We start from the raw sequence: 71,815 nt of genomic DNA, 5'->3' as shown, positions 1-71,815 counted from the left end.
CAAAGACAGAAAACCAGTGCTACAAAGAGCATCAATGATGTTTCTGAGTGTAATGGGTATTGCTGATACAGCAGCAGGGAGATGTAATTCCCAGCGAGGGCAGATATATACACGTGAGCTCCACTTCAGCTAGTATGCTAGAAATACTAGTGTGGCCACAGTGGCACCGATTGACCACCCATATACATACCCAGGAGGTTGGGGGCAATTGCCTCAGCCTGTCCTGCCACGGCCACACTGCTATATTCAGTGGACTAGCTTGAGCAGAACTAGCTCATATGTCTGCCCGCACTGGGAATTACACCTCCCAGCCAGTGTGTAGACCAGGAGTGGGCAATAATTTTCACAGGGGGGCCACTTCACAAATTTTGATATGTGGTCCTGGGACAGCTCTGGGCCTCCCAGAAGGGGTGGGGCTTCAGGCAGAACGGGTGGGGCTGGGGGCTACAGAGAGAGACAAAGAGAACATGTGAGTGTGAAAGAGATGCTGTGTGTGTGAGAGAGACTTTGTGACACAGACTGAGTGTGTGAGGCAGTGTGTATGCGACAGTGACTGTGTGTGTGGCACAGAGACAGTGTGGCACAGACTGGGGGTATGTCACAGTGACACAGTCTGTGTGTGTGCTGGCTGCTGCTGCGTAAGTTTCTAAGAGAAGGCACATGCTGTCTCTTTAAGGAAATCTGCCCTGCTCTGTTGTCTCCCCTTCTCCTCCGCCCTGCCCTCCTCTGAGTCATTTTTACCATCTACAATTCAGATTGGAGCAACTCCAAAACTGCGTGTCTTCCTCTTCCTGACCCCTGCTCTGCAGAGATGGGATACAGGGGTAGGGGAATACCCTGGACTTTGCAGCACACTTTTTCACAATTTATTTCATGCAACATTGGAAATATGTTGCATTGAGCTGGTTGAACCTTTCTGAATTCAAAACATTTTCATGCAAATTATTTGAAGATTTCCATCATTTTTTTTCATTGACTTCTTTGGCTACATCTTTTAAAAGGAAAAGTTTGAAATGTTGATGAAACATTTTCAGTAAAGGTATCTACAATTTTTGCCAGACATTTTCATCAACCTTCAGTCAGTTCTAATATGAAGTATGTAATATGAGAACTTTAGACAAATCTGTCTGCCAGCTTGGATCCATGTCTAATTGTATATCAGAGTAGTTAAGGGTTATATGGCTCAGATTTGCCCTAGATTTTTTAATCTAAATGTGGCTAATATTGGCAATGTTCCTTTTGAAACAGAATATCTGTCACCTTCATTTGTGTGTGGAGCAACACTATGAAATAACATGACAATTAATTTTAAAAGTTAACATAAGTCATCTCATGTCATTTTGACAGGCATGTATGGGCTGATGAAGAAGCCTTCAGTCCTGATGTGGGAAGAACAGGAGCCAGAAACAAACAAATTATCTGAGGAAAAAACGACTTGTATATGGAAGAATGTTCGCATCACTCCAGGTAGGATAAACATTAGACAGTTGAGCACATTTGAATATGTTGCTCCTTCTTAATCCCTTTCTAGACACAGGGGCTACGTCTACACTGGCCCCTTTTCCGGAAGGGGCATGTAAATTTCACCAGTCGTCGTAGGGAAATCCGCGGGGGATTCAAAGTAGGAATAAGACCCTCCGGAAAAGGGCGCTTTTTCCGGAGGATCGGGGCCAGTGTAGACGCTCTTTTCCAGCTTTTCTAAAAGCCGGAAAAAAGCGGCGGACATTTTTATTTAAATGCCGCGGGGGATATTTAAATCCCCCGTGGATTTCCCTACGACGACTGTTGAAATTTACATGCCCCTTCCGGAAAAGGGGCCAGTGTAGACGAGCCCAGGGGGAAAAGTATTGGAAAAAATGTGTAAGCCTATGGCTACTTCTAGACTGGCATGATTTTCCAGAAATGCTTTTAATGGAAAAGTTTTCCGTTAAAAGCATTTTCGGAACAGAACGTCTAGATTGGCACGGACGCTTTTCCGCAAAAGCACTTTTTGCAGAAAAGCGTCCGTGCCAATCTAGACGAGATTTCCGCAAAAAAGCCCTGATCGCCATTTTCACAATTGGGGCTTTTTTGCGGAAAACAAATCTGATCTGTCTACACTGGCCCTTTTGCGCAAAAGTTTTGCGCAAAAGGACTTTTGCCCGAATGGGTGCAGCATAGTATTTCCGCAAAAAGCACTGATTTCAGACAGTAGGAAGTCAGTGCTTTTGCGGAAATTCAAGCGGCCAGTGTAGACAGCTGGCAAGTTTTTCTGGAAAAGTGGCTGATTTTCCTGAAAAACTGGCCAGTCTAGACACAGCCTATTTGTTTTAAGAAAGATGGTTTTTAAACATCACTCCACACCTCCAATGACAGGGCTCAATACCTTTAAAAATATGGTAGCTGTTCCTACTCAACTTTACACTCCACCTGTCACCATGGTTGACAAAAATTACCTTTAAAAACATATTTAAAATCACACATATATTATTTTCTAAGCAGGGCCTTACTGTCACTAGAAAACAGCAAACAATCAATTTTCCCGTTCAGTGACCAAACTAGGCTGTGGGGAGAGAAATCGGTTCAGCTTGAATGAAATGTTTCATTTAATTCTTGGGTGCCACCCTTTTAAAAAGTTAATTCCTGTTAAATTTCCAAACAAAATGGTAGCATTTTGATTTGAAAATATCTATTTTTTTAACAAATCACTTTTTTTGATACTTTTTTTTTACCCCCATAGGGCTTTTTTAAAGTCAAAACTCTTCTCTGAATTTGACCCAAATTTATGAACAAGTTTGGTCAACCTGACACTTCATTTTTCAGTCAATAAACTATTCACGATAAAATGTCACCCAGCCCCAGTTGTGATGTGAGGGGCAAAATTCTCTGAGGTGCTGAGCGCCTTTGGTTCCCATGGCTGTCATGGTGGTTGACATTTAAGCCAATGGGGGTGAAGAACAAGGCATAACAATTTTTGAGAGTCTTCATATCTTAAAGGATCGGGTCTTTATCTGGGCAAGGGTTTTCCTCTGGTTTTTTTTTTTCATACATTTGACTAAATAGAAAATGATGAGAGTATTGGCCTAGGCTAATACTTAATTTGTAGCAAGCTAGGGTGCAGTTCTCTCCTGCACTAGTCTGCTATGCAGTAAGGGAATGTCTACATCTGAAATGTTATTCCAGATGTTATTCCGAGCTCACATGGATGCACCTATGCTGGGTCTGCTTGAGCTAGTGTTTAAAAGCAGCAGCGTGTCCACGGTTGCATTCTTATCTTTGCAGCTTTCCTTATGGCACTTCTCTTCCTCCCTGTGAACTATGCAGTGACTTTTGCAAAGAAGAAAAGCCTGCAGTTACTTACTAGCCCGAAGAAATCCAAAAACTGACAGGTCAGACAACCTCTGCATCCCAGATACATCCAACCTGACAGAGCTAGCTAGTCTCCATTCACATCACACTTCCAAGCAGCCACTGCCCCAAACTTCAAAAACCAGGGTCATCCCAAAATCTGGGGACTTCAGACCTGAGGCTACTTTCAACCCTTTGGAAATAGGGGCTGTTGGCAAAATTCAGAACTGGATTTGTGCTTTGATTTCCGGTGCCCACAAAAGCACCTCGGAGGTATTCAGGCAATCCCACAGATTTCTAGGGGAGTTAGGCACCTAACCACCTTTTCAGACCTGGGCCCTAGAGCCTGATTGAAGTCCCACTGAAGTTAACTTGGCATAGGTGCATTTTGAAAGGATTATTAGAAATGGAAATAAATCAGAATCATAGAATCATAGAATAATAGGACTGGAAGGGACCTCGAGAGGTCATCGAGTCCAGCCCCCCGCCCTCAAGACAGGACCAAGCTCCAGCTACACCATCCCTGACAGATGTCTATCTAACCTGTTCTTAAATATCTCCAGAGAGGGAGATTCCACCACCTCCCTTGGCAATTTATTCCAATATTTGACCACCCTGACAGTTAGGAATTTTTTCCTAATGTCCAATCTAAACCTCCCCTGCTGCACTTTAAGCCCATTACTCCTTGTCCTGTCCTCAGTAACCAAGAGGAACAAATTTTCTCCTTCCTCCTTGTAACACCCTTTTAGATATTTGAAAACCGCTATCATGTCCCCCCTTAATCTTCTTTTTTCCAAACTAAACAAGCCCAGTTCATGAAGCCTGGCTTCACAGGTCATGTTCTCTATACCTTTAATCATTCTTGTCGCTCTTCTCTGTACCCTTTCCAATTTCTCCACATCTTTCTTGAAATGTGGCACCCAGAACTGGACACAGTACTCCAGCTGAGGCCTAACAAGTGCAGAGTAGAGCGGCAGAATGACTTCACGAGTTTTGCTTACAACACACCTGTTGATACAACCTAGAATCATATTTGCTTTTTTTGCAACAGCATCACACTGTTGACTCATATTCAACTTGTGGTCCACTATGACCCCTAGATCCCTTTCCGCCATGCTCCTTCCTAGACAGTCGCTTCCCATCTTGTATGTATGGAACTGATTGTTCCTTCCTAAGTGGAGCACTTTGCATTTCTCTTTATTAAACCTCATCCTGTTTACCTCTGACCATTTCCCTAACTTGCTAAGGTCATTTTGAATTATGTCCCTATCCTCCAAAGAAGTTGCAACCCCACCCAGTTTGGTATCATCTGCAAACTTAATAAGCGTACTCTCTATCCCAATATCTACATAATTGATGAAGATATTGAACAGTACGGGTCACAAAACAGACCCTTGAGGAACTCCACTTGTTATCCCTTTCCAGCAGGATTTAGCACCGTTAACAACAACTCTCTGACTACGGTTATCTAGCCAATTATGCACCCACCTTATCGTGGCCCTATCTAAGTTATATTTGCCTAGTTTATCAATAAGAATATCATGCGAGACCGTATCAAATGCCTTACTAAAGTCTAGGTATATGACATCCACCGCTTCTCCCTTATCCACAAGACTCGTTATCCTATCAAAGAAAGCTATCAGATTAGTTTGGCATGACTTGTTCTTCACAAACCCATGCTGGCTATTCCCTATCACTTTATTACCTTCCAAGTGTTTGCATATGATTTCCTTAATTACCTGCTCCATTATCTTCCCTGGGACAGACGTTAAACTGACCGGTCTGTAGTTTCCTGGGTTGTTCTTATTCCCCTTTTTATAGATGGGCACAATATTTGCCCTTTTCCAGTCTTCTGGAATCTCCCCTGTCTTTCATGATTTTTCAAAGATCATAGCTAAAGGCTCAGATACCTCCTCTATCAGCTCCTTGAGTATCCTGGGATGAATTTCATCAGGACCTGGTGACTTGCTGACATCTAACTTTCCTAAGTGATTTTTAACTTGTTCTTTGTGTATCCTATCTTCTAAACTTACCCTCTCTCTGCTTGTATTCACTACGTTAGGCACACCTCCAGACTTCTCGGTGAAGACCGAAACAAAGAAGTCATTGAGCATCTCTGCCATTTCCAAGTTTCCTGTTACTGCTTCTCCCTCCTCACTAAGCAGTGGGCCTACCCTGTCCTTGGTCTTCCTCTTGCTTTTAATGTATTTATAAAAGGTCTTCTTGTTTCCCTTTATGCCTGTAGCTAGTTTGATCTCATTTTGTGCCTTTGCCTTTCTAATCTTGCCCCTGCATTCCCGTGTTGCTTGCCTATATTCATCCTTTGTTATTTGTCCTAGTTTCCATTTTTTATATGACTCCTTTTTTATTTTGAGATCATGCAAGATCTCCTTGTTAAGCCAAGCTGGTCTTTTGCCATATTTTCTATCTTTCCTACACAGCAGAATTGTTTGCTTTTGGGCCCTTAACAACGTCCCTTTGAAATACTTCCAACTCTCCTCAGTTGTTTTTCCCTTCAGTCTTGCTTCCCATGGGACCTTACCTACAAGTTCTCTGAGCATATCAAAATCTGCCTTCCTGAAATCCATTACCTCAATTGTGCTGGTCTCCCTTCTACCTTTCCTTAAGATCATGAACTCTATTATTTCATGATCACTGTCCCCTATACTGTCTTCCACTTTCAAGTTCTCAACTAGTTTCTCCCTATTTGTTAAAACCAAATCCAGAACAGCTTCTCCTCTGGTAGCTTTTTCAACATTCTGAAACAGAAATAAATGTCTCTCTACTTTTGTCTGTGCATACTCACCGGTGGCTGTGTACAAACAGTGAGGATGTGATATGGAAGGGAAACCATTTGAGTCTGAAAGGGACAATTAGAATGAAATCAGAATGAATGAAATTGTTCAATGCTGAATAAAGAGATAAGCTCCCCAAATACATTTATTTCAGCAGGGAAGGAAACTTGTGGAATGACTCAACATGTTAAAAATGCCACAATGAAAAAGAGCCACAGCATGGAGCAACTGGGAAAAGAACTGATTGATTCCTGACCTGCTAGAATTAAGTGCTGAATGATAGCTCCAAACTCATTCATAAGACAATGAGACATCATTGTGAATTAGATCTGGATGGAAGACTATTCTCCTAATTGTATTGCAGGTCTGTAATGTACTTTCAAATCATATTTGTAACCGAGAGCACGGGTGAGATGTTGAAATTGTACCGGGATAAATGATCTAAGCTGAAAGGGACTAATGGAAAACTTTTTGGAAAGGCTTCTGAATGTTAAGCTTTCAATGTACACTGTGTCATGAGCTGGCTGAATCGATGGACAAAATGTTGGTCTTTCATCTCTCAAATTGCAATTCAGAGTAACCATTGCACATGTGAAATGTAGTCCAGTCCCAGCCTACAGAAAAGAACCGCAGTTAGATGTCAAACGAAGCCGAAACGTAACGTTTTAATTCAACAATGTCAAAAAAGGTTTTGTTTTGATTAAAGGTATTGAAATGAAATGTTTTAATATTTCTGAATTGAAAGTTTTGGTTTCTAGCCAAAGATGTTTGATCTTCAGGCAATCTGTTTTTCACCAAAAAGTAAAAATTTTCTGTGGAAAGCAGACATTTTAAATAATTCAGTTGAACACCCAATTTGCAGTTGAGAAACAGTTTCAATGGAACTTTTTTAACCAGCCTCTGGTGAGCAATAACATTTTGTTCAGAAATTCTTTGTATGGTTCAGATGGATAAGTGTATTCTTTATTTTCCCTGCTGAACTGTTGTATATCATTGATGCGCACTTTTAAATGGCTGCTATTTCAAAGATGGGTGAACGATACCTATTTATATTCACAGTGGTATGTACAGTCTGATTTAAATTCCTTATTTGGACAAACTACCTGTTGGCCTCAATGAAATTTTGTTTGCTTAAGCACATTATGATGGCTTAGAATTTGTTTATAATGGTTTATTATCCTTTCAGATAAAAGGGACTACACATTTATAAAATTAGTGCTATAAGGCAATTCCATTTTGAAACTCAGTCATGATATACATTCCCCAAAAATGTTTTAATACAAATTAGCTACATCAAAGTAATGCAGAAGATGTATGTGGAGTTTTTCAACGCTATCTAAGAGATTTGAATGCCCAACTAACTTCTATTTCAGTGGTAGTCAGCCACTTAAATCATTAAAGCTATTTTGAAACAACATTGACATAGTTCACTGTTAAAGCCAGCAGGCTTTAGTATACCACTTAAAAGGCAAAGAACAACCTATTTTTACCAGACCAAAATATATACACAAAACACAGAGCAGAGCAAACTTGATCAATTAAAACGCTCTTTTTTCTTAAGCAAATGTTTTTTCACAAAAAATTCTTTCCTCCATTCCTCAAAAAACATCTTTCAGTGTGTGTGTGTGTGATGAGTGAGTGTGAGTGTGTGTGTATGTGTGAGAGAGAGAGAGACAGAGAGAATGTGCCATGAAAACATTTGCTTCAGAAAAAATAACCAGTTGGAGGGAGGGCATCATGCTGTAGGTCACTTTCAGGTTTTTAGACCCTTCCCCAAAAAATAGAAATATGAAAAAAGGGAGATAAAAGAAAAGGATAAAGTGTAACAATTAAAAAACAAAAACACAATTTCATTTTAGGTGTGAAAATGAATACCTTTCCTTTTATTCAATGTTTGGGGTTTTTTTGTTTTGTTTTTTGATTTTTTTTTCTGGGTGGATTTTTCTTTTCTTTTGTTCTGGTCAGAACACTGACAAAAATTCAAAAAGTTTTGAGAACTTTTCCTGGAAAACAATCCCCTCTCCCAGTTCCCCCAAAGATACCATTTTCCAGCCTGCTCTAATGAAAATGCAGCCGGGCAACAAATGCTCAGTCCCAAGGCAAATAAACCGTCAAATTCAAGAACTGACCATGGAATTGACAATCGACCTGAGCAGTAAAGCCCGGAACTTTCTCCCATTGAACTCACTAGCAATATGCCCATTCATTTCACATGCACAAGCTGTAAATACACCCACTTTTCCTGAGTAACCCTGGAAAAATATTTCCCAGACAAAAGGGTGGGTTTTCTTTTTCATAGCAAGAGCACTTAGGGTATGTCTACACTACCCCGCTAGTTCGAACTAGCGAGGTAATGTAGGCATACCGCACTTGCAAATGAAGCCCGGGATTTGAATTTCCCGGGCTTCATTTGCATAAGCGGGGAGCCGCCATTTTTAAAACCCCGCTGGTTCGAACCCCGTGCAGCGCGGCTACACGGGGCACGAACTAGGTAGTTCGAACTAGGCTTCCTAGTTCGAACTACCATTACTCCTCATGGAATGGTTCTTTTCCCCTCTCCCCCAAGTTTTGTACCTGAGGTTTACTCACACTGCACACGCTAACCCCAGGTGGAGTATGGAATGTGATACCTTCTGGGCTGCTTCTAGCTTCTGTCCTTGGAGTAGGGAGTTCATCTATAAACAGAGGCAGCATGACGAAGATAACAAAAGGTTTAAGGATTGTTAGATGATCCTGAAAGCATTGCCAGGCACTCCAGTTACCAGATAGGAAACAAAGGGCAGGAACAAATGGTCTGTTTTCAGAATGGAGAGAGGTAAATAATGGGATTCCCTGGAATCTGTACTCGGACCAGTGCTCTTTAACATAAGAGGAGACTTATGGGGGAATATGATAGAGGTCTATAAAATCATGGCTCGTGTGGGAAAAGTGAATAAGGAAAAGTTATTTACTTATTCCTACAGTATAAGAACTAGGGGGTCAGCAAATGAAATAAATAGGCAGCAGTTTTAAAACAAACAAAAGAAAGTTTTTCTTCACTCAGCAAAATAGTCAACCTGTGGAACTCCTTGCCGGAGGATGCGGTCAAGGCTAGAACTTTAACAGGGTTCAAAAAAGAGCTAGATAGATTCATGGAGGTTAGATCTATCAATGGCTATTAGCCAGGATGGGTTGGAATAGTGTCCCTAGCCTCTGTTTCTCTGGAACTGGGAGACAGGGGAGGGATTGTGTGAGGATTACCTGTTGTGATCCCTCCATCTGGGGCATCTGGTATTGGCTACTGTCAGCTGGCAGGATACTGGGCTAGATGGACCTTTGGTCTGACCCAGTATGGCTGTTCTTATGTTCTTTTGTTCTCCTAAGTGATCCAGAAACGAGCAAACAGTGAGGTGGCAAAATTTGTAGATGAGACAAAATTACTCAGGACAATTAAGTCCAAAGGTGACTTGGGAAGAGTTACAAAGGGAGCCCACAAAATTGTGTGATTTGGCAACAAAATGGCAGATGAAATTCAATGTTAAATGCAAAGCAATGCACCTGGCAAAATATAATCCCAACTATGCATACAAAGCGATGGGGTGTCAATGAGCTGTTGCCCATCAAGAAAGAGATCCTGGGCATTTGAGATCATGCTTCCATAGTACTGCAAATTTATAAAATCCTTCATGCCTGTAGCATCTTCAACTGTGGAACACTCATCCCCTAGCTTCAGAAAACTTAAAAATTTTCTCCAGTCATCAATGGGACAGACACAACTGAATGTGCTTTGAGACCATACCACGGAACTTGATGTGCATAAAATTGCTGACAGTTTCATCCAGAAAGCTACAGTGAGATGCAATGGCTTCACACCGGGACGTTAGTGAAGACAGCTTGTAGGTGAGTGCAATGATTTCAATATACCATAATTCATACTAACCTCATTAGGTAGTTCATACCAATGTAATCATTATTAAAATGGTGATGATACCAGTGATAGGCATATATTCAATAACTAGAATATAAAAAAATGCATAAATATTCTGAAAATAGCTTCCCCCAAAACTGGCACAGACCCCCTCAACGGTACACAACTCTTCAAAAATACCCATCAGCAACAACAAAAGCCAGCCCCTATGGCAAAGAGAATAGACTCTGACAAGGTATACTGAAAGGTATACTGAGGCATGCCAAGAAAGACTTTGAAGAGCAACTAGTCAAAGTTTCAAAAATAACAAAAAATTATTAAGTATATCAGAAACAGGCAGCCACCCAAGGTGTCGGTGGAGCCACTGGACAATCATTGTGCTAAAGGAGCTCTCAAAGAAGATATGGCCATTGCAAAGAAGCTGAATTAATTCTTTGTATCAGGATTTCACTTGCAAAGGATGTGAGGGAGATTCCCGCACTTGAACCTTTATTTTAAGGAGACAAATCTGAGAAGTTGTCCCAGATTGAGGTGTCAACATAGAAAGTTTTGGAACAAACTGACAAATTAAACAGTATTAAGTCACTAGGACCAGATGACATATACCCAAGAGTTCTGAAGGGACTCAAACATGAAATTGCTAAGTATGGTGGTCACTTAAATCAACTTCTGTACAGGTAACTAGAGGATAGCTAATTTCATGCTGATTTTTAAAAAGACTCCTCATAGGTAATCCTGATCATTACTGGCCAGTATGTCTAACTTTGGTACCAGGTAAATTGGTTTAAATGATAGTAAATAACAGAAGGATCAGACACATAGATGACCATGATTTGTTGGGGAAGAGTCCACATGGCTTTTATACAGGAAAATCATGCCTCACCAATCGGTAAGATTTTTTAGGGGGTCAACAAACACATAGACAAGGGTGATCTAGATGATATAGTGTACTTAGACTTTCAGAAAGCCTTTGATGAGGTCCTTCGCCAAGGGCTCTCCAGCAAAGTGAGCAGTCATGGGAGAAAAAGGAAGTTCCCAGCATGGATTAGTAACTGGTTAAAAGGCAGAAAACAAAAGGTAGAAGTAAATGGTCAGTTTCCAGAATAGAGAGAGGTAAATAATGGTGTCCCCCAGGAATCTGTACTGAAATCCTTGTTGTTTAATCTCTCTTCATCTATACATTTTAGGGTGTGTCTAGACTACATGGCTCTGTCGACGGAGCCATGTAGATGAGTGTACTCGGCAAAAGGAAATGAAGTGGAGATTTAAATAATCGCCGCTTCATTTACATAAAAATGGCCTCCGCGCTGTGCCGATCAGCTGATTGTCAGCACAGCCCGGTAGTCTAGATGGAGATCAGCTGACTCCAGATCCTTTTGTTGTCAGATTCTTTATGCCTCGTTTCATGTTTCATGAGGCATAAAGAATCTGACGACAAAGGGATCTGAGGTCGGCTGATCCCCATCTAGACTATCGTGCTGTGCCAACAATCAGCTAATCGGCACAGCGCGGTGGCCATTTTGATGTAAATGAAGTGGTGATTATTTAAATCTCCACTTCATTTCCTTTTGACGAGTAAACTCATCTACATGGCTCTGTCGATGGAGCCATGTAGTCTAGACACACCCCTAGTGTGTCTGTCTGTCTGTGAGTCCATTTGTTCAAGAACTCCTCCTAAACAGTAAGAGCTAGGGCCACCAAATTTGATAGGCAGATTCCTCTTCTCCTAACTTATAGCAAGGTCAGGATTTGATTATGTCAGGGCAACTTGACAACCTCAGGAAAAGGACAGTTTTCCACAACATACAAAGGGGTGGGCTGCTGCTCAAAGGGACAAGATATGAGAGTAGCCATGGTGGGGAGTGAGCCCGCAAGGGACAGCTATCCTGCAGTATCCACTGGAGCCAGCGCACCACCAAGGGAATGGCCAGCAGGGCGGGGACTCCACCATCTTGCCTGTCAGCACACCAAGTGAGCAGGCAGGCAGGGGATGTTGTGAAGGTCATAACTCTCAGGATTCAAAAAAGATTTTGATAAGTTCCTGGAAGATAGGACTATCAATGGCTCTTATCCAAGATGGTCAGGGATGCAACATTGTCATCTGGGTGTCCTTACCCTCAGTCTGCCAGAACCCAGAAGTAAACAATGGGATGGATCACTTGATGATTGTCTGGTCAGTTCATTCCCTCAAAAGCACCTGTCTTTGGCCACTGCTAGAATATAGGAGACCAGGCGAGATGGACCATTGGGTTGATCCAATATGGCCATTCGTATGTTCTTATGTTGAAACCTTGGCCGTATCATGTATGTGCTATGAACTACTTGCATTTGCAATTTATTTAACACAAAATTATTTATCATTTACTGACAAATATCCTTGTGGGGCATTTGATATTACATAGCCACAGGCCTTGCTTACGTTATTTATTGTTGATAATACGGTTGGACAAGGAGGAAAAAAGTTACCTTTAACTGATTCTTTGAAATCCCCTAAAGGACTAATAAAGACTAGCAGGTAGTTTCATGACACGTAAAAGCTAATTCATCCGTAGTAAGAATTTAGGATAATGCTAATTACATTATAAAGGGATAAAATTGCCTCTGAGCTGAGAGAAGAGACTTTCTCGGTGGTTGACTTCAAGAAATTAACTTTCAGAAATTTAGCACCGGATCTTCAACAGTTGCAAAATGGCCTATCTCTCTAAAGCCAATGGGGCTGAATAGAGCTAGCTGATTTATGCCAGATGAGACTTTGCCCCCATAGGCTCAAAGACTAGCTTAGGTTATGCTGCTTATAAATTTCAGTCTCCAAGCAATTCCACATAATTGCAACTGTAAATGCTACCGGCAATGTCTGTTCAGTGAACCTTATATGTGATGTTCCAAAACAGAGGGACACTGAAATGTATGGCCATAAGACTAGTTTGATTTAGCATCTCTGATTTATGCTGGCACTTCAAGAAAAAAAAGTAACCTGCAGAAATCAACTCCAGGCGGTGTTATTGTCTCAGCTCTTAGACAGTCTGGACCATTGATTTTATTCTTGGTTTTGGATGAGGTTATTTTTTTTTCCGGGCTGTTCAACAACTGATGCCCCATCTACAGGCACACAAAGTTAAATGGGTTTTGAAAATTGTAACATTACCTGATTTAAACTACACAACCATGCTCATAGCAGCTTCTCCAGGGAGCCCATCCAGATGGACTTTAAACTGCGTGGAATCTTGGGACAAAAGAGGGTAACAGTTTGAGGGGGCTTTAATTTATGCCCAGTGTTAGAGACCCCATCAGTGTGTGAAAACAGAGGCAAACACTGATAACTCACCCACAACTAGTGTCATGTGCATAATCACAGCTCCTTGACTTGTAATACCAAATCAAGAGCTGGGCTTCAGTAGCAAAACAGATTAGATCTGTATTTGGAACCATTAACATTATAATTAATGATCTGCATTGCAATAGCACCTAGAAGCACCAACTGGGATTGTGATCTTATTGTGCTAGATAATACAGCCTCCATCCTACCACACCTTATGCATATGTTCAGTTTTATTTTCCACCCTGTCAGTAGCTCCGCAGACGTCAGTGGAGTTATTCACAGTACATAAAGTGCTTGCATATGTCTTTATAATATTGGAGCAGAAAAGACAGTGATTGATCTGAAAAATCGTACAGAATTTTGTCAGTCTAAATTGACATGATAGTTAAAAGGCAGGAAAAGGATAGCAGCACAGAGAGGCAAAATGACTTGCCCAGGGTTGGAAGGAATGTCAGTGGCAGAACTGGGATAGATCTCCAGAATCCCATTCCTGTGTCTTTCACTAGATAACACTGATTCTCAGACTGAGATCTGGGTAACAGGTTTTAGCCTTTATTACAAAACATCTTAATTCAAAAATCTGAATCCAGATCTAGTTGCAGACAGTCACCCAAATGAGCATACTTGCATGAGTAACACAGGACAGGACTGGACCTGTAAAAAGAGTCCAAATCTTGATCAATCAGGTGATCATCTGACACCTTCTTTCTGTGTAACATACTGGCCGCTACTCTTTTGCAGTGTAAGTTCTGTAATGGAAAGATACAGAGCGTGTTCCTACATTTTGAAGACAGAGATTTATGCTGTGGCAAAGTTACTGAAATCTACCGGGGAATTAGACTAGGTTAGAGTTAGACTTGCACTGTCCTAAATAATGAATCTGAAATATTGTCTTTGCAAAAAATCATTCCTGTTTCCTCCAGGTAAGAGAACTTCCTATTTTCTTGTTTGTTCTCATTTGAAGAGAACCAGCCAAATTGCCAAATCAAGTCTTGAGAGGTACTTCAAAGACCCCCCCCCCCCCCCCCCCGTCTCTCCATGCATCATGTAATGTCTGCACGTAACCACTATTGCTGTAAGAACTTGGAGAAACCTTGCCTGGCAAACAAGCTGTTTCTCGACAGTAAAAATTAACAGAGGACGCTTGAGAGCCCAGAAATTAACAGGGGGAATGTGAGAGAGCAAAGGGAGTGAGCCAGTCTGAGTGAGCTGCTCACAGGAGATTTGAAGTCTGGAGCAGACTTGCTTACTAATTGAGTTTATCAGAGACACCGGCTTCAGGCATGGAGCCACAAGCAGCCGGTTCCTTATGAAAATGCTGAAGCAGTTCTGGCCTTCGTTATCTCCTCATAAATTTACTAGGTACATTCAGTGTAAATCGTTGTTGCCTCATAACAAGCCCTTCTTTCCTTATTACGATCATCTCATTGCAGAGCACGTCCAGTTTGTCAGTAACATTCTGGGGTTCACGAGCACCCACCGTCCGTTCAGGTTCGACTCCAGCAAAGCACTTGTGTGTGCGTGTCACTGCCCGGAGGTGGGTCAGTCCTATGGAAGTCAAGAGGGTGATTCACGTGCTTGAAGTGAACTATGTGCTAAATGCTTCATTTGCGCCTCAATGCACATACACCAATGGAAACCCATCCCACCTCTGATGGTGTCATGCTGCTGAACTGAAACACAGGATTCCTCTTGGGGTGATACAATACTGCACACACACATACTACGCAGGGCTTGGATTTAAATGCCATCATCCTGCTTGAAGGGGGTGATAACGTGGGTGACCACTGCTGCTCACAGTCTCATTGGATAAATTAGCACTCCTCTCAGGAGCAAGTGCTTTCCAGCCTGAGGAAGACTGGCACAATCAGACCCTAAGGGTACGTCTAAACTACATGGCTCCGTCAACGGAGCCATGTAGATTTGTTTTTTTGGCAAAGGGAAATGAAGCCGTGATTTAAATAATCGCGGCTTCATTTAAATTTACATGGCTGCCGCACAGAGCCCACAAACAGTGGATCACCTGTTTGTCGGTTCACTGTGCTAGTCTGGACACTCCCCTGTCGAAATGAAAGCCCTTTATCGACATCCCCGGTAAACCTCATCGTACGAGGCATAACGGGGAGGTCGATAAAGGGCTTTCAGGTCGGCGCGGGAGCGTCCAGACTAGCCGCTGAACCGACAAACAGCTGATCCACTGTTTGTCAGCTCAGTGCGGCAGCCATGTAAATTTAAATGAAGCCGCGATTATTTAAATCACGGCTTCATTTCCCTTTTCCTACAACCCTCATCTACATGGCTCCATCGATGGAGCCATGTAGTTTAGACACAGCCCAAGTGTGAAAGTTGGTTGGCTGTCACTCTCCACATTGCTAGCCACTCCCCTCTACACCACTTGGCTGTAATTCAAAGGCCCAATTTCCCATCCGGGACCAATTCCCACATAGACTAATCTCTTTGGGATGAATTTACCCTGTTTCTGTCTCCGCCTGTTACTTGTTTCTTGTCTTAGGCTGGTCTCCTGCTCTAGTCATTACATGGGATTCTCTGGATTTGCTAACTGACTGGAGATTCTCCCCTAGACCTAGAAAATTCCCCCAAATAGAGAGAATTTTCTGGCCTGTGTTAAGTGGGTAGAATTGGGTCTGCAGCCTATTCTTTCTGCACTGCCTATTCTTTCTGGGGCAGAGGTGTGTCAAGAGAGGCAAGCCAAGGGCAGTGGGTGTGGTTGAAAGATCCTTGCCTCAATCCTCCTGGCAGACGCTTTGCTCCTGCAGTGTAATTTAAAGTGGCTTCCCTTCAGTTTTAAATTACACTGGAGCTGAGCAAAACAGAATCAAGGAAGCGTGATCAGGTTCCTGTGAGTTCCCACGGCCTGCACCTGCCCACGTTTTGTTCAGGCTCAGTGGAGAAAGGAGCGCAAACGGATCACTCATGTACACAGGGTTCAATCTTTGCAGGATTGGGGCCTAGATTCACAGCTGGATTGCATTTCAACTATTGAATCTGATTAACAGATTCGTATAACCCTTCCCCCATCCATTTATTGTTAAACAATTCTGGAAGGGAACTGAAATGCTTTAAACCCCTGAACCTGATCTAAAGAGCAAGTTAACTCAATTGCTGTCTCCCTTTATGTGAATGGGCTTTAGCTAATGCCTTTTATGTTAACAAAGAAGGCACAGTCATGTAGAGGGGTAACTGCTAAACACATGTTGTTGGCCTTACCTGGGAAAAGTTAATTCTGATCAAATCTATTTTACGGGGGAAAGGGAAAAAAATGATTAACAAAGAGAAAAGCACTGAGAATGAATCTGCATCTGCACTCTCTACCAGCTGCGGTTATGTAAAAAAGCTGGTGCTAGCAAGACAGCTCTTTTGTAATGTCAGCACTTAACTACCTATTTATTATGCCATGTATTATTTAACAACCCTTGCTTTCTATATCGCTTTTAAAAGGCAGACATATTCTTGCAACCATGGCAAGCAGGTTTTAAACCAGAAATTGCAAACTGAACACAGCCCAGAAGTTTGGATTCTGAATATATAGAGATAGATCTGTCTTCTAGAGCTAGAAGGGACCTTGAGAGGTCATTGAGTCCAGTCCCCTGCCCTCACAACAGGACTTTATACCATCCCTGACAGATTTGCCCCAGATGGCCTCCTCAAAGACTGAATTCACAACCCTGGGTTTAGCACACTAATGTGCAAACCACTGAGCTATCCCTCCCTCCCCCCAAAAGACCCCTTAACCCTGTACATGGGTCCTAAGTATAATGGATGCTCTCCTGAAGGCTCCTTTCCAGTGCCAGCGTGGTGTAGAAAGAGCCTTACTGTCAATGAGGTAGAAACCGTGGTACAGAGTTTAATGGAGGTGTACACCATTTGGATTCAGAGCCAGACCCTGGAGGTGGGACGTGCTTGTAGTAAGAGGAGAGCCAATGTACCACAGGCCTGGTGTGAGGCCTAAGGCCTAGGCAACAATGGCCAAGACTTTGCTGTGAGCAAGAAACAGGGCCTGCTCACAGAACTTGGCACGAACAGGGCTGACAGCGAAGAGAGACTAATTCAGAGGTGGGGAGCCTCTGGCCCACAGTCGAGATCTGGCCAGCTGGTTCATTTCATTGGGCTCACGACACGACTGCAGCACGAACCAAAAGCCCCGAACCTCCATGCCCGATATGGCTGGAGCCGCAAACAATAGGTCACTGGCATGTCCCTGAGGGTATGTCTACACTACAAAGTTAGTTCGAACTAACGGACGTTAGTTCGAACTAACTTTAATAGGTGCTACACTAGCGCTCCGCTAGTTCGAATTTGAATCGAACTAGCAGAGCGCTTAGTTCGAACTAGGAAAACCTCATTTTACGAGGACTAACGCCTAGTTCGAACTAGCTAGTTCGAACTAAGGGCTGTGTAGCCCTTTAGTTCGAACTAGTGGGAGGCTAGCCCTCCCCAGGTTTCCCTGGTGGCCACTCTGGCCAACACCAGGGAAACTCTATGCCCCCCTCCCGGCCCCGGACCCCTTAAAGGGGCACGGGCTGGCTACGGTGCCCGTGCCAGGTGCAAGCCTGCCAGCACCCAGCTAGCAGACCCTGCACCTGGCACGGCACAGAGCCACCCACCCGATGCCCCCCAGCCCACCCCCTCTTGCCGGGACCAGGCTGGCGGCTCCCGGGAGTTTGCCCTGGACCGCAAGAGGCGGGCACCTTCCTGGGCTAGTGCGGACATCGTGGACCTCGTCCACGATCTCCGCACTAGGCACAGGAAAGTGGCCGTCTAGGGCAGGAGAGCTGCCAGCCTGGCCACCCAGGACCAGGTGTGCATGAAAATCAGGGGGGTCCACTGAGACCCCCGACACTGAGCCCTGAGCTTACAATGGCCGTCCTGGGTCAGACCAAAGGTCCATCTAGCCCAGTAGCCTGTCTGCCGACAGCGGCCAACCCTAGGAACCCTGGAGGGGATGGACCGAAGACAATGACCAAGCCATTTGTCTCGTGCCATCCCTCTCCAGCCTTCCACAAACTTTGGGCAGGGACACCACTCCTACCCTCTGGCTAATAGCACTCCATGGACCCAACCTCCATCACTTTATCTCACTTCCCTTTAAACTCTGTTCTAGTTGTAGCCTTCACAGCCTCCTGCAGCAAGGAGTTCCACAGGTTAACTATTTGCTTTGTCAACAACAACAACAACTTTCTCTTACTAGTTTCAAGCCTGCTACCCATTCCTTTCCTTTGGTGTCCTCTAGTCCTTCTTTATGGGAACTCAGGAAGAACTTTTCTGAATGCACCCTCTCCACCCAACCCCTGCTTTTAGAGACCTCTATCCTGTCCCCCTCCGTCTCCTCTTTTCTAAGTTGAACAGTCCCAGTCTCTGTAGCCTCTCTTCATCTGGGACCTGTTCCCAACCCCTGATCATGTTAGTTGCCCTCCCCTCTCCCAGCCTTTCTCTTCCCCTCTCCCACCTCCTTTTCCCAGTCTCCCCCAGTTTTTTTTCAATAAAGACAGAGTCAATGTTGGAAGAAACGTTATCTTTATTTTGTACATCAATAAGAAGGGGGGCTAGGGAAGGGTAAGTGGAAGGAGGTGAGGGAGGAATGGGGTACGAGCCCCCGATGGGGAGGACTGGGCTGGCTCTGCGGGCTTCTGGGGCTGGAAGCTCTCCTGCAGCCCCCCAATTACTCCCTCTCCCCAGATGGCAGCCTGCGGCAAGTGCAGCTGGGCTGATGGCCGAGTGGTGTGATGTGCCCAGTGTGGGCACTCAGGGCACTCCAAGCCAGAACTTCTTTGCAAGCGGGGCACCCCTTAGAACTGTGTGTCCGGGGTGGGGGTCGGGACCCTTTAAGCGCAGCCCTCGGCTAGCCTGAGACAGCATCTCCATGCTCTAAGTCCTCCTTTTATGCCCTGCTAGCACTGCTTCCGGCCATCCTTAAGCCCTGTTCAGAGTCCACTCAATGTGGACTTGCTAGTTCGAACTAGCAAAACGCTAGTTCGAACTAGTTTTTAGTTCTAGACGCGTTAGTTCGAACTAGCTTAGTTCGAATTAACTAATTCGAACTAAGTTAGTTCGAACTAGCGCTGTAGTGTAGACATACCCTGAGACCCCTAGTTGGAGTCCCCTCCCAAATCCTGAACTCCTCATTTCTGGACCCACCCCAGAGCTTAGGGGAAGCTCTGAGCCTCTGCGCCCCACTCCTGTGGGGCTGGAGCTGTGAGTGCCAGCTAGCCCACTGCAGCAGGAAGCCTCAAGCCTCTGTGGGGCTGTGTGGGGTCCACGACGGATTTTTTCTGTGGGTCAATGGCCCCTGATACAAATTGGGACAGGACATAGGCTGTATGTACATTCCAGAGGAATGGTAACACCGCCGCGTTAAGGAACATATTGGTAACAACACACTCCCCACAGATTACAGGGACAAACCGACGAGGTTCAGGACAGGTCTAAAATGACAGCATGATGGATAGCAATGTCTGGATCGAACCACCAGGTGTAAGGTGTTGGGTGGTTTCTAGGTAATGTCCGAGATGCGTCAGGAGTGACTTGTAACTTGTTTGTCCCCGTGAGAAATGACGCTTCTTGGAGAGGCTATCTTTGTCCAGCGTAGGAGGCAGTGGGACATCCTACTGACTGAGCTGGGTGCTTTGTCAGGGGGTACATAAGCGTAGTGGTTCAGGAGAGTCTGCTGACAACTCTCCCTGTACTTGGCCTATATCCCTTATCGGATTCTGTGGTCTTTGGGGGTTCTCGTGGAATCTACTGAGCTGGCTGCCTGCACAGAGCCCAGCACAATATACAAGGGGTGCGCCCGCCCGCAGCCGAACAGTTATCATCACTGGAAAGAGCATGATACATGTCAGGACACCCCACGGGTGACCCACATCAAAATCCAGATGTGAACATCGAGCCTGAGTTTTCACGCAGTGCCTTCAGCCACACCTTCCACCCCGGGGTGCTCCGAGGATCACTCTTAGATCCACATTTAGGCTCCTACCCCAAAGGGGCCCGATCTTATTAGAAGTTCTGAACCCCTGCAGAAGTTCTTCAGTGGGAGTTGGGTGCACTCAACCCCTATCAAAAAACCAGCCCTCTTTCCTTTGCGCTCCTCTGTGCCAATGTCACAGGCATCCAGGCAGGGAAATGTTGGCCAGAGCATTGGGGAGACCCTTCGGGCTGTGCCTACTGTTCTGAACACCTCGGGAGGCACAGAAGAGAACTGAACCCTTTAATATTAATAATAGTCCCTAGCTCTTCTCTAGCATGTTTCATCAGGGGACTTTACAAAGAAAGTCAGCACCAGTGGCAAATATAGGGCAGGGCGAGCTGGGCGGCTGCCCCGGGTCCTACGCTTCAATAGGCTCCGTGCATGCACTACTACCTGTCGGCTATGGCCATAGCGCATGTGCAAAATTGTGCTGCCCCGGGCCCCGGGCTTCAATAGGTCCCACGCTCTGGGCCCTGCAAAACTCTAATCTGCCCCTGGTCAGCACCATTATCCTAGTTTTACAGATGGAGAAACTGAGGCATGGGAAGGTGAAGAGACTTGCCCAAGGTCACTAAGCAGGCCAGTGTCAGAGCCACAACTATAGACTCTCAGGCTGCCAGAGTCCCACTCCAGTGCACAATCAAGTGGGCCACACTGCTTTCCTACAGCTTCAAAACAGTTTTGTAGACACTTGGTTACCTTAGCCAAGATCAGAAACCTGGCCTGGCACATTATTCACATGCAGAGGGGCCACACAATTAGCCTGTGCAGCTGCTTAGATGCATGCACATGCATGGATGCATGAGAGTGTGTTTGCATGCATTCGATAGCTCTGCAGGCAACAGGAAATGGAGCTGGGCCATCGAAACCAGGCATTACTTATTGATGGCACTGGCTTTCTAGGAAACATCAAATATGTTGATCCAATTCATTCTGAAGAGCAACAGCCGTGTTTATCAATGCAGGGCAGGTGGCTGATTGGCGGCTGGATAATGCCTGTAGCATCCTTCATGGGGATCTGACTGAGTTCAGTGGATCAGGCAATTAGCAGTGTCTTCTCTCAAGTATTTTATTTCCAGGCCCCTACACGGTCTGTAGCAAAGCACCTCTTAATCACCCACCTCTGCGGTGCTTCCTTAGCTGTCTTGTAAAAAGAAAATAAAGCCCTATTGGTTGTTCTCTTCCTTCTGCTGTAGTCCATGAGATTATCTTCAGATGCAAGCACCCCCTGGCAGCACCTACAACATAAAAATACCTACCCTAATACCAAGTCATGGATGTTAGACGAAGGAGGGGGGAATTTCTTGGACAGCTTCATTTCCACTTGGAAGATAGGAATTAGCTTTGCCCTTCCCTTGTATTTTGGTCCCTCCTGGGTTCTGCAGGATTGTCCAGAATGACCTACCTCACTTGGTAAAATGGGGCTTGATTTTCAAAAGAGATCAGCACCCAGCAGCTCCCATGTCAACTCCTAAACAAGGCCAGGGTTCAGCAAGGGATGTAAGTAGGCTCACTGAGATCAGATGCTACTTATCTGATTGAAGATGAGCACAAGTGCAGGACCCTCGCTGAATCGGGACTGCATGCTGGTGCAGGAGAGTGAGGAACTGCGTAGTTATTTTAATAGAATACTTTGCCTCCTTTGGGTCCGTCCCTTCCATCTCAAAGTGACTGGCAAATGAGGAACCAGACTCTGGTTCTGGTCAATCAACCATCCCGATTGCTACCCACCACTGTTGTCCCTGTTGAGGACCGCGCCTATGTTGCCTTGGCGCTTCCTTGTGGTGTAAGCTAAAAGGGATGGAGTTAAAAATGTCCACATCCCACTTCTGTACCACCAGAGTCAAGGCAGCACAGGAGTCGCCCAGATGCTGGATTCCAGAATGTCCCTTTTCAGACGCTCACACTGCTACTGCTCTGGCGTAAGCAGACTCTGGAGGTTTTGGTTGGCACCCTCACGCTAGATTTAAAACCACCACCTGACCCTAGATATCTCTTCACCCCCGGGTGATATGAGGTAGCCACCCCTGAGGAATAACAGTGACTCTCCAGCAATGCACAGTGGACCCATTCAAGTTTAGCACAGCATGGCAAGAATACTTTATTGAACCGAAAGTACCAATTTTAGGTAGGGTAAATATAAGTACACTGTGAGCAAGGGCACCAGAGCCACAGGGTGTCTAGTAACCACCGGAGGTGGGACTTTGTGTGCAAGACAAAGTAATGTATTTTACCAGCACATATATTACATAGAGTTGGGATGGGTAGTTGCAGAGCCTTGCAAGTGAAGATAAATGTTTGTCTTTGAAGCCATAGAGAAGGCGGTGGCCGTGGGGGGTGAAAATAAAGGGGGTGATAATGGTCAAACAATAAGCCAAAAGCAGGAACCTCTCTGCAGAGACATGCATGTGAGTGAGGCAAAACTGCATTTGTCAAGGGTAAAGAGAAGGAAGGGGCAGTAAGTAATACAAGATGCGAGACAGCGAGGGCCTGGATGAGAATGTTAGCTGTGTCAGGGACTCTAGCCCAGACGGCTCAGTTCGTTGTCTGACCACAAAGAGACAGGCAACACCAGCAAAGTCCAATCACAAGCTCTTTATTGAAGAGTGCACACAACAATAGAGAGCGGCCCGTCTCCAAAGAGAACCAGCCGCAATTTTAGTAACAGGTAGGCTTATAAAGACAGTTCCGTCACGTCATAAACTCTTCACCCAAGCAACCCATCCCCCTTTCTAAAACTTTAAGTATCGATGCATATCTTGGCCAACCATTCATTGTGGCCAGAAGCGCTTCATAACGCATCAGCAACTTTCTTATCAATCACAAAAGGCAGGTACCAGGAACAAGGAGACAAGGGAGTTGGGCACAAACAAAGGGCAAAAATAGGGAGGTAAGATCAGCAAAGGGGAACAGAAACAGGGAGTTACTGACCAGTTCCTAAAGCAAGCTGTTCTACTTACAGTAGGTACAAATATGTAATTTATCACTTACCTTACTTTTATAACCTAAGCCAGCATGGAGGGTGCGCCTCTGTTTGAACCAGATTCCTATTTCTGGTCAAGAATACTCAGAGGCCTATGAAATTAGCCTTTGTTAACTTTCCTTAGCATAATGTTGACCAGGCCTTGTTTTTCTGGGCCCAACAACTGCAGGGATGGAAAGGCTGTATCTGTGTGTCTAGACTACAGGGTTTTTTCGGGGAAAAAAAGTGGCCTTTTTTGAAAAAACTTCCCCTGAGTCTAGACTGCTGCTGCGTTCTTTTCAAAGTAAATCGAAAGAACGTGGCAGTTTTTTTGACCACGAAAAACCTCGTTTTATGAGGAAGGACGCCTTTTTTCGAAAGCGCTCTTTCGAAAAAAGGTGCTATGTGATGCAAACTGTGCTTTTTCGAAAGAGAGCATCCAGACTGCCTGGGTGCTCTCTTTCGAAAAAGTGGCTTGCTTTTTTGAAAGTACCGATTGTAGTCTAGATGCTCTTTTTTGAAAGAGGCTTGCAGTCTAGACGTAGTCTTAGAGCTGCTATCCAGCAAGAATTGGCAAGATTTAGATGCAGCCCAGATGTGACCTGTGGCCCCTGGATTGCACATGGCTTGTCAAGGTAAGCTGCTGGCAAGATGCTTACTTTGAATCCGCAGGTATGGCTGCTCACATCTCATTGGCTGCTGTTTGCTGTTCCTGTACCTACAGACCACTTTACTTCCATATAGTACTGCACACATGTCACCACTTCTAGGTCCCTGTAGAATCTTTCTCTCTCATGTCTCTTTCATATTATTCCCTACCCCCTAGATTTATTATCTTGGATTCCGTCACGTTATTTCCCCACCATATTCACGAGCTTCTGAAAAACCCTTTGAATGCTTTTTTTCTGTGCTCAGTGGTATTTGCAACACTTCCCACATTGTCACATGTGTTTAACACCTGCCAGATTTCTCAGAACATAATTAGCAGCGGCATATCTGTATGGCATTAATTGGCATTTTACATTTTTGTCCACATTTTTTATGTGCACTTGGCAGCCATCAGCTATCCTTGTACACGACTGTAGGCAGCACGTCCATTTCAGTCTGCTCCCTGCAAAACTATAGCTGACAAATTAATAAGGTCCTGATTAATTTTCTTCATCTGCAATTATACCTAGTCAGGTCAGTCATCCTTTTTTCACTGCACACAGTGCCATCTAGTGGGCAACGTTTGGAACAAGCTGTTTAGAGACTAGGTCTGTGTATTCGAGAAATGTTTCTCAACCAGTGGTACGCGTACCCCTAGGGGTGCTCGAGAGAAGTCTGGGGGGTACGTCAACACAACTGAAATTTGAAGAAAACTGAATTTTTGTTTTAAGTTTTACGCTTTATTATTTTTGTACTTTTTACACTGCCCGGCTACGATTAAGTTGTTTAAACAAATGTGTTGCAATGGAAGAAAAAAAATGTGTGTGTCTGAAAACTGTAGCCTCTGGGGGTACTTATAATTTTTTTAAGGGGGTACTTAAACAGTTGGCACAAGATATGGACAGGCTGAAGGAAAAACAACGCGAGCTTGAGAAAAAGCGAGACGTGGAGAGCCCAGGCACTGACAGCAAGTGCCCAGGCCTCCTCTCTCTCAGTGGCAGCCGTTTCAGTGGTGGCCACAGAGGAAGAGCGAAAGGGGGTGCAGGTAGAGAACGTTGCCCTTATTCAGGTGACGTGTTTAAGGGACATCGTTTTACAGGGAGCTACATGGGAGATATGGGGTGAGAGCTGCCCGGCCTCCGTCATGAGTGTGCGTAAGAGAAGGGTGCCCCAGGACCTGAGGATTGAAGTCAAATGGGATGAGGGCCTTCACCAACCTGACCATTCAGACTCTGGGGGCCCATGACACACACCCCACCACTCAGTAGTGGCCTTACAACAGGTGGCTCAAATTTTGGGCGCATTGGGGAGAAAGGCCCCAACTCGGACTCACTGTCTCTGAGGCAGAAATAACTCCTGCCCAAGCAGTCGAACTAGCTAAAACATTGGACGGGCCCAGCCGCTCAGCCTTCAGCAGGTGGGCAAGGGATCTGGTTACCCTGTGTCTTGACCAGGAATTAAATGTTGCTGAAGTACGCCGGGTGCTTAGAGCAGAGTCCGGATTGGATGGAGACTTAGCGGGAGCTAAGCCGTGGTTGTCGCACATGCCGGTATTTTTTATGTGCTACTCGGGATGGCCCCAGCAGTAGGGCCACGTGCCCTACTGGCTCAACTTGTATTGGCGACAGCCGCCCCTGGAGAAGAACCTGTGTGTTTCATAGAAAGAATGGTTATATTGGCCTGTCTGTGTGGCCAGGGGAAGCTCTCATGATGGGCGGACAACCTTCCCCTCCTCCCGAACACTGACAGAGATTAATTTGCCCACAGAGGAATTGCGGCTGATTGCCCAGGGATTTCCTGCGCTGATCCGACAGGCGATAGGGTGGTGGAGACAGGGAGAACCCACAAATATAGACACCCTGCTGGACGCGGTCTGACAGACGGCCCTTATTAGCCCCCAAGAATCACGCTCTGCTGGGGGTAAGCCGAAGGTAGCAGCTGTAGATGAGAAATCAGGGGATGTCTACACTACAGTGTTATTTCAAAATACCTTATTTCAAATAACGCGTCTACACATAAAATGCATTTCGAAATAGCGTTTCGCTATTTCAAAATAGCGCGTCCACACTGAGTGGACACTGAATCACATTTAAGGCCGGCCAGAACCAGTTCTGGCAGGGCATCAGCTCAGGAGTTATCTTGTGTGGCTGCTGCCTGAGGTTATCTGAGACCTGTGCTTAAAGGGCACCCCCCCTCCCCCCCCAGACAGCCAGTTCTAAGGTTTCCCTGCTTGCTTTCCTACCTCGCTGATGGACAGCAAAGCATTTTTTTTCTCTGGGTGCTCTGGTTGCCCTCACTCAGGACACCACAGCACTCTGCAGCATGGAGCAGAAGCCGCCCCTGGGCACTCTGGTGCTTCTCCTGGACATGTTGCTGCGAGCCTGGCAGCACGTTCTGCAGGCAGTAACAGTCTCCCTGGTGTGCCCCACTGGGGGCTTGCACCTCATTCCTCCCTTACGTCCTTCCACTTACCCCTCCCTAACCCCCCTTCTTACTGTACAATAAAAGACACATGTTCATTACAACAAAGCCTCTTTATTGAACAAAACTGGAGTGCGGGGGAATGAAACTGAGGTGAGACTGGGGAAAGAAGGTGGGAGAGGAGAGGAGGGAGAGTGGGAGAGGGGAGGGGGAAACCTGGGAGGAGGGAGCTGGCAGGGGGGAGGCAAGGGGGAGAAGAAGCTCAGAGCTTTTGAAAGTGAAAGTAGTTTAAACGTGGCTTTTTCGGCGAAACCTCCCCCCCTTTGTCGAAAAGCTGCTTTTCCTAAAAAAGAGGTTTACGCAGCTTTTCAACAAAGGGAAGGGCTTGCCGAAAAAGCCATGTCTAAACTTCTTTCTCTTTTGAAAGTGAGATTGGAAGAAGATATGAAATTCCCGCAGAATTTGCATATCCTCTTTCGAATCTTCCCCGTAGTCTAGACAAGCCCTCATTGGAAAGTGCATTCAGAGACTGAATGGCAACGGATCCTATGGTATCTTCGTCCTGGCCACATCATGGTGCGTTCACCTCAAACATATTATGATCTACCCATGTACTGATACCCTTTTTCAGAGTAACAGGCCATTGATGCAATTTTCTGTTTGGGTGATATACTACCAGAGGAGGTATGTTGCTGGAGTTATTGTCGATGATATTTTCGAGGTGATCAAACACAGGTAAAGAGACTGTGAAGAGGACACACAAAGTTTTGCCAAAATAATTTTAGTTAAATTAGGATCTAATTAGGGTGCAATGTCACTGTCCCCCGTCCCCCCCCACAAATTATTTTAGTAATACTTTCCCCCTAAGAATTAAACAAGTGGCATTGTCCATTTCTTGTTGTAAAACAGTAATGACCAGTACAATATTGGCAAGATTACTGTTGCTAATTTCTGGTTAACTGTATGAGCTTTTTAATACTAAATATATATAGAGCTAATGAATGCCATTCCAGGTTACTAAAGATGACATGGTTACATTTACTTACAACAAAGGGTTAGACCTCTACCTGGTATGTTAATATGTTCTTAGCAATAGGTTTCTTTAAAAAACATTTTTGTACATATACAGATATGACACCAACAGTTTAAGCAATAAACTTAATACTGTCCCTATTCAGTCTTCTTCAAGTTTTGCGTATTGTTTACTTGGAAAGAGATTATATTGCTTTAGAAATAATACTAGTGCACAAAAATATTTCTACATCAAAGAGTGTTTCTTCATCGGAGGATGTTCTTCTACCGTTGGTTTCTGACCACAATTATTACATAGTAGAATTCACCATATGCAGGTTTATGTCTGTTTTGCTAACTGCCTTTACATGGTTTAAATACTGGGAATCTGCATTTAATTGTCCAGGTGTTTTTCCAGGTGTTTTTCCAAATATGACACTGCAGCTGCTGCAGAGCCATGCTGTTAGCTACCTGATGTAGCAAAGAACTCTTCTGCAAAAAGGAGTTATGCCTCGTAAAAGGAGGTTTACCTACACCGGAAAAAGCCCTCTGTTCTGCCATTTTTTCTGTCAATTTACTTGTGCAAAAGCGCACTTGAGGTGTGGTCACCCCACGAGTTTTTGTGCTAAAATGGCAGTTTTGGCGCAAAAATCTTGCTGTGTAGACGTAGCCTAAATGGAAGTGTTTTAGTATCACCTCCCAGTGAGACCATTCAAAATGGGTGATTTCTGTGGGGGTGAATAAACAAGGTGTTCTGAACCTGATCCCACAACAAAGCTTAGTGCTTTCGGGCCTGACAAGCTGGGTATCGGGGCTCCACCGCCACCCTCAACCAACCTGATCACTGCAAAGATTGTTCTGCTGCAGTGCCAAAGGATAAAAGCAAATTCAAAACTATCAGTGCACCTAGGAAGGGACAAACGGCTGAACCTGGAACTTGATGCACGGCCCCTATCTAAAGTAACACACTTCTTTAAAACCTCACTCCATTTTTTAAAATGATGCTGTGCTTTTCAATAAAATATATGAGAGATATGGAAGGTCTCGTACTGTGTGACAGATGGAAGACTGAGGAGCAATGGTCTCACATTGCAGTGGGAGGCAGAGAGGGTTTGGGTTGGATAGTAGGAAACTTTTTCACTGGGGCTACGTCTACACTGGCCCCTTTTCTGGAAGGGGCATGTTAATTTCAGCGATCGTAATAGGGAAATGTGCGGGGGATTTAAATAGGATTCAAAGTAGGAATAAGATCCTCCGGAAAAGGGCGCTTTTTCCGGAGGATCGGGGCCAGTGTAGACGCTCTTTTCCGGCTTTTCTAAAAGCGGCGGACATTTTTATTTAAATGCCGCGGGGGATATTTAAATCCCCCGCGCATTTCCCTATTACGATCGCTGAAATTAACATGCCCCTTCCGGAAAAGGGGCCAGTGTAGACGTAGCCCAAGGGTATGTCTAGACTACATCCCTCTGCCGGCAGAGGGATGCAGATTAGGCAGGCCGACATTGCAAATGAGGCAGGGATTTAAATATCCCGTGCCTAATTTGCATAAAAATGGCCTCTGCGTTTTGCCAACTCAAGTGGGGGGATCTGTTGAGAAAGAAAGCCTTTTTCAATAGATCCCTTATGCCTCCTGCAAGGAGGTTTACAGGATCTGTCGAAAAAGGCTTTCTTTCTCGACAGATCCCTCTCTACACTGACACTTTTTGCCGACAAAGTACTGAGTCAGCAAAAGGTGGAGGCCATTTTTATGCAAATTAGGCATGATATATTTAAATCCCTGCCTCATTTGCAATGTCGACCTGTCTAATCTGTATCCCTCTGCCGACAGAGGGATGTAGTCTAGATATACCCTAGGAGGGTGGTGAAGTACTAGAATGGGTTATCTAGGAAGGTGGTGGAATCTCCATTCTTAGAGATGTTTAAGTCCTGTCTTGATAAAACCCTAGCTGGGATGATTTAGTTGGGATTGAACCTGCTTTTAATAGGGGGGAGGGACACAATGACCTTCAGAGATCTTTTCCAGTCCTGGGATTCTATATGAAATGGGAGGTGCCTTACAGCTATTTTTAAGAAAAATCCAGGGATATTCTTGTAAAGTTTTTGGGAACCCCCCCTGCCATTTGGTACAATCTGATTCATTTAATGGTTCTTTCTTTCAACGTATTTTCATGAGCCCTCATCTCCAACAGGAATGAATTAGATGCACCTGGAGAAGGAGGGACATCAGCCTAGCTGCATTTATATTGGCATAGCTATCCCAATTAGTAGTGTGGATTTTTCACGCCCATGAGTGCCGTAGATTTATGTGTAGACTAAGACTAATCAAGTGATCTGACTGTCAAAAGTGCTAAGAACCCACCAACTCCTTCTGAAGTCAATGGAACTTTCTGAGGGCATCTCTACACTACCCTTCTATTTCGAAATAGGAGGGTAATGTAGGCATACCGCAATTGCAAATGAAGCCTGGGATTTGAATTTCCCGGACTTCATTTGCATAAGCGGGGTGCCGTCATTTTTAAATCCCGGCTGGTTCGAACCCCGTGCCGCGCGGCTACACGCGGCACGAACTAGGTAGTTTGAACTAGGCTTCCTAGTTCGAACTACCGTTACTCCTCGGGCTTCATTTGCAATTACGGTATGCCTACATTACCCCTCTAGTTCGAACTAGCGGGGTAGTGTAGACATACCCTGAGGGATCAATAATTTTGATCATCTCCCCTTATATTCAAGGGCTTAAATGTGGGTAAAAAGGTCTTAATTTTAGGCTCCTATCTTTGAAAATCTTGACCATGAGCTTTAATTATGATGGCTTGTTATTTCATAGGTGCCTAGTCAATGGATGTTATCAAAACTTTTCCAATGTTCCATTTTGAAACATTTTATTTACTGTTTCCCAGATTTGTGTCCCCAGAACTTGTCTTTTTGTTTTGACAGAACCATAAGGAATGTGAGTTACCCGGTCATATTGTTAGAGAAGAAACAGGCAACCCAGCAGTGGATGGGGTAAACGGAATGGCTTTATTGCCCAAAATGACACTTCCAATAGATCACAGGGATCCGAATTCCTTAATACTCCTCTCAGCATACCATCCTCCAACCAGTTTTACAGTTCATCTGTCGCGTACCAGCTTGTCTCGGCCTGACCCTTTCCCCCCCCCCATGTGTCCCCAGGGCCGGACGGAGGCATGGGTGAACCGGGAAGCTGCCCAGGGCACCAACCGATGCCATCAGGCGCCGCGCGTCTGGCTCCCGCAGCGCCGGCCCCGCAGCGCCTACCAGCAGCACCCTTCCCCCCATGGCCGTGGTCCCCTGCACGACCCGGTGCATGTGCCAGCAGCGCAGGCCGGGCCGGGATGGGCAGCGCATGCACCTTGCGCCCTAGGGGCGGGCTCTGGGCTGCGCACCAGCGGCCGTGGCCGGCCCGTGCATGCGCCGTACGCCCTGGGGGTGGGCCCGCACACCCGAGGGGGGCAGGCCCGCGCCCCCACAGGCGGGCCCACGCATCTGCCGTGAGCCCAGGGGCAGCGCCATGTGCCCTGGCCCAGGGTGCCAAAAGGGCTCGGGCCGGCCCTGTGTGTCCCTTCTCCTGGAAATCAGCTGTTTGGGGGCTCACACCCCATAGAGCAGCGGTCTCCAACCTTTTTACATCCAAGGTCACTTTTTAAATGTCAGGGCAAGCCAAAATCTACCCCACCCCTTCCTTGAGGCCCTGCCCTCTCTGTTCCCAACCTCTCCATCACTTGCTGTCCCCAGCCCTTATTCACCCTCACTGGGTTGAGACAGGAGGTGTGGGCTCTGGGGTGGGAATGAGGGATTTGGGTGTGGGAAGGGGTGAGAGGTGCAAACTCTGGGAGGGAATTTGGGTGCAGGTGGAGAAGGGGTTGCTGGCTCGGGAAGGGGTTCCAGGCTGGAGAGTGTTGGGGTCAGGTGGAGGGGTGGGGTACTGAACAAGCCACAGGCTTGTGGCTGTGAGGGTGCAGGAGTTTGGGTTGGGGGGCATGAGGGGCTCAGGGCAGAGAGGTTGGGAGTATGATGGGCTCAGGACACAGATTTGCAGTGTGTGGATGGTACAGGAGTGTTGTTGCAGAAGACCGGGGTTGTGGGAGGCTCAGGACAGGGGGTTCCAGTGATTAGGCTCAGGGTTGGGGTCTGTGGGGTGTGCAAGAGAAATATGATGCTGTGGCCAGATAGGGGCTTGGCCCCAATTAGGGGCTTGTTGGCCAGGCTTCATTTTTAAATAAAATACTATGTCAAACACAAAACGTTTCAACATGGTCTTTATTTATGGCAGAGGCTACTAGACTATTTGTTGTTTTTTAAGTTTTTCCTGTTACAGACTAACTCGGCTACCCCTCTGAAGCAATGAATAAGTAGGTGATGAATACAGTTATACCCACCCCTGTTCGTTATTTACTCGTTTTTAGTTGAATCAGCATTTCATACTGTTTTAATCAGCGGCTTATAGGGAGGGAGAAAACGCTTCGACCCTGAAAATGTTTTTACAGAGAAGTGCGATGACAAAACAAGATAGAGTTCAGTGCAACCATCTTCCAAAGGGGAAAAACATGCTTAAAGGGTAATGACAATGACTATTCTTGCTAGACCCTTTACCCGCTGATGTATAGTCATCCCAGACCCCCATTAATTTACATATCCCAACACATATTAGTTTATAACGAATCGTACTTGGACTATCATCAGTAACTGGCCTTTATCCAGTTTCCATTTGTTTTTACTATTCTCCTCCAAATCTAGATTTCCGATCAAGCTTGCTGTAGGAAAATCTCATCTGATTTGAGCTACATAGCACTTAGGGTATGTCTACACTAGAAAGTTAGTTCGAACTAACGGACGTTAGTTCGAACTAACTTTCCTATGCGCTACACTAGCGCTCCGCTAGTTCGAATTTGAATCGAACTAGCGGAGCGCTTAGTTCGAACTAGGTAAACCTCATTTTACGAGGACTAACGCCTAGTTCGAACTAGCTAGTTCGAACTAAGGGCTGTGTAGCCCTTTAGTTCGAACTAGTGGGAGGCTAGCCCTCCCCAGGTTTCCCTGGTGGCCACTCTGGCCAACACCAGGGAAACTCTATGCCCCCCTCCCGGCCCCGGACCCCTTAAAGGGGCACGGGCTGGCTACGGTGCCCGTGCCAGGTGCAAGCCTGCCAGCACCCAGCTAGCAGACCCTGCACCTGGCACGGCACAGAGCCACCCACCCGATGCCCCCCAGCCCACCCCCTCTTGCCGGGACCAGGCTGGCGGCTCCCGGGAGCTTGCCCTGGACCGCAAGAGGCGGGCACCTTCCTGGGCTAGTGCGGACATCGTGGACCTCATCCACGATCTCCGCACTAGGCACAGGAACGTGGCCGGCTAGGACAGGAGAGCTGCCAGCCTGGCCACCCAGGAGCAGGAGTGCATGAAAATCAAGGTGGTCCACTAAGACCCCCGACCCTGAGCCCTGAGCTTACAATGGCTGTCCTGGGTCAGACCAAAGGTCCATCTAGCCCAGTAGCCTGTCTGCCGACAGCGGCCAACACTAGGGACCCTGGAGGGGATGGACCGAAGACAGTGACCAAGCCATTTGTCTCGTGCCATCCCTCTCCAGCCTTCCACAAACCTTGGGCAGGGACACCACTCCTACCCCCTGGCTAATACCACTCCATGGACCCAACCTCCATGACTTGATCTCACTTCCCTTTAAACTCTGTTCTAGTTGTAGCCTTCACAGCCTCCTGCAGCAAGGAGTTCCACAGGTTAACTATTTGCTTTGGGAAGAACAACTTTCTCTTACTAGTTTGAAACCTGTTACCCATTCCATTCCTTTGGTGTCCTCTAGTCCTTCTTTATGGGAACTAATGAAGAACTTTTCTGTATGCACCCTCTCCACCCCACTCCTGCTTTTAGAGACCTCTATCCTGTCCCCCCTCCGTCTCCTCTTTTCTAAGCTGAAAAGTCCCAGTCTCTTTAGCCTCTCTTCATATGGGACCTGTTCCCAACCCCTGATCATTTTAGTTGCCCTCCTCTCTCCCAGCCTTTCTCTTCCCCTCTCCCACCTCCTTTTCCCAGTCTCCCCCAGTTTTGTTCAATAAAGACAGATTCCATTTTTGAACACAATTGTCCTTTATTTTGTACATCAAGAAAAGGGGCTAGGGAAGGGTAAGTGGAAGGAGGTGAGGGAGGAATGGGGTACACACCCCGGATGGAGGACTGGGCTGGCTCTGCGGGCTTTTGGAGTGGAACCTCTCCTGCAGCCCCCCGATTGCCCCCTCTCCCCACATGGCAGCCTGCAGCAAGTGCAGCCGGGCTGATGGCCGAGTGCTGTGATGTGCCCAGTGTGGGTACTCCGGGCACTCCAAGCCAGGACTGCTTTGCAAGCAGGACACCCCTGAGAACTGTCTGTCCGGGGTGGGGGTCAGGACCCTTTAAGCGCAGCCCTCGGCTAGCCTGAGACAGCATCTCCACGCTCTAAGTCCTCCTCTGATGCCCTGCCGGCACTGCTTCCGGCCATCCTTAAGCCCGGTTCAGGGTCCACTTAATGTGGACATGCTAGTTCGAATTAGCAAAATGCTAATTCGAACTAGTTTTTTAGTCTAGATCCGTTAGTTCGAATTAGCTTAGTTCGAATTAACTAATTCGAACTAAGTTAGTTCGAATTAACGTTGTAGTGTAGACGTACCCTTAGAGATTATGAGATGGGGGGAGAGAGGAATGAAGACTAAACTGTGTTGTGAAAACTACAATGCAAATTCAGTTATTGCATAAAGCACAGAGCTGGAAAGTCACAGTCTGAATTTATATTAAAATAGAAAGTATGTGAATTGGAATAAAATAATAAAGTGCCAGAGGAGAGAGAAAACCAGTAGAGCAAAAAAAGAAACTCTGCAGCAAATATTAGTTTTGATTACCATGTATCTCAATGGTTTTATTTATTGAGTTAGGGTGCATGAAGGTATTTCTGCTTCTACAGGGTAATCTCTTAGGCTGTGTCCAGACTCGGGTTTTTTCGAAAAAACTTCACCTGCGCCTAGACTGCAGCTGCGTTCTTTCAAAATTAAATCGAAAGAACGTGGCTTTTCTTTCGACGGCGGTAAACCTCATTTCACGAGGAAGAACGCCTTTTTTCGAAAGTGCTCTTTCGAAAAAAGGCGTTCTTGAAAGCAAACAGGGCTTTTTAGAAAGAGAGCATCCAGACTCACTTGCTGCTTTCTTTCGAAAAAGCGGCTTGCTTTTTCGAAAGTTCTGCGTGCAGTCTAGACGCTTTCTTTCGAAAGAGGCTTGCAGTCTAGACCTAGCCTTACATCTCTATTCCATCCCTTTCAGTCTGAGACTTCCCATTGCTATAACAACATAATGTTTTTGTTCTCTGATAGGATTTTAGATCGCACATTTCACTGTGTTTAATATCTTTACCAGTTTGTTTGTTGCAGGGGTAAGACAAAAGTTCCATGTTAGTCAAGCCACATTTTATTCTTGAGGGAAAAGGACGTTTGTCATTTCATTTACCAAGGGCCTAGGACAATTGTTGAACTTGAGAGAGAGCAGGGAAGCAGATTACTCACACAAGGAGATAGGGGTCTGGAGGAGTTGGTGATGGCACAGCCTTCATCCCCTTCCATCCCAACGCCCATGCTGGGAGCATGTTGATGGGGGAGTCTCCAGGTGGGGAAAACAGTGTTATTAGCTCCTGAGATTGTATCAAGACTTTGTAAGTGTTTTTTTCCCGTATGAAAGCTGTTGCTCCTGCTGTCATATGACAACATGAGACACTCATCCTTGCAGCCTCGCTGTCTGTGTTGAAAGCAGACATCTCTCACATAAAGGAAAAGACATTTCTGCCTCTCAATGGGCCTCTCACAGAGCATTTAGGCCTGAGGAAGGCAAAATATGGCCCAAAGGCCGGATCTGGCCTCACAAACATTTGGATCCAGCCTGCCCTGGCCTAGCAGGACACGCTGCTCAAAGTGACTGACTGCTGAGGCCAGCTTGTGTCTCTGCCCCTTGGAGCGCGAAGAGCAGCAGGTCCCTGCATGCTGCATATAGCTGCAAGCACTCCCCTTGCTGCTCCCATTGGATGGTTTCTGGCCAATGAGAGGCTGCGAGGATGTTCTTAGGGCAGGGGCAGGGCACAAAGACTCCCCTCCCTTCAAGGGGAGAGCAGTGCAGAGACACACACTGTGAGCCGCATGTGTGGCTGCGGTCGTCAGGGAGCCTGCCTGAGAGCCTGTCGGGCCACCAGCCAGAAGCCAAGATGGTAAGCGTCTTCCGGCTAGAGCCTGAACCTGGCACTCCCTGTCACACCAGAAACCCTGCTGCAGGTCACAACCCCCTTCCGCCCCCAAACTCCTTCTCTGACCCTGCGTCTGCTCCTGCATTCCACCCCGAGCTCTGTCCTGTAGCCAAACTCTGCCCTAGACCCCACACTCCCGCCATTAATATTGTAGAAAAGTGTGGCACTTGACCACTTACCAAATTCTTGGAGTGGTCCCCCCCATCGAAAATTATTTCACACCCCTGATCTAGGCAGAGTGGCAACCAGTAGACACGATGGCACAGGAATTCACAGTTCCCTTCAACCAGCTTTTGCATGTTATTATTTTGTCTCTGATTTGGGCTCAGTTCATCATTTGTCCTACAGCCCTGTTGGACGAATGAGACTGAAACACACGGGACCAGCCCCGAGGCAGGCAGAAGACAACCCCACACCATCCCTGGGGAATATTCTAGCACAGCGTGTCCCTACACCAGGGGCAGGGTCCTGCTCCATCAGCTCAGAACTGCTTGTGCAGCAGCTCTGGGTACAGGAGGCATTCTGCGGCAGGCCACAAACAAGGGGACAGAGCAGACTGGAGGTTGATTTCTGCACCCCTGCAAATCTCTCTGAAAGCCATTACAATAGGGACACAAGTTGGGCCAGCTCTTGAGGTCCCTCACTACTCTAAATAGGCAAGGTACACATTGCAATCTCTTTCCCTCAGTCTGCACCAATTGGGGGATGAATCAGCCCCGTTACCTTTTCCATGGGCCAGTCTTAGTTCACAATTGTTTTCCCCTGGCATCATTTGGATCTTTCAATTTAATTTTTGTTAGATAAGGTTGATATCAAGTATGTTCCCCTCCCACAGTGACTTGGGCAGCTCCCTGTGGGAAATGCAGCTGAACCCAACTCCTCCTCCTCTCTTATTGCCACTAAAGAATCTCCATTCAACAAGGGATGGGTCCTTCATCATCTCCTGGGAAGAGCTGAGGTATTTTACATTCCCAAGCCAGAGACTTTGAGCTTGCCTTAGTCAAGCACCTTATCAAATTCTGGCTCAGAATGTAACATTGAAGGCCGTTAAAATCCTGTTCTACCGGATGTAGGAGTTTCCATCTTGCTACAACATCAGTACTACTTCTGAAGTCTCTCATAGCAATGGGGTTGTTTTAGCAGGTTTAAAACAAACAAAAGGAAGTATTTCTACATGCAATGTGCAGTCAACCTGTGGAACTCCTTGCCAGAGGATGTTGTGAAGGCTAGGACTTGAACAGGGTTAAAAAAAAAAACAACCCACCTAGATAAATTCATGGAGGTTAGGTCCATTAATGGCTATTAGCCAGGAAGTGTAGGAATGGTGTCCCTAGCCTCTGTTTGTCAGAGGTTGAGAATGGGTGACAGGGGAGGGATCACTTGATGATTACCTGTTCTGTTCTCTCCCTCTGGGGCACCCGGCATTGGTTACTGTCAGAAGACAGGATATTGGGCTAGATGGACCTTTGGACTGACTCAGTATGGACATTCTGACATAAGATCAAACCCAGGTTTTGGTGAGCCACAGTGGGGCTTGGATTTGTATTCGTAATTCTAGGTCTGACCTTTCACTTTGTATCCCTAATTTTAGGTCTGACCTTGAGACACATCCAAAAACTTAGGAAAGGGGACTCACTATTTTCCAGAAGAAAATGGCAGAAATCAAGTAATACTGCATGATAGCTTCTGTATTAGACCCAACCTCAGAAGATTTTGGTACTCTACCTTGAACTGATTGCACGGTGAGAACTATCCAAGGCATATTCCTTCACAAGTGTTACTCTCCCGTAAAACAGTCAGTCTGTTTTGGTATTAAAACACCTTTGTACTTATTCTTTGCATTAGGAGGATATAGAGGCTCCAAATGGGATTAGGGTCCCATTGTGCTAGGCACTGTACATACACATAGTAAGGAAGAGGCCATACCCTCAAGAGCAGTAGAAATACAAGCTGGAGAAAGTGTGGGATAAAAAAAGGAGCATTATCCCCATTTTAAAGATGGATAAGTGAGGCACAAAAGAATTAAGTAACTTGACAAAGAGAAGCACTGATCCAAGATCTCCTGAGTTCCAACCCAGTGCCTTCACCACAAGATCCTCCTTCCATGCTAGCCCTAGCTTTCAACTGCTTACCCTGGGTATCTGCACCATATTCATCAAGGCCCTGTGCACTCTGCAACAAACTTGATTGAAATCTCTTTAAATACTTTGCATCCTCCAGCACTCTGGCATGCCAGACTGGAAATTCTGTAGTAATATCATTTAAGCTTATCAATTGAGGGATTTAATTAAATATGAAAATGAATAAAACAGAGAGCACAGCAGTGGCTAGGTTATTAATTCTAATATTAAATTCAATTTATTTTATGCTGTCCTGAGCTTTTCAGTTTTTGATATGCCACATATTTCTATACAGGTGATGCATAATTACAGTACAGAAGATATCAAGGAGCAATGTAGAGGTTTTGATAGGTGAATAAAGGGACAGAGGGAGCTTTTGACACTTGTGAGGAGCAGCTTAGGTTTATGGGATAAGCATATTTGTAGAGCCCTATGTGGATGCAAAATTTGCATCCGCATCTGTATCTGCAACAATGAAGATACGCACCAGAATCTGTGGATGTGGCTATCTGCGGATATAAACAGGATATCTGCAAATTTGCAGAGTTCAACTTCTATATACAAAATTTGTATCCACATCCATGGATTTGCTGAGCTCTACATATTTGCTGGATATTCCTGCTAAAATGACCAGCAATTAAACAGTTAATAATAACAACATTTAAATTGGTAGGTCTCAGAGTAAACATAATAGTAAGATGAACATTGGCAGTCTATTTAGAGACTCAGGACAACACTTAGGCTATGTCTAGACTGGCCAGTTTTTCCAGAAAATCAGCCGCTTTTCCGGAAAAACTTGCCAGCTGTCTACACTGGCCGCTTGAATTTCCGCAAAAGCACTGACGATCTCATGTAAGATTGTCAGTGTTTTTGCAGAAATACTATGCTGCTCCCATTCTGGCAAAAGCCAGTGTAGACAGCTCAGCTTTGTTTTCTGCAAAAAAGCCCCGATCGCAAAAATGGCGATCGTGGCTTTTTTGCGGAAAAGCACGTCTAGATTGGCATGGACGCTTTTCCACAAAAAGTGCTTTTGCGGAAAAGCATCCATGCCAATCTAGACGCTCTTTTCTGCAAATGCTTTTAATGGAAAACTTTTCAGTTAAAAGCATTTCCGGAAAATCATGCCAGTCTAGACGTAGCCTTAGGGTATGTCTACACAGCTGTTATTTCAAAATAACTTTCCTAGCGTCTACATAGACAAACTGCTATTTCGAAATTAATTCGAAATAGCGGAGTGCTTATTTCGAATTTGGTAAACCTCATTCTACGAGGAATAACGCTAAATTCAAAATAGTTATTTTGAAATAAGTGCTGTGTAGATGCTTATTTTGAAACAGGGGGCCTCCAGCCCTTCCCAGGGTGCCCTGGTGGCCACTCTGGGCACAACCAGGAAAACTCCTCTCCCTCCCCTCCCCGGAGCCCTTAAAGGGGTAGACTCTGGCCACAGTGCCTGTGCTAGCTCCAGGCCTTCCAGCACAGAGCCAGCAGTCGCTGCCCCTGAGCCAGTGGCCCCAGCATGAGCCAGGCAGCCAGTGCCAGCCAGCCCTCCACCGCTCTCCGAACCCAGTCCCTCAGATCCCAGGAGCCTGCCAGGGGCTGGAGAAGTCGGGCACCTTCCTGGTCCAGTGCAGAGATCATGGACCTCATTGAAGTTTGGGGGGAGGCCTCCAATGTCCACGATCTCCACACTAGATGGAGGAACGTGGCCGTCTACAGGCAGATGGCTGACAGCCTGGCCACCAAAGGCCACATGTGCACCTAGGAGCAGATGCGCATGAAAATTAAGGAGCTGCAGCAGGCGTATGCCAGGGCCACAGGGCGCAGCTCCCACACAGGGGCAGACACCTGCCCCTATTTTGATGCCCTGGACCGCATCCTGGGGGGCGGGATGGTCCGTGCCACCCCGGGGGTCATAGATCCTGGAGCAGAGGGCCCTGACCAGGGCATGGAGGAGGAGCACCAGGAGCCGCAGGACCCCACAGGGAGCATGCCACGTAGCCAGGATCCCCAAGCCATCCCAGCAGACCTGTCACCAGTGTCATCTGGGGAGGCAACAACATGTGAGTGCCATCCCTGTCCCCTTATTGGGGGGCGGGGAGGGAGACCAGGGACTGCGTGCATGGGCCTTGCTTGCCACGGATCACGCAGCAACCTGTGCACGTGCGTGCATGTGCCGTGCCACCCCTGGGCATGTGGCCCTCGCTGGCTGCTACACAGGGGCCTGGGCCAGTTAGCCACACGCATGTGTCAAGAGACATGACATGCTCCTGGCCTCGGGGTGGGACACAGCAAGACGCCCTCCCTCCACAAGGCCATTCTACACAGACGCAGGGGACATCTCCCCCCCCACACCTCAGCCGCACTCTACACAACACAGCTGGTGCGGTCTTTCGAAAGAGGCTTGTAGTCTAGACGTACCCTCAGTGTGGACACACTACTTCGAAATAGCAAAATGCATTCTAGCAAAATGAAATAACCAGTTCAAAATAAGAGATTTCAAAAGAACGCTGTCGTGTAGACATACCCTTATTAGCTTCTATTTTCCAGGTTGTCTTTTCAGCCACGAGGACTGGAATCGTAGCTATTTTAAAATGAAAGCGTAGCTTTCAAGGTACAATTTGCCAGCCAGGCGTTGGCTAAAGGAGAACCCTACAAAAGACTGTACAGCAGAAGAATCACATGATGCTTGTGCCATCCCTAGGATAAACCTAATCCGGATCTCAACACCAGCTTCTTTGTCCATCTCTAAGGTCAGTTGGCAGAGCAACCTAACTAAAACCACAGACCATAATGAATACACAGTCCAAGTAAAGGGCAAGGACTGTTTTAAAATCAGGTCAGTACATCACACGGAGAACTATCAAGGACATATTACTTTAGACATCGTTCTGTCCTTTGAAATATTGGCTCTTTTGTGGGTAATAAATCTGCCTTGAAGGATGCGCCCTTTCCCAAGCGGCAGAGCAGCACTTCAACATCTTTTCATGATTAAAAAACGTTTCTCGGCAGGACTCCTGAGTGTGAAACCGATTTTCCGAGCGTGGACCGAGTCCAGGCTTGTGAAGCGAGACCGCAGCAGGGCGAGGCGGCCTGTCTGCTTGGCCAAGTCTTCGCTCCGAGCCCCGGGGACCGCAGCGGGATGGACTCTCCCCGGGGGTTGGCTGGGGGCTGAACCCCGCTGCGGACCTGGCTCCCCGCGCGGGGTGGGACCTCGCCAGCCCCTTTCTCCGCCCAGTGGGCAGGGCAGCGCGGGCTCCTCCGGCTCCCGGGCGGGTCTCTCCAGCAGGTGAGACCGGCCCGCAGCGGTGCCATGTGGCAAGCGGCCGCCGCGGCGCTGCTGCTGCTGCTGCTCCTGCCGCTGATGCTCCGGGCCCGGCGCCGGCGGGGCTCCCCGCTGCAGCCCGCCGGCCGGGCGGTGCTCATCACCGGCTGCGACAGCGGCTTCGGGTACCTGCTGGCGCTGCGCCTGCACCGCCTGGGCTTCTCCGTCTTCGCCGGCTGCCTCCTGCCGGACGGGGAAGGGGCGCAGCGGCTGCAGCGGGAAGCCGGCTCCGGCCGTCTGTGGGTGCTGCCGCTGGACGTGACCCGGGAGCAGGACGTGGCGGCGGCTAAGGAGCTGGTGCTGCGCAACCTGCCGGACACAGGTGAGAGCAGCCCGCGCCCAGCTCTGGCTCCGGAGGCAGCGCGTTCACACGGGCGCTGCTCGCTCCGGATTGGGCCGCCGGCTTCTGGCGTCGCCCCCCGGCCAAAGAGCCTCCCCAGAGACAGCTGCCACCAGCTCCCCGGGGCCAGGGAGATCGGGGTGCGGGACTGGCAGCGAGCGGCCCTGTGTGTTGAGCTGGCCTCAAAGATCAACAGGAACAACATTGGAAACACATGCCCCCTTCCCCGCCAGCCTGTCCGGCTAGTCCATGCGTCCCCTGGGCCTTTCACAACCGCCCTGTGCCAAGCCATGTGTCAGAGCTGAGGGCACCCCGGGCTGGCGGAGGAGAAGAGCAGAGCTGCTGAAAAGTGGATGATGCTGGGGACAAAGGTTCCTGACATCTTTCTCCTGAGGGTTGATTGCCTGGGGCTTGCACGCTGAGTTGGGATGAATCCAAAACATCTGAACCAAATTGTCAGCTGGCATGATCACCACCCGATTTTTGAGACGTAGCCATGCACCAGCCCAAACTTGTACGGTGGTCGGCCCTTCCTGGCCTCAGAACCCCTTTGTGTGAGATGCTGTGCAAACACAGCACGAAGAGGTAGTCCCTTCCCAAATCCTTTACAAGCACCAGCGTTTTCGTGAACTTTGACTAAGCTTCACGTTTCTAATGGGGGGGGGGGGGGAAGAGGGAGGAGAAACCTATCAAATGTTACTTGTTTAGCAGGCATTTTGCAGAGATCTAATCACAGGCAAGACCAAGGAGGAGAGTCATTAGGCAGGACAAGCAAGAATGAAAAAGTAGTTTGGGGAGAGGCTTGAAAAGAGGTGAATAAATGCAGGAAAGTGGCAGAGATGAAAACTCTGGTACCAAAAATGACCAAGTATGTATCATTCTAATACTGTGGTTCTCAACTGGTGGTCCCTGGACCACTGGTGGTCCATGGTGACTTTTTCGGTGGTCCACAGGAACTTTGTTCAAAATCACATGGCGTGAGCAGGCACCAACAATCTGTTAGTAGGAAATACATTTCAAACCAAAATGTTCATTGTCTGCTCTTTTTTATCATGTCTCAAAAAGGAGGTGGTCCATGAAATTTTTTTGATTGGCCCCGTGATCCGTGGAGTGAACCGAGTTGAGAACCACTGTTCTAATAGCTGGCATAGGACTTGTTCAGATTTGGGATGGATGTTGAAAAGAAAATGTGAAGTCTAAACCTGACAGCATGATTGACTGACACCAAATGGAGAAGAGAGGAGATACGCTCATTTGCCCTTCTCATCGGACATGGTATAGTTGGTAGCAAAAAAAGAGGCTATTTCCCTTAACTCAGGGACAGCATCTAATCAGCATCTAATCAGGTGGACATGCTAGAGATGGAAACATGCATTGAAAGCCTCCTTTGGCTAGCTCCCCTGCCCCTCCTCCCCAGCATCAAGGTTGAATTTCCCTCTCACACTCTCCAGGAGGACATCTTTTTCCAGCATAGAATTTCATTAGTTTCATTAGAGCTGTGTACTGGATGTACACAAGTGCACCTGAACTGCATTGTTGGGTAGAAAGTTGGTGAGGGGATGACAGCACCCATTAGCCTCCACATAATACATGAATTTAGGCAAAATGCAGGACAATGTAGCACTTTAAAGACTAACAAGATGGTTTATTACATGATGAGCTTTCGTGGGCCAGACCCACTTCCTCAGATCAAATAGTGGAAGAAAGTAGTCACAACCATATATACCAAAGGATACAATTAAAAAAATGAACAAATATGAAAAGGACAAATCACATTGCAGAACAGAAGGGGGATGTGGGTGGGGGGGAGGGGGAAGAAGGAAGGTAAGTGTCTGTGAATTGATGATATTAAAGGTAGGGAGAGTGGGATGTTTGTGAGTTAATGGTATTACAGGTGATAATTGGGGAAACTGTCTTGGTAATGGGTGAGAAAGTTCAAATTCTTGTTAAGTCCTTGTTGGCAAGTGTCGAATTTTAACATGAATGACAGTTCAGAGGATTCCCTTTCAAGTGCAGATGTAAAAGGTCTTTGTAGCAGAATGCAGGTGGCTAAGTCATTTAGAGAGTGTCCTTTCTGGTTAAAGTGGCAAGAAACTGTTTTCTCTTTGTGATCTTGTCTGATATCTGTTTTGTGGGCATTAATCCTTTGGCGAAGTGTCTGAGATGTTTGTCCAATGTACATAGCAGACGGACACTTTCGGCACATGATAGCATAGATTATATTTCTGGATGCGCAGGAATATGTGTTCTTGATCTTATAACTCAATGAATTTAGGGTGTATTTATTGCACAGCATAATTGCGGGTAGCACAAAACCCTGCTTACCTTATCAGAATAGTGTTACAGGCTGCTGTGACTTGGACCAAAACCAAGCATGACTTTATGGGCGCCACACAGGGCAAAAACTCTTTGTAGACTTAAGTCTGCAGAGCGTAATCCATTGCCCATTCAAGCCAATGGAGTTGCATCAGAGATGGATTTAGCCCAATACATACTTCAAAACAAAAATCAAGTGTAGCTGTAATTCTGAACAAATAAGTCTAAGTATAAAAGTTATAATGAAAAATAAAGCACATGACAAAACCACTGAAATGCAGGGCACATTCTTGACTACTACTCACACATGTCAGGGGAAAAGAAACAAGAATATAGGAAGCCAACAAAAAAAAAAGCCTCTCATTAAGTACGTGTATTTATGGATTATCCTGACTTCAACTGATTAAGTCTTCCCTGTTTAGGTTCTTTTCCCAGCTTTAGAAACAACAGCTGAATCACAAGGTATGTATTGGCTAAAGAGAGAGCCCAGGGACTTAACGCAGCATCACCCTGAATCTCCTGTTCAGGAGGAATGAGTTGTACCTTATACCAATGCAGTAGTGACACCTTGATTAATATGGTTAGCTTGCCAGATTGGAGGTATTATGCAAAACGCTTACTGACAGACCTGATTCATTGGTGCAGCAGGGAGGGGAATTTTCCAAGTGCATTTTACACTGAATATCCCATTCATAATAGATACATTATCTTAAGCACATCTAGACTTTTAGGGCCTCATGCAAAACCTAAGGGAGTGGAAAGATTCTCCTTGCCTTAAATGGGCTTTGAACCAGACTCTTAATAAACCAGTAATACCTATTCTATAATATTACATTATATATCATCAGCACCTTTTATGTATTATACATCCGTTGATGGCCCTTAACTTTTTAGCTCAGCCTCTCTCAGCTTGAGCAACTATTGAGTGCACTATGAAGAAAACCAGGTGGTCAAAAGGTAAAGTGGTTTTAGAAATCCTACCACCATGCATTTTATTTCTAAATTACTAGGTACTTTCTCCTATGAGTATATTAACATTAAGGACAATGGAGCCGCCAGCTTAATTTAGTATCTGATTTAATGCAGTGAATTCCAAAGGCTTTATTAGGAGTTAGGAAAATGTAGGGGCATAAAACATTTCATTTCAAGTGGAACAAAAGCCAACAAACCGTGTGTGGGATTGACATTAGCTACCTCGCTGCATGGGCTTCTTCAGCAAGCAAGGATGTGGTGCGACAACTCTTTAATTGTAATGGGCCCTCCCTTCTTTCTCAACTGCCCAGTGTGGGTGGAGAGAGAACCCTGCCTCCTTTGTGAGGACTGGACAAGGTCTCTAAGAGAAGTCCTTACCCTGTGCTTGTGGAAGGAGGCATTGTCTTTAGGGAATGCATCTGAATTGCTTGCCTCCTTTTTCCTATCTCCCTAGAGCATGAGGAGTGTGGTCCATGGATCACTAGTGGTCCCCAACTGTCCTGCAGGTAGGCCATGAGCGTGGGACTTTTCACCTCACAAGGCTGGAGCGCCAGCACTGGCTTCCTTCTGTGTGGGAGCCCAGAGCCTCATGGGCCGGATCCGGCTCGTTGTGGAGAAAGCAGCTCCGTGCACTGGCTATTATTTCCTCCAGCTGGAGGAACAGCACTGCAGGAAGCTGCTTGCCTGAATCCCAGCCAATGGGAGTAGCGGGGGGCAGGGCCTATGAGCGGCTGGAGGACAGGAGCCGGGTAAGCGTGCCCCATCCCTCTCCTGCGGAGACCCTGCACCCCCAGCCCACTGCTGCACCCTCCCCCACCCCAGACTCCCCACTCCACCCCCCTTCTGCACCTTCCCTCCCAGCTAGACACCTACCCAGCCCCCACTCGCAGCCCACTCCTGCACCCTCCATCCTGGCCAGACCCCCACCGCCAGCCTGCTCCTGCACCCTCCCTCCTGCTTGGATGTCTCATTCCCTACCCCTTCCTGCATCCATTTTGTCAGCATGGGTGGTTGGCTGGTGGTCCACGGAAAGGTTTGCATTGAGCGAGGTGGGCCGCAGGTCAAAAAGTTTGAGAACCACTGCCCTAAAGCAACTCACCATAAGAGGGCAGGAGAGATTGGGGGGGCAGGGGCAGGTGCTAGTATGAGATGCTCCTTAATAGGGCATAATCAATTACTTTCCCTGCAGTGCAACCTGGAGCTCAGGATATGTATGCTGTCCATCGGACAGTGCACCTCCCAGTATATACCAGAAAGACACAACTCAGCAGCCTTTTACTCACACTGTCCACCACATTGGGATTCTTGCCGAAAGTATGCACCTTATTTGGTTTCAGTTCGGCGTCTCTGAGTACACGTTATTCAGTGTGAGCAAGGATTGCAGAATCAGAGTCTAAATGAATGAAACATGGAAATTAGATCTTAACCTTCTCCCCTGATTTTTTAAAATACATATAGTAATATTATAGGTACAATTCTACAACCCATTAGACACATGGTATGTATGTATATTTCTTAGCCAATGTCAGAAGCAGGGAACCTTTTTTGGGTTAGAGGCTGCACAAAGTGAGAAGCAAAAAAACTTCCACATTCCCCTTGCACACCAGAGCCAGAGGGTGGGGGGAAGAGGGAGAGTTGAGGCTAGTAGATTTTGTGTGCCTTTCTACACTCTGGGTGGGGCAAAAAAAGAGTTCAGTGTGTGGGTGAGGGCTGCCAGGAAGCAGGCTTGGAGTATGGGGTCTGGGCAGGAGGGAGGGTATAGGAGTGAGTTTTGGGCTGGTGGGTCTGGGAGGGAGGTAGTGTGCAGAGTGGGAGTGTGGGGTCTGGGCAAGAGGGTGGCTGCAGGGTTGGCGTGCAAGCCCCTCAGTGCTGGGAGGGGGGAGCCCTGAATCTCAGGGGCCAGATCCAGGCAAGCTGGGGGCCAGATGTGACCCCCAGCCATAGGTTTCCTACTCCTGCACTAGATGAATACTGCACTTCGAGTGCTGCATAGAGTGCCAGACAAAACATAGCATCTGGTGAACAAATCCAGATGGACAGCAACTCAAGCTGTCTGGAGGCCCAGTTGCTTGTGTCTGCAGATACAATTGCTTTTTGTAATAAATTCCACCTGCTTAAAAAAGACTATGATTCCACAATTCCATATGCTACGACAGTGTTTCTCAACCGTGGTATGAGTACCCTTACTAGAGAGAAGCGGTACTAGAGAGAAGTCTAGGGGGTACGTCAACACAACTGAAATTTGAAGAAAACAATTTTTGTTTTAAGTTTTACAGCACTTTAATATTTTTGTTCTATTTGCACCCAAAAATTTCATCTCTCACTTCACTATGATTGAGTTGTTCAAACAAATATGTTGCAATGGGAGAAAAAAAATTGTGTCTCTGAAAAATGTAGGTATTTTTTTTGAAAAAGGGGTACTTAATAAAAAGGTTTGAGAAACAGACTGTGTCTAGACTACATCCTCTTTCGACAGAGGGGTGTAAATTAGACACTTCGAAATTGCAATTGAAGCGGGGATTTAAATATCTTGCGCTTCATTTGCATAATTTCATAATGGCGCTCTTTCGAAAAAGCGCCATTTTGAAAGTATAATCGCAGTCTAGACATGGTTCTGTCAAAAATGGCAGGCTTTTTCGAAAGATCCTGTACTCCTCATTTTGAATAGGACTGGTCCCAGTATGGCCCATTGGGGGACACCACTAGTTACCTCTCTTCATTTGGAAAACTTACCATTTATTCCTACCCTTTGTTTCCTGTCTCTTAACTGATTATCAGTTCATGACAGGACCTTCCCTTTTATGCCATGACAATGTACTTTACTTAAGAGCCTTTGGCGAGGGATCGTGTCAAAGGCTTTCTGGAAATCTAAGTATACAATATCCACTGACTCCCCCTTGTCCACATATTTGATGACTCCTTCAAAGAACTCAGAGGGTATGTCTACACTACCCCGCTAGTTCGAACTAGTGGGGTAATGTAGGCATACCGCACTTGCAAATGAAGCCCGGGATTTGAATTTCCCGGGCTTCATTTGCATAAGCGGGGAGCCGCCATTTTTAAAACCCCGCTGGTTCGAACACCGTGCAGCGCGGCTACATGGGGCTCGAACTAGGTAGTTCGGACTAGGCTTCCTATTCCGAACTACCTAGTTCGAGCCCCGTGTAGCCGCGCTGCACGGGGTTCGAACCAGCGGGGTTTTAAAAATGGCGGCTCCCCGCTTATGCAAATGAAGCCCGGGAAATTCAAATCCCGGGTTTCATTTGCAAGTGCGGTATGCCTACATTACCCTCCTAGTTCGAACTAGCGGGGTAGTGTAGACATACCCTAATAGATTAGTAAGGCATGATTTCCCTTTACATAAACTATGCTGACTTTTCCCAAATCAATTATGTTCCTCTATGTGTCTGACAATATTATTCTTTACTATAGTTTCAACTAATTTGCCTGGTACTGACGTTTGACTTACCGGTCTGTAATTGACAGGATCACCTCTAGAGCCCTTTCTAAATATTGGCACCACATTAGCTATCTTCCAGTCATTAGGTACAGAAGCTGACTTAAAGGATATGTTAGAAATCACAGTTAATAGTTCTGCAATTTCAGATTTGAGTTCTTTCAGAACTCTTGGGTGAATGTCATCTGGTCTTAGTGACTTGTTATTGTTAAGTTTACCAATTTGTTCCAAAACCTCACCTAATGACACCTCAATCTGGGACAATTCCTCAGATTTGTCACCTAAAAAGAATGGCTCAGTTTCAGGAATCTCCCCAATATCCTCAGCTGTGAAGACCAAAGCAAGGAATTCATTTAGTTTCTCAGCAATGACCTTATCATCTTTGAGTGCTCCTTTAGCATCTCGAATGTCCATGGGTCCCACTCATTGTTTAGCTGGCTTCCTGCTTCTGATGTACTTAAAAGCATTTTGCTATTACTTTTTGACCACAAACCACACAAATACTCACACAGAAAAAAAAAAATCAATCTTTTTTCTTCCTAGACTACATTCTTCTTTCGAAAGGAGATATGCAAATTTGGGATTAATTTGCATATCTTCTTCCAATCACTTTCTTGAACGTGTTTTTTTCTAAAAAGAAAGCAGTTTAGATGAGGTTCTTTTGAAAACCCCTTTTTCGAAAGAAACCTGCACACCTCATTTTTTGAGGAAGAAGTGTTCTTTCAAAAAAAGGTTTTTTCCCCCCAAAAGAACCGCATCTAAACTGCTTTCTTCTTCGGGAAAAAAAACCCGCTTTCGAAAAAGCAAATGGAAGAAGATATGCAAATTAGCACTGAATTTGCATATCTCCTTTCGAAAGAAGAACATAGTCTAGATGTACCCTGAATGGGGGGACAGAAAGGAAAAGAACAGAGAAGTGAAAAAAATGAAATATTGCCATTGGTAAATGGTGACAATTTAAAAAAAAAAACAATGACAATTTGTTTTCCAAAAAAGACCATTTCAAATGAAAAATGTTCAACCATTTCTAGTAACTGCTTTATTTTCTGAATTGCTAGCCCACCTCTATACATACAAGGAATATTTAATTATAATATATTTCACAGAAACAATAACCCAACTGATATCCATCTGGTTAGATATTCTGTAAAGTCCTTGGTCAAATAGTCCCTTTCACATATAAAACATCCCTTCCTGTCTGACTGCTCATGCATAACCTGGAGAAAGTAAAAAAAAAATTGAAACGACAAAAGAGAAACAAACCCAGAAACAGCATTTTTTTTTATTTTGCTTTTCACATTTTTCACCCTCTTTTCATCTTGGATTCTGATTTGTGGGTTTTGAGTACAGCTTCCTAAGTAGGGAGCTGTTTAGACTGACAGATTGTGGGCTTAAATGCTCAATAGCCTTTTTCAAGGAGTCAAGGAATTTATTAGCTTTTTACAATGTGCCAAGAGATTTGAGGATGTCGTAATGTGCATACAGTTTTCCAAGGTATCACATCTATGGGTATCTGTACGAAAGACACATAATTTTATCTGGGAGGGTTAGGAATTTTTCTTTGTCCACATAAGAAGCTACTCCCCTGCTGGAAGCCCCACTAATCTTAAATGAGGTCTCCTAAAGTGAACCTCCAGATTCTCTACTTTATCTGTTAATCTTTGTCCTCAGAATCCATTTTAAAGACCACGGTGTTAGCAAGAATCTCTCTTCTTCTCCCCACCCTGGCCTCTAATTCTATTTGCAGCTTCAGTCCTTCTATTTCTGATAGAATCAGTACATTGCCCCATGTCTAACTTGTGTGTGTGTTGCGGGGGCGGGGAAGGGGGGAAGAGGGAGCAATTTCTGAACAATTCAGCTCCACCAGCCAGGAACCTTGCAGATGTGACTGCAGCAGGCTGCGATCCCTGCTATTGTCTGGTAGATAGCTGGGCAGGTGTCTGGCACCCTGTGTCAGGCTTAGGAGGAAATATTCCATTACCCACACAAACCCCTACAAATACTCCATGTTTCACAGATTCTGTGCAGGGCCTGTGAAGCTGACCATTTGTATAAAGCGGTGCCTTCAGCTAGGCATGTGCAAGATCCCCTGGAGGGCTCACACTAAGCAGCGAGCAAAGCTGACAAGCCTGGAAGAGACTTAGGACAAGCCAAACTACAAAAATGAAGACGACCTAAATTATGTTGCTTTACAGTCACCATCGTAATTAAATCGCTTTCGCATGTCGCATGCTGGCTGAGCATGGCCTCAGCAGGAGTGTTTGTACCACCTGTCCTGTCAGTCTGGGGCAGTAACTGATGATGTCTGAAAGGCATTTATGGTCAATGGGAGTTTCACAGTGTCCACACTGACGCTGCATCTACCTAACTACATCAACCTAAGAGCTAGGCCTTGCACAGAGAAGGAGTTTGCGATAGGTTTGATCACAGAGGTGCTGGTCATGCCACTGAGTCTGCTAACCTACTCTCTGGGGTGCCTTCGTGTGTATCCTCTTAGGTTTGGGAGGCAATTTCTCTAGCCAGCTGAAGACAAAAGCTTGGTTGTTTTCCATTCCTTAAATAGATTTTCCCTTAGGGCAGGAACCCTTTGTTTGATCTCCTCATCTTCATGGGAAAATAATGGCTTTTATTAGAATAGCTGGGCTAACAAAATAAGTTCCCACTTATATTTTTACCTATGCAAAAATAGAATATGCACATTCAAGAGACTATAACTTTAAAAATGATATGTCACATGAAGCATTTTGCCTAAGGCATCTTTGAGTTATGCACATTCATATGGCAATTTTCATGAAGCATGGGGGAGCTCTGGGACAGAGTTTTTAAGTCATTGTAGTGGGTCAGTTACATCGGCGGGAGCTACATTTTAGTGTAAATGCTTACGGAGTTAGGTCAATGCCACATCAACCTTACTCTAGTGTAGACCAGGCCTCAGCTATTGAGTTCAGTACAGACATCCCTATGGCTATGTCTATCCTGCACCCGTTTTGTGCAAGAAATATGCAAATAAGGCTAAGCATGGAATATTGCCAAGTCTCATTTGCATAATTAATGAGCTCCCACTTTTTGTGCGAGAGGCTTTTGCGCAAAAACCCCCCATAGCATTTTTTTTCTGGAAAAACGGCTTTTGTGCAAGAGGGGTTTTTTGCACAAAAACCTCTTGAGCAAAAACTGTGCGCTCATTAATTATGCAAATGAGGTTCTGCAATATTTCATGCTTAGCCTCATTTGCATATGTTTTAAATGTTTTTAAAAATGACTAACTCAGTCCCCTCTTTTAAAATGTCTTAGGAGTCAATTGACCAATATCAAATCACTATTTAAAATAGGATTTCTGCTGCTAAGTTACTTAGTATTAAGCAGACTAAAGCCCGAATGATAACATTTTCAAAAGTGTCTGTTTTCACAAAAGTGCTCATAAATACATAGCGTGATTAATGACATTAAAATACCTTGGCACACTGTTCTGACAGTAGAAAGCGGCCCCTCACATAATTTTATTCTTAAATAACTTAAGGAGACAATGTAGGGCATGATTATTAAACAGAGCTGAACAGGTTGATATGGTCCAGAAAATGGTCACAATTATGTTCCTTCATTAAGCAAAGGTTGCACATGCCTATAAGTATAAATCTAACATAATGCAGCCAATAACATATATCCGATTGTTCCCATTGTGGTGTTCAGTGATCACTTGGTATACAAGCTGCTTGCAAGAACTCTGCTTTATTCTATATCAGTTCTGACCAGGTGGGCAGAACAACTTGGCCTTCACGATGCCTCGCCCAATTTCTGTCTGGGAAGCTCAGTCTTCATAGGCACAGTCCATGACTGCAGCCATCCCATGAACATGGAGGAAGGCTCTGATGGTATTGTGTCCAGTTTGTTTGGTGGTTAAATATTCTATAGACAGGAGACAACATTTCCCTCCTTCAGGTTTCTGGGGATTGGTGAACAATGCTGGAATATCGACATTCGGCGAGACTGGATGGCTGTCTATGGAGAAGTATGAAAAATTTGTGGATGTAAACCTCCTTGGGAGTATACGGACAACGTTGGCATTTCTTCCCCTTCTAAGGAAATATAAGGGTAATCCTAATCTAACATCATTTACGATGGTAGAATACTTAGTTTACTCTTAATAAGGTAATAGAGCAGCTATAAGTGAGGTTTTAATTGTCCCTCTCGATCAGCTGAAGCAAAACCAGTACGTGATCCAATTTCCTGAAACATTACCTGAGAGGGCAACTTAATCTTGAAAAGAGGGCTAGAAAAAAGTGCTTCTTTTTAATTTATGGGACATTAATGACATCAATATCTAGCTTCAAGCTAGTTGTTAGCAGCCTTCTTTCAAGTGCAAGAGAACTCTCTGTGTTGGCCCGGGGATACACTCAGCATGGGCTAGGACTTGTTCTGGTATTTCGATTGTACTGTTTTATTGTTCGTGGCTTCTGGGAAGAAGGGGGATCTTGTAGAAAAGGACTCAGGAGATCTGAATTCAATTTTGGTTCTGCCACAGGTTCTTTGAGTTCGTAGGGCTGGTCACTTAATCTTTCTGTGACCCTGTGGTTCCCATTGAGCAGAGAGAGATAATAATATTCCTTTCTCCCACTCTTTGTCTAACTTGCCTTAAGCTCTTTGAGGCAAGAATTGTCTCCTGCTACATGTGTACACAGGACCTCTGAGGTCGGGAGTTCTTGCTGGGGATCTGGAGGTGCTACAGTAACAGAGAAAGTGCCCTGTGATCCATAAACAGATGCTTTTATCCCACCATTTATCCCTTAGCCAGAAATATGCAGCTCGTCGGTATCTTAGTACCATTGCTTATGATTTTTTCAATGTATGGGGAAAAAATGTAATGAAACCTTGACACGCTTGAAAACTGATGGCTAGGTTAGGTTAGTATCACAAGCATGCAGCACACAGAAATGCTTTGCTGCTACATGTGGGGTGGAATCCCCCTCCTTCTGTGATATGCTGCTGCTGCTAACACTCTCACCCAGATCTTGCATTGACATTTATGCATCTGTTTACTTGTAGGCATTCAATGGCAACCCATTGACGTTATTCCTGAAACACTGACAGGAATGTAACAGCTCCTATTTTGTCTGATCTCAGCACCCTCTCATTCTGGCCAATGTAGATAGGTGCAGTGCAAGAGACGTGCAGAGTGAACCCTCTCCACTGATTTCAGAGTGGCCATATTACCCTGAGATTTCTGGGCCATTGTGTCGTCCTGGCACAGAAGTTATAACAATAGCACCTAGGTGCCAGAACCCAGAGCAGTGCCCCGTTGCTTTGGGTGCAGTACACACACATATACTAAGATGCAGTCCCTAAGCCCAACAGTTCACATTCGAAATAGGCACGGCAGACAAAAGGCGGCACCTTGGTTCCCATTTCACAGGGCAAGCTCTGACACAGGAGTGGAATCCAGATCTCTTGAGCTCTTAACCACAAGACCGTCCTTCCTCTCAGTGGCTGTGGTGGCATCAGCCTGGTAAACGTTTCTGGTGCTATGGCATAATTATTCGTTGCAGCTGCAGGAGTAAATTGCAGGGTGCAGGTCCTTGTTCTGGACACCTTTGAGCATTAGTAGACTGGTACATGTGGCAAAAATCATAAAATGAGGATAATCATGGGACAAGCCATGGAAATCACTATCAAATAGTTTGGGAAGACAGACATTTGTGGACATCAAGCTGTCATTCATTTACAAGTTTGATACTATCAATTTGGGCTTGAATATTAATTGGTTAATGCACTACAAAGGCAATTTCCCCCACCTTTAATATTTGCATTTACACATCAAAAGCTATGAATAGGACACATTCAGCCTGACTTAATTAGCTTCATTAACACTGATCCTACAATTAACAGGTAACTGCTTTTGCTGTTATATTGTATCATGAGCTTTCGTGGGTAAAACTCACTTCATCAGATGAGTTGGAGTGGAAATGACAGATCCAGAATACATATATTTATTAGTTTCTAAGTCCTGGTCTACACTAGGGCTTTATTTCGAAATAATCCCCCTTTGATCGAATTTATAAGCGGAGTGTCCACTTTACCAAGCCTGTTATTTTGAAATAATAGGCTGTGGAATTCGAAATCTGTAATCCTGCTTTTCCTCAGGAGTAACGCTAATTCCGAAATAGTTATTTTGAAATAACAGTAGTGTGGACACTCCGGTACTGCTATTTTGAAATAATTACACCCCAGAGTAATTCGAACTAATTTCTTCCCAGTGCTTCCTGGGGCTCTAAGCCAGAGGTCATTTGAATCAGGAGTTATTAAGTCAAATTTAGTAATTTTGAAATAATTTCCTAGTGTGGACGTGGCCTAAGGTGCCACAGGACTGCTCGTTGTTTTTAAAGTTACAGACTAACACAGCTTCCCCTCTGTGACTTTTTACCTTTCCAGGGTTAACTTTTGAACTTAGTGGAGTTGCACTGGTATAAAGCTGGTGTTACAGTGGAATCAGACCATCACGGTGGATACTTAGACACTGTCTCTTTCCCCTACTACAGACCTCCTTTTAGATGCACAATCCCTTCATTTTTACTTCTTATATGAACTCACAGATTTTAGAGGTTGCTTTGCTGCAATCTCTTTCCTCCTCTCTGTGGAGTGATTAGACAGTTACTGGTCTTCCACAATTTCCATAAAGGACCGGGATATATTTCAGCAGTGGGCATCATAAATGTAGGAATTTTGTGGTCAGGGAATTCTCCAGTTGCTGGTTAAACTAAAGCCTGGCTTTTTGCATTTATGTCCTCATGCTTTATATTGGAAGTTAATGGCTCAGAAATGGTGGGACGCAAGTCGTGAATATATTATACTTAGTCTGGTCCAGCAGCTGCAAATAGCCAAGAAATAAGACTTTTATAAGAAGGTTGGTTTTTTGATCTTCAGAGCTGAATATACTATCACGAGGTTATGTCAGGAATGCACATCTTAGCCTCACTGCACAGTAAGGCAGTTATGAGGGGAAAATTATGGGGAAACAAGGGATTTAAATATTAATTTACGTGATTTGAACATTTAAACAATATTGGTTTTTTTCCCTCTCCAGGACGTATGGTCTTTATGTCTAGTATTAATGCGTACTGCACCTTGGGGAATGGCATTTATTCTATGACCAAGGCAGCCATAGAAAAGTTTTGTGATTCCTTAAGACTGGAAATGAAGAAGTTTGGAGTGCTGGTAAGATACTTCTTCAGCTTTTCCCACCCAGACAAGCTGTTTATATATTTCGGGAATAACCATTAATTTTGCAGGAAGGTGAATTTGATATTTATATAGCACCTTTCCTCCTGAAACTGTACCTACATCATTGACCTGCCGTTATTTCTGGGATGAAGTGGGGCAACCGGCTTCCACAGAGCAGTGTTTTCAAACTACGGGAATGTCAGGGACTGGATCTTGCTGCTTCTGGGGGATCAGGTGACCAGTGGGGGTGCTAAGGCAGCTACTTGCCTGTCCTGGCACCACAGACTGTGCTATACCCTAGAAGTGGCCAGCAACAAGTCCAGCTCCCAGATGCAGTGGAGAAGAGAGTTCATAGGGCAGTGTGCACCACCCCTACCCCAAGCGCTAGTTCTGCACTCTTATTGGCAGGGAATGTACAGCTGGCTGCTTCTGCCTCAGCACCCCTGCTGACTGGGTGCTGCTCGAGGTAAGCCCCTTTTTCCCCAGCCCTGACCCCCCCAAATCCAGAGCCCCCTCCTACGCCCCAAATCTCTCATCCTCAGCCCCATCCTGGAGCCCACACTCCAGTCAAATTATGTTGGGTCATGAGTGTCAGCAATTTTCTTCAATTGGGTCATGAGAAAAAAAGGTTGAACACTGCTGCCCTAGAAGATAGTGCATATTGGAGAAGGAAAGGGAAAATTTGGCCAAGCAGACTCTTACGCTTGTGAAAAGTCATATTTAAAAGCCCTTCCTAGTAAACTGCATGTAACTGAGTACGTCAGCACTGGAAAGATGAAAGCACTGGAGTCGAGTCAACTCGGGGATTGCTGCCTCTGGTCCCAGGATGTCTACGATGCAGATTCATCTAGGATTTATAGTGGTTTCTAGGCCCATCGTCGCCAGCGGGCAACGTTGTGGGGTGGATAGGGTACTGCCGTGGGAGGTGGGTCGCTAGGTTCTATTCTTGGTGCTGCAGGATTTCAGGAAGTCACTTCCCCTGTGTTTCCCCTCCCATCCTTTGTCTGCCTTGGGGGCAGGAACTGACTGTCACTCTGGATTCATACAATGCCTGTCAAAACGAAGAGGCACTCTGGATTCATACAATGCCTGTCTAAACAATGACACAGTGTAACTACAATTTTCCTTCGGTGGGCCTCTACTGTGGGGTAAGAAGGGATGAGGACTTGAGTGGTGTGGGATAAGAAGGAAGCATGACCAGGGTGCCCAGGGAGTGTACTGACCAGGGTTCTCTCACTCAGCCCTGGTCTGCACTAGGGAGTTATTCTGAAATAAATCCCCTTATTTCGAAATAACAAGCAGAGCGACCACACAACCAAGGCTGTTATTTCGAAACTAGCCAATAATCCGTCATACAACGGGTTTTTTCGGGACTCTCCTCCATGTCCGTGTCTGTCTCTGTCTCTATCTCTGTCTCTGTCTCTCCTCCTCCTGCCTCCCCCCTCTCTCTCTCAGCTCTCCTCCACCTCCTGCCTCTCTCTCCATCTCTCTTTCTCTCCTCCCCCTCCTGCCTCTCACTCTCCCTTTCTCTTCTCCTCCCCCTCCTGCCTCTCACTCTCCCTTTCTCTTCTCCTCCCCCTCCTGCCTCTCACTCTCCCTTTCTCTTCTCCTCCCCCTCCTGCCTCTCACTCTCCCTTTCTCTTCTCCCCCTCCTGCCTCTCACTCTCCCTTTCTCTTCTCCTCCCCATCCTGCCTCTCACTCTCCCTTTCTCTTCTCCTCCCCCTCCTGCCTCTCACTCTCCCTTTCTCTTCTCCTCCCCCTCCTGCCTCTCACTCTCCCTTTCTCTTCTCCTCCCCCTCCTGCCTCTCACTCTCCCTTTCTCTTCTCCTCCCCCTCCTGCCTCTCACTCTCCCTTTCTCTTCTCCTCCCCCTCCTGCCTCTCACTCTCCCTTTCTCTTCTCCTCCCCCTCCTGCCTCTCACTCTCCCTTTCTCTTCTCCCGCTCCTGCCTCTCACTCTCCCTTTCTCTTCTCCTCCCCCTCCTGCCTCTCACTCTCCCTTTCTCTTCTCCTCCCCCTCCTGCCTCTCAGTCTCCCTTTCTCTTCTCCCCCTCCTGCCTCTCACTCTCCCTTTCTCTTCTCCTCCCCCTCCTGCCTCTCACTCGGGGGCAAGCAGCACAAGCAGCTGTTTGGGCTCCATGCTCCTCATGCAGCACGGGGAGCGCAGAGCCTAAACGGCCGCTTGCGCTGCTTTCTCCCCCACGGCGGCCCGGCTGAGCGGCACAGAACTCTGGCCCGGCTGAGCGGCACAGAACTCTGGCCCGGCTGAGCGGCACAGAACTCTGGCCCGGCTGAGCGGCACAGAACTCTGGCCCGGCTGAGCGGCACAGAACTCAGCCGAGTGCCACAGCGCCCCCCAGGGGTGACTCGTAACGCTACAGCGTTACAGAGTCACAGACATTGGGCTCCTATATATATGATAAGGGGCTGGTTATTTCGAAATAATAACTCCTGCTTTCAGGAGGTGCATCTACACAGCACCTTAAAGTCAAATAAGAGATGCAATTTGCTCTATGCAAATTGTGTACCTTATTTCGATTGAATTTCAAAATAGCTTATTTTGAAATGTGGCACGTCTACACAGCACCAAATTTTGAACTAACACATGATTTCGAGCCATCCCTTATCCCTCTTGCAAGGAGCTTTACCAGGATGGTGAAATAGAATGCCTGTTATTTCGAAAAATATTTTGAAATAATGGCAGCTTGTGTAGACATGGGATAGCTATTTCGGGATACCTCTGGTATCCCAAAATAGCTGTGCAGTATAGCTATACCCCAGGGGAATAAACTTATTTTGAAATAGATATTTCAGGAGTTATTATTTTAAAATAAGTTATTTTGATATAATTTCCTAGTGCAGACATGCCCTCACAGAACTGCCGTGTGGTTTCCAGAAGTTAAAGGTTTATTCCTTTGGTAGAAAACCCAAGTGCTGAAGCCATCTCTCTCCCCAGTGGACTTCCTTGAGCCAAGTTGATGGTGATGGAGGAAACATTAACCTAAAAACTTAGATTCTTGAACAGCTCTTTAGCTCCCCACCTCCACCCCGCTTTGAATCATTCCTCCATTTAAATCCTCATTTTGTGCTCACTGAGCCCTGGTCTATACTAGGGAGTTATTTTGAAATAACTCCCTTTATTTCTAAATAACAAGCAAAGCGTCTTCACTACACACTGCCCCGTTATTTCAAAATAATAACTCCTGCTTTCCTTGCACGGTAGCTCGAAATAAGATACGCAATTTGAGCTATGCAAAATAGTATCTTATTTTGATGTTATTTCAAAATAGCTTATTTCAAAATTTGTCTACGCAGCACTTATTTTGAAATAAATCACTATTTCGAAATGTCCCTTACTCCTCGTGGAATGAGGCTTCCAGGGATGTCAGAATAGCGAGCCCGTCATATTTCGAAATAATGGGTGCGCTCAAAAGATGCAGAATAGCTATTTTGAGATACCTCTGGTATCCCAAAATAGTGCTGAAGTGTAGACATAGCCTAAGGAAATAAACTTATTTTGAAATTGTTTTTTCTGGAGTTATTATTTCAAAATAAGTCATTTCAAAACAATTTGCTAGTGTAGACGTGCCCTAAGTGTTCCCCTGAGGAAATGATTCTAGCAGATTGGTTGCGCAAAAGCTGCCACTGTGTTTCATTGACAGCCCCCTTTTTGGAAAACATTAAAAAAATGCTGTAAAATCCCTTGCCTTAAACACTCTGAACTATCTATGGCATGGTGAGGATTTGAACTGCTTAGCTAAGGATAATCTTGAGAGCATGGAAGTGCTTAGTTTAAGAGGTTCGCTGTTCTTGTTTGCTTGGCCTTTAATGTTCAGTAATATGTCTCGAATAATTACCTTCACGAAGAGCTATGGTGGCAATATTTGTGGGGATTAGTTTTATAGTCGCTCACTATGGGCTAACGTGTGGCTGGCTTTTAGCTCGTTCCCCTTGTCCTTCTTCACCACTGTCCAGCCCACCGAAAGGCTGGCAAAGTGCATTCCTGTATAGTCGCTTCCTCTTTCCTGCAGCCACTCTCCCAAAAGGGGGCCGGGAGAGGGGGAATCACGACTCCCTGCCTCTGTACACCGACCAGCCAACCGGACTGCCCATGTTGCAGCACAGTGTGTCGTGCCTATGAAAGGGATAAGATACCCTGAGGATGAGGGAGGTACCTTATCCCTTTGTGCTCCCCCTAGCTAGGCAGGTTTGTGCTCCCCTTAGCTAGGCAGCCCCATTCATCCGGTTTCCACAACAATCCTACTTCTTTAAGGTTTGTTTCCTGTCCAGGGCAGAGATAAATCCAGACGTGGTTTTGTCTGGGGGATGCCAATTTGCCAGCATCACCTCAGACCCATCATGCGTGTGAGGTCCAGTGCGCCGTGTCTGGCACTGGAATTCTGTGCTGCCACTGCAGGCTCCACTGTAATTAAAATCTGCTACGTGGCCTGTGCTAGCTGACTTGGGCTCCCAGGGCTAGGACCGAGGGGCTGTTTAAGCTACCTCCCTCTTCCTCAGGGTTCCAGAGCCTCTGCCCCAAGTCAGAATATCCACATTGCAATTACATAGCCCCTTAGCCCAAGTCACCTGGCAGGGGCCAACCACAAGTATTTAATTGCAGTGTAGATATAGTGTCACTGTTACATGACTTAGGCAGTTGTAACAAATATGCTGTTAACCACTTAGCAGCACTCAGCTATTCCAGGTAAGATGCACCTGTTGTAATGCCAAACAGGCCCTAACAGTCCCCTGAGATCTCTGGGAAACTAACAGAACAGCAGCTCCAATGCAGTCAAGGACATGGGAGACCCAGCAGCAAAGAATTTGGCAGCTTTGGATGTAAGCTGATCAACACAGCAATCCGGGCGAGTTTTGCTACAGACGCCAGAGTGATCAGAAACAGGGTCATTATCCCTATATACTTGGAAATCAAAGGCCATTATCTGTTCCTTACAACTGATAGGGAAACAGAATTTCCATCTCATGAGAAACTCGGACATTTCAGACTTTTTTTCCATCTTGCAAGGAGACAAAAAGTTGAAACTTCTCAATGTACTATGTGACAGAAACTCGAGGATATTTCATTCTGGAAACATCAAAGTGACCTTATCAAAATGTTTCATTTAGATCAGTGTTTCTTTAACTCGGGTCCATGGACCACTGAGGGTCCCTGAGGGTCCACGTGGGCCCATGGGCCCTGTGGATCATCTCTTCCCCCTCCCTTGCACAACTCCACACCCCCTCACAGTTCCTCCCGTATGCTAAATGTCTGACAATGCAGTGGATCTATGACAGGCTTCCTACCTGCCCTGACTCCACACTGCTCCTGGAAGCAACTAGCACATCCTCTTCTGGCCACTGGGGGGAGGTGTCTCTGTGCACTGCCCCCACCCCAATCTCCTACTCCACAGCTCCTATTGGCAGGGAACTGTGGCCAATGGGAGCAGTTGGGTGGTGCCTGCAGGCAAGGGCAGCACATGGTGACAACCCTGGCCTGCTGCCTATGAACCACTGCCAGAGGGATGCGCTTGTTCCTTTTGGGAGCGGCCCCAGGCAAGGACTGCCTGATGGGATCCTGTATCCTTCAGTGGCTCCTGCACCCCAACCATTATCCCAGTCCATTGCCCACACTCAAAATCCCTCCAAGTGCCCACAACCCACACCTTCTCCTGCACCCCAATCCCCTGTCCCAGCCTGGTAACATGAGTGAGGGAGGAGGAGAGGGAGTGTCAGAGGGAGCGGGGATGGAGTGAGCACGGGCGGAGCCTTAGAGAAGGGGCAGAGCCCTGGGGAAGGAGACAAGACATGGATGGGCTGAATGGGGGGAATTGGAGGTCACTGACAATTTTTCAATCAAAAGAGGGGTCCTTGTGTTGCTAAAGTGCAGAAAATACAGAAACAGCCATTAAAAATGAAGAAAGTTAAAACCTTTAGTCGAAGTGAAGTGAAACAAGAACATTGAAATAAAATCATAATGAAAAACTCCGTTTTGATTCTAATCAACACAGTCCCACAAAACATTTGATTGTACAGAAACCACATTTTCCAACAGAACTGTTCTGCTAAAAAAAAATAAATCAGCCAGTTCTCCTGCTCATATCAATTTTCTGAATTAAGAGCAGCTGATTGTATTCTAACAGTTATTTCCTAATTTTATTTTCCTTTTAGGTGTGTATTATTCAGCCAGGAAATTATGCACGCTCAACTAATATTCAACCGCCAATCAATGCGGAACAGATCTGGAGTGAACTTAACGAGGAGGAGAAGGCCGTCTACAGTAAAGAGTATGTGCAAGAACGGGCAGACTTTGTCAACAAAATACTTAATGAAGGCTGCACCGCTGGCCATGAAGTTGTGGATGCCATCATGGATGCTTTAATGTCACCCGTGCCCAAGGCACGTTATTTGGTGGCGAAGCTGAAGGAGAAGCTGTTAGTTTTCATATGCACAGCTTTCCCAACTATGGTGATGGATTTGGTTATGTCCTATGCACTGAGTAAAGTAAAACTCACATAGCCCCACGGAGAGAATACTGATGCCTGTTTCTGTTCTGTCAATCAAGTTGGATCACTTTTGTAAGCAAATAATGTACAGTGTGATCTGAAGCAGCGGTTTTCAAACTATGGGGTGCAACCCAGTACAGGGTGGTGGAATGTCAGGCTCTGGGTCTCATTGCTACAGGGTGACCAGTGGGGGCGCTAAGGCGGCTTCCTGCCTGTCCTAGCACCGCGGACAGCGCTGTGCCCTAGAAGAGGTCAGCAGCAGGCCCGGCTCTTAGGTGTACGGGGGGAGTGCAGAGTGCACAGGGCTCTGTGCACTGCTCCTGTCCTGAGCACTAGCTCCATACTTCCATTGCCTGGGAACCTGCTCAGCATGGTATGTGGTGCCAGGAGAACAGGAAGTGGCCTTAGCTTCCCCGCTGCACCGCTGACCATGAGCCACTCAAGGTAAGCCCCGCCTGTCTCATCCCTGACACCCCCCCCCCAAAGTTGGAGCCCCCTTCTAGATCCCAAAGCTCTCATTCTCTGCTCTACCCGAGAGCCCACACTCTAGTCTAGTCAAATTATCTTGGGTCGTGAGCATCAACAATTTTCTTCAACTGCGTCATGAGAAAAAAAAGTTTGAAAACCCCTGATCTAAAGCCCATTGAAGTCAATGGACAGACTTCCATTGATGGGAATGAGCTTTGGATCAACTTCTAATACAGGCCTGTAAGTTCTGAATACCAAAATGCATCTGGCATTGAATGTAAAATAATTAACGTGTTGGATTCAGGGACATAGCATTTTTCCACTTATCAGGATAAACCCTCATGCTGCCGTATTCCTTGCCTGTTACATCTACTGCTTTTTATTTTTTTATTGACGGGTTCATATGAAAGTACCACAAAATGCTTCCAGGTTAGTTACAAGTAGAGTTTATCCTATAGTAGCACTGATGGATACAGTAATGCAGGGATAAAGAACGCAATAGCTTTAAGAGTGTGAAACAGTTGTTTATTGTTTTGTGAGCAGCAGAACTAAGAGTCTTAGGCTAGGAATGAGAAATGAGCATTGGAATAGGTTTGAATGGAGTCAGGAGGGTATGGAAAGCTAGGAAGCCTAAAATTAATTATGAACGCTTAGCTCTATACCAATGAAAACAATGAAAACGGTGAAGTATTTTAAGCTCACATATATTTTGTTAAAATCTGTAACATCATAGAAAATGTCATTTGCTTTGAAAAATAAATAATTAGCATATTCTACTTACAAATGCGTGTTCATTGCTGGTACAATTTATCACCTATCTCTAATGTCAAGATTAACCAACACATTAAGCGGAAGTGCACCCAGAGAACTAAATGCAAAAGTTAGCAACAAGTTAGCACTGCACAATCAGCTGCTACTAGCTGAGGAAAGCTTGCACATGTAGCTTGCTACTCAGTTTGACAGTTAAGAGATGCCATTTCTTTCTGTTAATATAGGAAGTCATGAAGGGTCTGATGAAAAATGTATTGAAAGCAATGGAAAAAGTCTCAGACCCTCAGTGCTTTTGGATGTAAATAAATGTAGTGCTCCTGAAATGTGCTAAATTAGCACATATGGAGCTGCTACCCCATTGATCGTCCTCCATACAGGAAACTGCTCCTGGCAGCATTTTCCCCAGGAACTGACATTAGACAAGGTTCTCAAATTTACAGGGGAGGGGGAGGAGGGGAAAATGGAGAGTTCACGGGTGAGACCACAAGGATGTAGGTGGGCTGTATGGCACAATAGTAAACACTGAAAAGTGTTTCATGGCCATTTTCTTAGATTTAACTCTGGTTTAAAACATCATCACACTGATTAAAGTTAGCTACTCAAGACTTTGAAGGAGCATTAAATCTACATCCTCCTTGGTCTCTTGCTGCTATTTTGCATTATTTTGTTAATGGGCTTCTCAAATACTCATCTTTGATGGCTTCTCATGTGTCCAGTACGTCCGGTCCTTCCATTGATATGTTCATTCATTCAGTCATTCAGTCATTCATCAGGCAGAAGGTGACTTCTTTCAGAACATAAAATTCTATTCTGTGACAAAAAAGAATGCTCAGTGTAGCTGTTGTGACTGGGAGCAGCAAGTGGTGATTTTCTACTTCTTTTCACTTCAAGAAACATAGCACCAAGATCGAATCAAGTCACTAGTGATGATAAAAAGGAAAAGTCAAATCTTCATTCATTCGCCATGTGACATTCCATTCTGTATTCAAATTCTCCATTCTGTCCTGATCACTGTTAAGTGTCTCACTGCACTCCCCAGTTGATCTTTTATAAGACAGGCATCTTTAGAAACCATGTTGTGGTTGAGTAGATTCCGGAAGTTGTAGATTTGTATGGATCTAATGTGTTCAGCTGACATAACAAACACTTCTTGTCCCCTTCACTTAAAGGTTCAATATAAGTGCCTTCATTAGTCAACTTCTGGACTGAAGTCTTTGCTTCAGTACATTTTCAATTACTAGCTCATGGACTGATCCAAATGTTGCTGGCAACTACTGATGTAACAGTTGCCTGGATGGCATTGTTTAATGACTCAAGTGGTTTCAACAGTAGACTCACAAGAGGGAGAATAGCGATGGTCTCCGAATGTAGTAGTCCATCAGTCTCACTACTTTCCAAAGCCAGTAAGAAGGGTTGCAGTAATTTAGAGATAACAGCCATAGATCGCTCATGAGAAAGCCAGCGGCTACGTCCAGACTGGCATGATTTTCCGCAAATGCTTTTAACGGAAAAGTTTTCCGTTAAAAGCATTTGCGGAAAAGAGCGTCTAGATTGGCATGGACGCTTTTCCGGAAAAGCACTTTTTGCGGAAAAGCATCCGTGCCAATCTAGATGCGCTTTTGTGCAAAAAAGCCCCGATCGCCATTTTAGCCATCGGGGCTTTTTTGCGCAAAACAGTACTGTGCTGTCTACACTGGCCCTCTTGCCCGAACAGGAGCAGCATAGTATTTCCACAAGAAGCACTGATTTCTTACAGTAGGAAGTCAGTGTTCTTGTGGAAATTCAAGCAGCCAGTGTAAACAACTGGCAAGTTTTTCCGCAAAAGCAATTGCTTTTGTGGAAAAACTTGCCTGTCTAGACACAGCCAGCGAATTTTCCCAGGTTGGACTAATCTGAACTTCAGTCCCAGAGCACTTTCTATTTTCTCCAAGCCATTCTGTCTTTTTGAAATCTTTTTTTAAAAAATTGTATTATGAAGGCATTAGATGTATGGCTTTGTTTATGTCTTTTGAAGATTCTGCAACTTGTGCTAGTAGGAGTAGATGGCCTCTGCAGTGTGTATAAGAGAGATTAGGGTTACACTTTCTCTGAGCAAAGCTTTTACTCCACCATGTCCTCCAGTGAAGTCTGTAGTTCCATCAAATGCACAAGCAGCCACTTTGGAGCCCAAGTAAAAAGCAATTGACTTTTCTAAAAGGGGGGTTTTCGCGGATGCAGCCAATGTGTCTTCTATAACCTGAACATCTGGAAATGCAACAGTTGGCCTACCACTGACATCAAAATAACATACACAATGACTTAATACTCAATGCCCATTTGCATCGCATCGCAGCTTTCATCTGTCATGTATGCAAGTCTTTGTTCATATTTTTCACACCTATTATGCTTTTTTAGGTACATACTTTTTTAGGTATATACTTTTACAGTGTGTATTAATGTTTCCATTTCAACTCAGATTTCCAGCTGACAACTAAAAGAAGTTTTATAAAAACAGCTAAATCTAGATGGAAAATGACAGTTTACTCTCCGTCCCTACCCCATCATGTTTGACTAGCCACATTGGCTACCAAGCAGGGAAGATCAAACCAGAGCTCTTCTCACTCCTCTCCTTTCTCTACCCACCAGTAGTTGGATGTTCAGGTCTGTAGCCCTTGCTCTCCTCATCTAGCCCCACAGGAGAAAGGCCAAGCAGGTAAAAAGGATGGGGCTTTGTTCAGATTTAGCATCTGGAAAACATTCTCTCCTTCTGCTCAAAGCCAAGTTGCTTTATTTTGTGAATTGCAGCCAGCTTTCCTTCCATTAGAAAATCTGGTTCGTCTACACATTCTTCCCATAGGGTCAGTAAATTGTGTGTCTGGCTCACATGAGGTTAGTGTTTGATACACTCACAGTGTAGATCCTTTAAAATCAGTGAGACTGCTTGAGGAGTAGGGGGATTGCTCGGTAACAGTAAGGGTTTCACAATCACACACATGGTACAGTGATAGAGATGCAGCGTGTTAGTCTGGTCTAGCTGAAACAAAAGACAGAACTATGTAGCACTTTAAAGACTAAGAAGATGGTTTATTAGGTGATGAGCTTTCGTGGGCCAGACCCATATGGTTGTGCTGATTTTCTTCCACATATTGATCTGAGGAAGTGGGTCTGGCCTACGAAAGCTCATCACCTAATAAACCATCTTGTTAGTCTTTAAAGTGCTACATAGTCCTGTCTCTTGTTTCACACATGGCACACAGTCATTCTCCTCTTTCTGTCTCTTCTTTCTAGTACATGCTGTTTTACTGTCCTAACCATACAGGTTAGGTTTGCAAGAGGTTCAGCAATCACTCAGGGTGTGCAGGCCTTTCAGAAGACCAGCTTTCCCCTCTCCACTTCTAACATAGCTTATTTGCAGCTGAAAAATCACTCCGTAGTTTCCTGCATGTGGGATGAGCGTGCTCAAGATTTCATTTGCCTTGTTCATAAGAAATTCGAGATGATTGACTCACTTGAAGGCCTTGTTTCTCCTCAGGCTGGCAAAGTTAAGCGAGCCCCTTCAATGCATATTAGCAGACAATAGTGAGAATGCAAAAGCCAGCATCACAATGGGTTGGACATTAGTGTTTGTAGAATCAAATGGAATCTAAGCGATATGTCACCACTACGAATCTACCCTTATGGCACTGGCATAAACTAAAAAGAACTACATAAAGAACTCTCTTACTTCTGGGGGCCTAACTAGAGATCTGAAGGTTTAACGCAGGGCTACTCAACACAGGGCCCATGGGCTGCATGCGGCCTGCAGCCCGTTTGTTTGGGGCCTGTGGTGCGGTTTACGTGGTTTACGTGGTTTTACATGGTTTACGTGGGCTTCAACACGTGGCCCGTGAGTGGGATCCTTTGAACATGGCCTCCACTGGAAACATGAACCACAATGGCGAGGCGTCTCCCAGGCAGGGTGAGCATTGAAAGATGCAAGCGGACAGGCTGGCTGGAACAGATGGGTACAGGGTGTTGACATTTCTAGCCCCGAGGGAGGAGCTGCCGGGAGCCCCGGGGCATTGTGGGAAGTGCTGGCTGCTTAGCCTTGTGAGCAGAGCCTGAAAGGTGCTGACTGGATCTCACTGGCCACTATTGGGTCCGGCGCCGTGGCTTAAGGCTTAATCTTTGTATTCATGCCTGTCAATGTGAAAGAAGCGATTTGCATATATTTGCATGTATATTCAACCACACTTAAGTTGCGGCCCTCAGCATGTGCTATGAGTATCATTGTGGCCCCAGGGGCTTCCAAAGTTTAGTAGCTCTTGTTTAATGGGTTAACTGGTTCAGGTTAACCAGTGGGGCTGGAGCAACTCCCCACCTGCCTCATGATCATTGCCTATGAAGGACTAATGAAAGAAGTGGACCCATGACTACTGTATTCAATGGGGTTTGGCCTTGGCTCCTCGACCAGTGTTCCTTAAACTATGTTCCGCCGAACACTGGTGTTCCATGAACAACTCACAGGTGTGCCGCGACCTCTTCTTTTTTTGTGTGTTACTTCTTTGTTTTTGTCTTTTTTTGTCTGACCACAATTGTTTTGGAAGAAAATTTTCATAGATGCTCTGCAGAAAAAAATATTATTGTTTGGTGTTCCATGGGCTCAGAAAGTTTAAGAAACACTGTCCAAGACAAATGCACAAAGATGACCCGAGGAATGGCTAGGGGACAGTTACTTATATACCCTCAGTTCCAGGGACTCAGGAGCATGGAGTAGCACCTTTCCAAGAGCAGAGTGTGAAGACACTGAAGCAACCTTAAAGGGGTAAAGTGGTGATCCTCCCACAGCACTTTAAAATCCTGATTCCATCTCTTTTGTGCACCTGCTGAAACTCATAGGAGCATCGGGTGGGCAAGAATGCAAGCTAGGGCCTGTCGTGTCCTTAGGAAGCCGGGAGGCAAATAGAGTGTGTGAATTATTGATTGTTCAGTTCCTCATCTGCAGTGAGACGTTGAACCAAAAAGCTGGTTTAAACTGACCCCAAATTAATTTTTGTTGTTGTTGCTTCCTTGGTGAAACAATTGAAACAAAACAGAACAAAACTCACTCTGGGTCAGCTAGAGGAGAGAGAGTAATTTGAGACACCCCTCTATGATTTCTCCCCAACCCTGTATACCTATCCAGCTCCAGTGGCCAAGTTGTGAGGGGAAGTGTGAAGACTCTGTCCAGTCCCAGTCCCTCCCTACCCAATCCGCCCTCATTTGCTCTTGAGTGGTTCCGTGCTCCCTCACGTGTCTGGAGGAGTGATGTGAGTAGCTCTTAGACAGCTGTGCAGGAGTTCTCCCTTCCCTACGGTGCCAGGTGTGGGATAGGCCCAACCTCCCCCTTTGCTAGGAACAAAGTGTTATTAACACGAGCACATTGCTTAGTCAAGCTACAGTGATCTCCTATTCCTGCAAGTTAACACTTGGCGGGTTTTAACATTATTTATTAGCGAGATGGACATTATAATAAGACACATGCTGGTCCTGAGTCATTGCACATGGCTTGCAAGCTGGTATGCAAAAGAATACGTCTAAGGATGCAGCATGCCACAAAGAAAAACTCTTGTACTAACATGGGAGGAGGTGAAAGAGTACAGGAATAATTAACCTCGGGAAGACAATGATTGGAGGAGCAACCGATTTAAGTCACGAACATGCTCAGTAATACTAATTGTGCTAGACTCTAAACCAGCTTCTACAGAGGTCAATTGGGCTAATAAGCACAGAAATGCTGTGCCTCAGTTTCCCCCATCTGCATAATATTTCTGACACCTTCCCTGAGGGGCTGTGAGGCTTAGTTCATGATTTTAGTACTCTGGGATCCAAGGATGAAAGGCACTACACAAGTACAGCAAGTTGGTATATTGCCTGACAGCAGTGAGCTGTGTCTGTCTGGCAGCACGAGCTTCTCCAGTAGCTGTCAGTCCGGCGCCTTCCACCAGCACTGAACAAAACCCTCAAACGCTCTTACATATAAATTCCAAGCACTCGGAAGCAGCTGTGCTGCAGCGAAAACCTTTTCATGTGTAACTAGCTCATTCTAACTGCTGCAAAACGAGCATATGGGTAACAGGAGCTTTGCCCACCAGAACATGAGGCATGTATGTTGGCTGAGTCAAGGAAGTTGACACTTGGCATTTACAAAACAGAGTGAAACAAATTCCCTTCTGACAAATTTAACACTTTATTGACAGAGCACCCTTTAGAAACGAAACCTTCATTTATTTCTGATCATCTAACTATCAGAATCTGCTGTTATATAGTGACCAAAGTGATAACCTCCTGAATCCTGTTCTGGCCATGGAGCAAATTCATTCCTGGGGTCTTTAGGGAACACTTCAGTTTGCTTCATCGGTCTCAGTTTTCCTTTTGTTTATCACAGTCAAGGGCAGATCCTAGCCTTTGTGTCTTCCTTCCCCAGAAGTACTAACAGGACTGAAAAGCTGCCCTAAGTGGGGCAGCTGAAAATTCGCCACGGGTGGGAGAATCCTCAGCCAGCACAGACAGCTTTATACAAACCTTGCTTGCCCCTGTAGCATAAAGAGGTGTGCTGGGAATAATAGGGAGTGGCCAACTCATGCAGCACTCCAGTGATTCTGGGACTGCTTAATGACCTTTGGGAGCTGTTACAAGCTAGTGCAGGATAAAGCATCTCCGAGGCAGTCCTACTTTATGACATGGGTTAAACTGGCTCTGCAGATCAGAGGAGCACAAAGGTAGCTCACAGTGGCTTTGCCTGCAGCGATCACTGCTTCATCAATGGCCGTTTGGCCAGATCAGAGTGTGGGGTTTTTCTGTGTCTTGATGCAAAGTTTTCACTTCCTCGGGCTGACTGATCCCTCTATCTATGGAAGCTGTTCTTTCCAGTCATGAATCTTTGGGGCCTATTCAAGGTTCTGTACCATTTATGTTTCCTAAGTGAATCCAGTTTCTCTACAGCGTACATGGCATCATACATGAGTCATCTCCAGCACTGAGCTGTCAATCAAGAAGAGCCAACTGGGGGTAAAAAGGTAGAGGAACTGAGAATTTAGACAATCTATTTTTGCCTTTATTTATACAATTGCCAACAGAATTATTATCACTTATAGGGTACATCTAAACTACAGGCTTTTGTAGACAAAGAGCATCTAGACTACATCCAGTTCTGTCGACAAAGCAAGCTGCTTTGTCAACATGACAGTGTAGACACAAAGGACAGTGTAGATTCAATAACGCCTTCTGTCGAAAGAACTCTGTCGACAAAAGGCGTTATTCCTCATAGAATGAGGTTTACAGCCATTGACAAAATTGCTGAGTTCTGTCGACATTATGTCGACAGAACTCAGCGGCAGTTTAGACACAGGTATAGTTTTGTCAACAAATGTCCACTTTTGTCAACAAAACCCCATAGTCTAGACCAGTGCCGGCCTGTCCATAAGTGCAAACCAGGCAGTTGCCTAGGGCGCCAAATTAAACAGCCATTGAGGGGTTTGGAGGCGGGGGCGCCGATCGCACACCAATCGCATATTTTGCCTAGGGCGCCAGTTGCCAGCAGCTGGTCTAGGGCTGCTCCTGGTCTAGACTCACCCATAGTGTCTGCACATACATTTATGTTGGACATAAAATTACAGAGAAAGGCAAGTGGGTCTAAGATGCCAAATTCTTCCCTCTCCAATCTCTTGGCTTGGTCCGGCAGTCCTATTATTCAGTTTTCTGGTCCAATGACTTTCATGTTTGGACCCATGTTCATGTAGATCATTTATACAGTTCCCCATTATGTATTACTTAGTCTTTATCCAGTCAGTATTAGCATGTTAACTCTTTAAATTTTAGGTAATCCATACATTATGTATGCGCTAACATCAGGCTAGGCCAACACTAAAAGAGAATGTTGTGTCAAGATATGCAACTACTGCTACAAAAAGGGATAGAGAATAAGTCAGAGAACATCTTATTGCCTCCATATAAAACCATGGTATGCCCACAGTTGAATACTACATACAGATGTGGTCATCTCATCTCAAAAAAGGTTTATTGGCATTGGAATAGGTTCAGGAAAGGGCAACAAAAATGATTAGGGGTTTGGAATGGGTGCCATATGAAGAGAGATTTGAAAGACTGGAACTATTCAGCTTAGAAAAGAGGCGACTAAGGGGGGGGAGGTATAATAGAGGTCTATACAATCATGACAGGTATGGAAAAGTGAACAAAGAAAAGTTATTTACTTGTTCCCATACCATAAGAACTAGGGGTCACCAAATGAAATTAATAGGTAGCAGGTTTAAAACACACAAAAGGAAGCTTTTCTTTACACAGCACAGTCAATCTGTGGAACACCTTGCCAGAGGATGTTGTGAAGACCCGGACTTTAACAGGGTTAAAAAAAGAACTAAATACATTCACTGAGGTTAGGTCCATCAACACATATTAGCCAGAGTGGGTAGGAATGGTGTCCCTAGCCTCTGTTTGTCAAGGGCTGGAAATGGATGACAGGAGAGGGATCACTTGATGATTACCTGTTCTTTTCACTCCCTCTGGGGCATCTGACATTAGGAACTATTAGAAGACAGGCTACTGGGCTAGATGGACCTTTGGTCTGACCCAGTATGGCCATTCTTATGTATGTTAATTATGTAGCTCGTCGGCTTCCCTTACTCCTCGCAGAAGCAGTAATACCCAGAGGGGTGCC

The 71,815-nt window shown here is 45.7% G+C and overlaps 2 protein-coding genes across 4 annotated transcripts in view; both read left to right on the top strand.

Moving 5' to 3' along the window:
- LOC102457077 (uncharacterized) overlaps nucleotides 1-7,257 on the top strand; it is a 15,506-nt gene extending 8,249 nt beyond the window's left edge. The window contains exons 2-4 of one of the 3 annotated variants that reach the window (XM_025177969.2): nucleotides 1,348-1,467; nucleotides 3,262-3,368; nucleotides 6,280-7,257. In XM_025177969.2, coding sequence (XP_025033754.1) covers nucleotides 1,348-1,467; nucleotides 3,262-3,365 — 224 coding nt within the window. In that variant the 3' untranslated portion in view covers nucleotides 3,366-3,368; nucleotides 6,280-7,257. Of the gene's footprint in view, nucleotides 1-1,347; nucleotides 1,468-3,261; nucleotides 3,369-6,276 lie in introns of all 3 variants that reach the window. The other 2 variants (XM_006136022.4, XM_006136021.4) reach the window with 2 other exon arrangements.
- A 33,434-nt stretch (nucleotides 7,258-40,691) lies between these two features.
- LOC102457499 (D-beta-hydroxybutyrate dehydrogenase, mitochondrial-like) lies at nucleotides 40,692-63,146 on the top strand. The gene is made up of 4 exons (XM_075925676.1): nucleotides 40,692-41,425; nucleotides 52,125-52,277; nucleotides 55,264-55,394; nucleotides 61,568-63,146. Exons 1-4 carry the CDS (start codon nucleotides 41,092-41,094, stop codon nucleotides 61,913-61,915), a joined length of 966 nt encoding a protein of 321 aa, XP_075781791.1. The 5' UTR covers nucleotides 40,692-41,091; the 3' UTR covers nucleotides 61,916-63,146.
- Nucleotides 63,147-71,815: the final 8,669 nt, after the last annotated feature.

Source organism: Pelodiscus sinensis, chromosome 3, assembly GCF_049634645.1.
Source record: "Pelodiscus sinensis isolate JC-2024 chromosome 3, ASM4963464v1, whole genome shotgun sequence".
In the NCBI taxonomy this organism is placed as follows: Eukaryota; Metazoa; Chordata; order Testudines; family Trionychidae; genus Pelodiscus; species Pelodiscus sinensis.
Note: the sequence above shows the minus strand (reverse complement) of the source record. Positions and strands in the feature narration are given on the sequence as shown.

Bases quoted from the DNA above. Each gene is read 5' to 3' on its own strand.
- LOC102457499 (XM_075925676.1), top strand. From the start codon at position 41,092: ATGTGGCAAGCGGCCGCCGCGGCGCTGCTGCTGCTGCTGCTCCTGCCG. The intron at 52,278-55,263 runs GTAATCCTAATC...TTCCCTCTCCAG, and splicing joins CCTTCTAAGGAAATATAAGG to GACGTATGGTCTTTATGTCT. The intron at 55,395-61,567 runs GTAAGATACTTC...TTTTCCTTTTAG, and splicing joins TGAAGAAGTTTGGAGTGCTG to GTGTGTATTATTCAGCCAGG.